This window comes from Osmerus mordax, chromosome 4 (assembly GCF_038355195.1).
Source record: "Osmerus mordax isolate fOsmMor3 chromosome 4, fOsmMor3.pri, whole genome shotgun sequence".
Lineage (NCBI taxonomy): Eukaryota > Metazoa > Chordata > Actinopteri > Osmeriformes > Osmeridae > Osmerus > Osmerus mordax.
In genome coordinates, this window is record NC_090053.1 from 20438001 (window position 1) to 20509793 (window position 71793).

General features: G+C 50.2%; 1 protein-coding gene across 1 annotated transcript; it reads left to right on the forward strand.

Annotated features, from left to right (window-relative positions):
- Positions 1 to 8230: 8230 nt before the first annotated feature.
- On the forward strand, positions 8231 to 35081 carry wnt7bb (wingless-type MMTV integration site family, member 7Bb). Its single transcript, XM_067234306.1, has 4 exons — positions 8231 to 8301; positions 15326 to 15552; positions 30428 to 30699; positions 34602 to 35081. The coding sequence occupies exons 1-4, from the start codon at positions 8231 to 8233 to the stop codon at positions 35079 to 35081; spliced, it is 1050 nt and encodes a 349-aa protein (XP_067090407.1).
- Positions 35082 to 71793: the final 36712 nt, after the last annotated feature.

The following is a 71793-nucleotide window of genomic DNA, read 5'->3' on the forward strand; positions in this document are numbered from 1 at the left end:
GTGTGTTTTCAACAACCTTGTTCAGGGTCCTCACTGCTGGTCGGCTATTGATCCAGTTTAAGGTTGTGCACAGTGAGATCATGATAACATATTCCACATAAAAGCTGGGTGACAATTACACAGCACTCCAACAGCATTACAAGTCCTGCTAGACATGGGGCCCCTCACAACAGCAGAAGACCAGTTTTACACCCCAGCAGCCTGTGTGTCATTGTTTAAAGACGGCCTCGGAACAAACCATCCCATAATTCTCAAAGAAAAGCACACGCAGTGAACTCACGCACCGCAGCAAAATAAAACCAAATGGGTCTGCCTTTCATGTCGGACGAGCTCTGCTTTATGGCAGGGACTAGCGTCGAGACTTAAAATGTCATTGTCATCGCCGTGGCAGCTGAGGTAATGGCTCCAACGTGGCCCTGAAGACTTCCTGCTTTCAGGCCTCATGCTGCCGTCACCACGGCTACTCGGCGTGCGCGGAGGATGCGAACCGACTCGAACCGACTCGAACGGAAGAGAAGAAGAAGACGACGTCTGTAACCAAGGAGAGGAGGAGGAGGGTTCCCTCGACGACCGCACACGGCCTCAGACCGGCGTGAACTTTGACCTCGGAGACACCCGTCCCCGAGGAGCCCGTCCTCTCGGCAGGGACGTCCGGGTCGGCCTCGGCAACTGTCGCTCTCACGTTACCACGGAGACGTCGACTTCCCTTTCTTAACCGGCTGAGGGGAAGCCGGGGACACACATACACACACACACACACACGCACACATATACACACACACAGATTTACAGCACACACACACGCACATTCACGCAGACAGACAAACCACAGGCCCCCACACACACCACAGTTGAAATAACAGTCATCTCTCACAGGAAGTCCAGCTCTCTGGGATGCACCATGATTGGGCCACAACAAAGCAGGCGCTGTCATCCCTCTCAGGCACAGCAGGGGGTTCCGTCCAACCAGAGCCCAGTTCAGATGCAGTGTGACTGGACTGCTGACGTCTGGAGCCCCTGGTCCTTCTCACCAGAGCCCAGTTCAGATGCAGTGTGACTGGACTGCTGACGTCTGGAGCCCCTGGTCCTTCTCGCCAGATTCATGCTCCCTATCAAGTCCCTTGCTGGGTAGACAAAGGTGTGTAAGAGGCACTGTTCTGGATGTTTACGCCACACAATATTCGGTGTATTTCTTCTGAGGTTTTCCCCTGCCGTAGACGCCTGGTTCCCTGTGGAACCTGGCGTCTACGGCAGAGACTCTGGGTCTGCAGAGACGTCAGGTTGCTGTTGGGAACAGATCTAAACTAGAGGTGTGTTCAAAGATTCATCTACTAAACAGTCCTGAGTGGGTGTGTGTGTGGGAAGGGTGTGTGTATGTATGTTTGAGGTCTGTCTGTGTGTGTGTGTGTGTGAGGTCTGTGTGTGTATGTATGTGTGAGGTCTGTGTGTGTGTGTGTGTGTGTGTGTGAGGTGTGTGTGTGAGGTGCATGTCCTCCAGGGTGTCCTGGTCTGTGGTGAAAATTATTTGTGATTTCATGACGATTTCATTTTTAAAGTTGTGTGTCCCATGAGAACACTTGGACACACTTGTAAACCTGTAGCATCGGTTTACAATCAAATGTAATGGCACGGAGCCTGAAAAGTATTAACAGTAACTTTATAGAACCCCTCATTCTGCCGTTAAGACTGCACGCACTGTTGTGACAGGAGCCTGTTTCGTGCTGTGTCTGCACACAGCAATATTACAGTAACCCCTCATCAGGGCCTCACTACACTGGCCAAGCCATCACCAAAGAAAAGAGGAAGTTCGAACAGACCCAAGGGAACATCAATACTCTGATATGATTATACTGCACATGAAAAGACCTTGTGATCCTGCCAAGGCAGCAAACCACACGCTGTGTCTGCGGGACAACCTTACAGTAAACGTTCAAAGGTAAACAGTAAGAATCAATGTAATCAATAGAGGATGTGAAGGGAAGATAGCGAGGGTGAAAAGAGCTCCAGCTCTGAGACCCTCTCTCTGACCGCTTCACCTGCGGCTTCCTTTAACACAACTGTTCTGCTCTTCTGACCAGTCTGACCCCAGATGTGTGTGCGAGTGTGTGCGAGTGTGTGCGCGGGCGTACGTGTTAGTGTGTGCGTATGTGTGTGAGTGTGCACATATGGGAGAATGCGTGTGCGTGCGTGTGTATGAGTGTGTGTGTTTGTGTGTGTGAATGTGTGTGCGTGTGTGTATAGATGTGTGTGTGTGAACAAAAACACAGCCTTTGAATGTGGTTGAATGAGTGAGGGGCGGAAACTCAGGCTGTTTGAACTGGGCGCAGTGCAAACACAGACAGGGCACGAGCCTTTGTGTGGGAGAGAGAGGGGAATGGACACAGTAGGAGGAGGTGTTTGTGTGTGTGTACGTGTGTGTGTGTATGAGTGTGTGTATGTGTGTGTGTACGCGTGTGTGTGTGTATGAGTGTGTGTATGTTTGTGTGTGTGTACGGGTGTGTGTGTATAAGTGTGTGTATGAGTGTGTGTGTGTGTTTGTGCGTGTGTGTATGAATGTGTGTGTGTGTGTGTAAATGTGTGTTTGTGTGTGAATTACTATTACTGCAGTCAGGTACAAAGAAGCAACCACACCTTCAGTCAACGCACTCTATTCTGCTTTTACAGATAGTAACTTTAAGAGTCCATTAAATGCATTTGATGTTCCCGCAAAATCTACAAGATAAAATACTGGCCCATTGAAATTTGTAGCTTTCAGAAAATACCCTGATATCGATCAATATCAGCCAAAACAAAGATCCATTGAGAAGGTTTACCAAAACATATACCACACCGAACAATGATTTAGACGCAAATGACCTCGGTCAAAAATAACTTTACTGGATGACTTTGTGTTTTGCAATAGTATGATAAAGCTCTGAACGGCTTTTCATGTTTTAGTTGTCTGTCTTTGTAATGGCATCGATTTGAAAACAAAACTGCAATTATCTAGATGAGCTATTGCTGTTTGACATCAAGTCTGTTATAACTCCAACACTAAAGATTAAATCATGTCCTACGTTCTAATTAAATATATTTGTCTGTTCCGCAACCCTCTCTTCCATGATCTGGTTTGTAGACATGAAGGGAGCTTGTCTGTCAGGCCTCACAGACACAGGAAGCCGGTCAGTCAGGTTTATGGTGAATGTACATTTTCCAGTTCCATTTCAACAACCAGCAGAATGAATGCGGTTTGTGTTTTTCGGTAAGGGAAATCATATTATGCTTTGTTATTTTGGAACAATGAATTCACATATGAGTACATTTATCAGATCCCCCTCATGTCCTGCTTAGATGACCTGGCTTGGGTCCAAAGGCATATGAAAACCCCATTAACTCAATCTGAACGCAGTCGCCTGTCTACCACACATCCCCTAAACACAACACATGCTTGCTGGCCCACACCCCTCCCCACCCCTCCCTCTGACAGGCCCGTCCACAGATGTGGTATGACGGTCTCTTGTCCATCTGATTCCAATCCAAGCATCCGCATTCAATTTGTTTCTCTCAATAGGCCTACACAGGCCCAAAGAAAGATCATTGATAAATAATGGTCGGATCTCAGAAGGGATTAGCGTGGGTACATCGTGTTGGGATGTGGGCGCATGAGGAAGTAGAATGAAGCGGTGAAGAGGGAGAAAGGCAGAGAGAGGGAGTTGGGGACTAGTGTTTCACAATCCATGGGAGGAAGACTTTAGTGGCGTAAAAATGGAAATCCCTCCTTGGAGAGAAGGGTGAGATTCTCCAGAGAGACCTGTGCCCGTGCTGGCTGGCGTGCTGGCTGGCGTGGTGGCTGGCGTGGTGGCTGGCGTGGTGGCTGGCGTGGTGGCTGGCGTGGTGGCTGGCGTGGTGGCTGGCGTGGTGGCTGGTGTGCTGGCTGGTGTGTTGGCTGGTGTGGTGGCTGGTGTGGTGGCTGGTGTGGTGGCTGGAGTGGTGGCTGGTGTGGTGGCTGGTGTGGTGGCTGGTGTGGTGGCTAGTGTGTTGGCTGGTGTGCTGGCTGGTGTGCTGGCTGGCGTGGTGGCTGGCGTGGTGGCTGGCGTGTTGGTTCGTGTGCTGGCTGGTGTGGTGGCTGGCTGGCGTGGTGGCTGGCGTGGTGGCTGGCGTGGTGGCTGGCGTGGTGGCTGGCGTGGTGGCTGGTGTGGTGGCTGGTGTGGTGGCTGGTGTGCTAGCTGGTGTGTTGGCTGGTGTGGTGGCTGGTGTGGTGGCTGGAGTGGTGGCTGGTGTGGTGGCTGGTGTGGTGGCTGGTGTGGTGGCTAGTGTGTTGGCTGGTGTGCTGGCTGGTGTGCTGGCTGGCGTGGTGGCTGGCGTGGTGGCAGGTGTGGTGGCTGGTGTGCTGGCTGGCGTGGTGGCTGGCTGGCGTGGTGGCTGGCGTGTTGGTTCGTGTGCTGGCTGGTGTGGTGGCTGGTGTGGTGGCTGGTGTGGTGGCTGGCTGGCGTGGTGGCTGGCGTGGTGGCTGGCATGGTGGCTGGCGTGCTGGCTGGCGTGGTGGCTGGTGTGGTGGCTGGTGTGTTGGCGTGCTGGCTGGCTGGTGTGGTGGCCGGAGGGCTCCAAGCTGCCTCCTCATTTCACGTCTGTGAGGTTATGTCGGTATTTCACCCTGAACAACACCATCAGCTATTTGTGTGTGACATCCCGACACACACACACACTCACAGTGATCCAGACACATGACAGTAGAGCACATCCCAATCGCAGACATTACGAGGTCGTGTCCTGATTGAAACTGGAGCCTTCTTTTTCCTCAAAGCCATCAGACCATTCCTGTGAATGAGCACAGAGAAGGAGGGTGTTTTTGGCGCTCGGGCCCACACTGTCAGGTCTGGGTAAATCGATCCTCCTTCCCTGCTCTCTCTCTTGACTCTCAGCCTGATCAGGAAAACACACTTGGCAGGCTGGCCCAAGGCCCAAAGCAGAGAAACCGATCTAAAACAGCAATTCTGAAATTAGTGTTTGAAATCTTAACAAGAGGCAAAAACGTGCTGCCTCACTTTAAGATTTATCTCCAGGTGGGTGAGGGCATGTATGGGCACATGATCAGGTTGCTTGTGTAGACACATCCTACTCTTCACATACATGCACACACACACACACACACAAGATATCAGAGGTCATGTGGGGAATGAATCAGGCCGCGCCCCTGACCAGCATGACAAAAGGTCAAACTCATTGGTCAGGTTAGGAGGGCCTGTCTGCAGGGTTTCACCTTTGACCTTTAAGTGGTGAGAACTTCCCACTGGTTTCTGTACACAGAGCCGTCCGATTGTTCAGGTCAAAGAGGTCTCTCCCTCCATTTCTCTTTTCCTTTCTCTCTCCTACTCGGTCTTCATCCACCACCCCCGTCTGCCAGTGTCCGCTTTCTTTCTCTCTCCTCCCCGGTCCTCCCTCTCCTCCTCTCCTCCTCTCTCCGTTCCTCCTCCTCTCTCCCTCTGCGCGGTGATTCATCCCCTCATCCTCCCTTCCAGGGCTCCTCCGAAAGGTCTTCTTCGTAGGCTTTGTGAGGCCTCCTTTTCAGGAATACCCTCCCTTTCACGAAAGCCACTCTGGGAGCCAAACAAAATCTTCCTTCAGCTAATTGAGGGAAGTGTTAAAATTCAGGGAGCAGGAAGAGTTGATGGAGCAGAGGGCCTTTGGGGAGAGCATAATAGTGCGCCCCCCTCCCTGCTGCCTGGCTGGGGCCTGGGGGCCTGGGGGCCCGGGGTACATGTGGCTGGGCACAGACGCCTCTCTCTGGTTTGGCATGTTGAGTTCCTCCATTTCGCTGCACTGCTGCAGACTGTTTCCAGCTGAACAGGCTCCCAGACAAACAGACGAGTGCCCGGTGGGTTTTCTTATTTAGTTGTCGGTCAAGAGTACTTAATAATATTCAAAAAGACAGTGTGACATATCAGTCGACGGCATGCCAAAAATACACATTCACATTTGTATTTTTTACAATTTCTTTTCCCTCCCCTTTGAGGATCTCGCGTGTGAAAGTAAACAGATACAATTGGGTAATCTTGAAAGTATTTTCACTGATCGTTTGGGGACGTTTTGCTGCTGTGTTCCCTGAAAAGTAACTCATCCAAAAGAATTAGATCAGATGTCTGCCAGGCCAATACATGGCTTTGATTTTATACTTATAACATCAGAAATTCTAAGAATCATAATTTCAACTTTAATGCCATGAATACAATTATTTTCAATGTATAAATCTATTTAATTCCTTTTTTCATCATTGAAATCTCTCATCCTTGTATCTGTCCTCAAACCTTTCATAACCACTGTCATAACAGCCTACACAGAATCATAATTGTGCGTGTGTGACATGTCTGCGATGATGGTTGCTGGTGACAAATAGCACTGACGCACAATGTCCTTGGTCTTTGTGGATTCGTCTTCATAAAAAATGTTTGTCCTTTGAACATTTTAATTAAACTAAACATGACCATCCCCGCCCCGCCTCGGCCGAGAGCTACGTTTGAAGACAAACGAGTCCATCTTTTACGGGGAGACATCAAATGCGTGTCTTTTAATGTCACCCTGGGTCTTTATGTTGATGTTCATTATTTCTGAAATCCATCTGGAATTTTGATGGCCGTGTTTTGAAGGAAAGGCCTGGAGACCACAGAGCAGGGATGTCTTGAAACAAAGGTTGCTGTGGTTTAGTCTGTTCCTTGTGGTCAATAACTACTCTCAGTCACTGCTCAGGGACAGCTCATGTCTGTAATTTTAGTTTATTCTGTAATTATTATACCAGTTTAGACATATTCATGCTTATGGTATTTTGCAAATATGCTATATGACTTAGGTTTGTGTTGTTTTAACAAAATATGTCATACTGACTCGTAAAAACCTTGAAGACTGGTGGTATTTTTTTGTTGTGTGTTTCAGATGGGTCTGAGATCCTTGCAGAACTCACTGGACAGGATAGGATTAACTAAATACATCATAGCAGTGATGATATCAAACATGACTTTCAGTTGGGCTAATTTAGGACAAGTATGTATGTTATGTCATTTCTGATTGCATGTGAGTGGAGTGGCATTGTGTTGAGAACCACCTCATTCTTAACCCTGCTTAATGAACTAATGAATAGCTTAAATGCATTCAACACATTTTAAGAGACACCCTAAAGAGTAAGATTGCGTTAAAGAGACGATCTTGTCTTCCACCACCAGGGGGGGGTTGCCGGAGAACCCTCAGGAAGAAGTCACAAATGAGCATCAGGTGTTTTCTTCAGCTATCATCTTCCTCTGCGGAAAGTTATAAAACAATCACAAACGGAATACTTAAACTTCTAAATTGCCACTCGTCCGTTTATAACGCACGTTTTGGAAAAGTTGTACATAAAATGTGTTGGATGCAACCATTATGCTCAATTTCAGATTAAATAGATTATCTGTATCATGTAATACAATTAACATGTTATGACATAAACATGGCGTGACAAAAGCGTTGACTTATTCATCCGTTCGGTAAACCACGACGGATCCCTCTCCCACGTCACTTGGAATGACGGACAGAACCAGAGGGGAGCTTAGAGTGGTGGGCATTGCCCAAAGTTACAACCTCTACTAGCTTATATAAAAGGAAGAGATCAGTTTAGTTCCCTGTAGAATTCTGTGGCTGTACAACAACTGCACGTGTTCAGCGCAGCCTTGAAGCCCATCCCATACCAGGCATATCCATACAGATTGAAAGGGGGAGGCGTGGAGAGCCTTTGTTACCTGTACCCAATTAGAATACCTGCAGCTACATGGAAAGAATTTAAGATGTCGCCAAAGGAGTGGAACTGCAACCGATGTGTCAAGGCTTCTGTACCGACGAAATATCACCGACAAGGAGGCCACTGCACCCGGTATAACTGTACCTGGCGCACGAAAGAACCAGTGAGAAGTCATTATTCGGCTGCACATTTAAAATGAGAACGGCAATAGGAACGTTCTGTTGGAGAACTCATTCACCTTTCGAGTCGGACCCTCGCTCATGTTGAGGTTTCGAACCGTTTAATGATCTTTTTCGGACAGCATCACCTCGCACCTCACCTGTGCACGTTCAATATGGATTTCAGACGGTTTAAGATTACCAAGGAGTTAATAATTGATGTCTTTGAGAACGATATATATATTTGCATCTGGAAAGGTTGAACTGCCGATGTGAACGCAAGCGTGACCACTTCGTTAGTGCATGGCACGTCCTCATAGCGGTAATGATCATGCACAGACCCCTCCGACGGTGGAGTTTTAACGTGTTCTTGTGTTTTGGCATAATTTACCTGAGGCTTGGGTAAGTTGGAATGTTTCAGTTTATTGGTTCGGTTCTGTTATCCTTTGTGCCTTGTGTATTAACGGTATGATAATGAGGCTACGTTACATCAACAAATGAGGACGGCATGCCCTATGACCTTACTCGTAACAGGATTGAGGTTATTACAGTGCCTTTATTACGCCAAAAAAAGAAAATCACGCAATTTTCCCGCTTGAGTGCCTCGAACATGCAGTTATACACCATGGAATTATATCAGACTGTTATGCTTTTATTGTCGACGTTTCTGATAACCCTCCTCCATTCCGGTAAGGTAGTTCTTAAACAGAATTGGAGCTTGTCTTCACCAGTCTTCGGCTCAATGCTGCATACCTTCATTAACAGCGCAAGACTGAGTTGTATTTCCACATTCCATTGGCCAGACAAAGTTTTTAGCCTAGCTGTTTTGCAATAGGCCTACCTCACCTTGATGCATGAGACTGCAATTATTCTATCGCGTGTCTGCCTTCATTGTCGTGTTATTACATTTGACCTGTTTTGTATGAATTTCACGTTGATTTGCAGCAACATATTTTTCTAACTTGCTTTGGTACAAATATAGGCAGCTCGCTTTATTGCAGGCCTTAGGAATTTGAGTTTCAGTGATTAGTGCATGACATTTATCTTTAGGGTAATTATGTTTGCTGATTAAATTATAGAAAACGGACTCCATTCTTTATAAATTGCCTAGTATGTCAGAAGTATTAAGATGGAATATTGAAGTATTAGAAAAAACAATAGGTGCCATCCCTTCGCGTGCCTCACTGGTGTTGACCCTCGTGCGTCACACAGAGCATTCAATTTAACCACGCTCATCCACATCCAGTAGCTTTCATGCAGCCTAACATCAGTGTACGGGAAACATCCATTTAAACTAACCCTATATCTCATATTTCAGTTAGCTTAACGTGTTACCTCTATTGGACGCTTCTTCCTTTGCTGAAAAAGCTTTCATGATACTACTTTTCATCAGTAGAGTCAGTTGTGACGAGTGACACCACGTCGGTTTAGGCGATAGTTTCACCATCACTATCATAAAAAGTGCTATTCCGCATCACTTTTAACAATATAGCCTAATAGTAATATTGTTTACCAGTCTTTTACTTATTAATTTATTAAGAATATTTTCTTTACATTATAGCAATATAGACAGTTGCCACTTCCTATTACGAACGACTGTTTTGCACATCATAAAGTTGAATGATGTGCGGTAAGGATGCTACAATGACCGTTTATTTACGTTTGGCCCGGAATTACTGAATGAAAGCTGTCCAGGGAACGGATCAGTGTCACCCTATTGTCCTGTTGTGGCGCTGAAGTGGGCGTATAGCAGCGTCTCCCTGCCCAATGGTAGCCACGACTCTCATGAGAGTGGAGAAAGGCACTTTTCTGCCATCCAAAATCCCTAAAACCATCATCATTCCGGCTCGGGAACCACACTCTGTAACAGTCTCTACCGCGGAGAGATGACAGAGCCAATCTCAGCGTCCGCAGCACACTCACGGCCCTGGGAGCTAGGAGCTGCATAGGACCGCCACTCAAGCGAGCACCCCAGCCTCATCGCACCAAATTGGAGTCCGCTCTTTGATCTTCCGGCAAGGGGAACTAAAACGCGCGACAGGAATTAAGGAGTTTATTCTTTTTTTCGCACTAAATCCGAAAGCGGCCATTTATTCAATGTCATCATGATCATCTTCTCGTCGCGCAGTGTACTGCTGTCAGTCTACTATCCACAGATCTTCCTCATCCTCACGAGTGGAAGCTACCTGTAAGTTGACCTTAACGACGTCTGTGTGTGCGCCCGTGGCTATGCATCTGAGTTCACGGTGCACGATAAAACTGTCCTAGGAAGTGAACGGATATTTGGATGGAAATCTCCCTCATAAAGATGACGGAGTGCGTGTTTGCAGAAAATGTATATTTTTAAACAGTTAAAGCAGATCCAGAAGCATTTTTGTTTCATGAATGTATATTTAACTATTTGAAAACAACCACTTCTTAGTTATATTTGTTCATGAACTATTATATTTTGAGGCAGTCTTTTGCCGCACCGATTTAAATTATTATTATAATTTGGTTATTTAGTAGACTCCTTCACCAACCGCTGAAAACGTAGAAAACGTAGAAAAAAAGGCAAGCTTGCTTCGAGCGGTGAGAAGATCGAACTGGTCCACGTGGGGCCAACCTGATGAGGTGATGATGATGAAACTAGTCGTGTCCTTCGCAGGTGCTAACTTGCAAAATGTGGAGCATGACATTTAGCGATACGTATTTTTTCAACATAGGGTGATTTTTCTGAATTATGAACGTATCCTTCATTATTGTTATGACTGTTGAACACGATTTCGTTTGGCCACGGAGTGGCAGAGATGTTCAAGACAATTGGGAAGCAGAGGTTATTGCTTCATTATTTTCTGTCGACGTGCTATTATATAGGCCAAATACGTTTTTTTACATAGCCTACATACATGGTTGTCTGTAAAAATTGTGAGGGATTATGCATTTTGCATACCAAATGCGAAAATACACCGTAGCCCTCCATGCATTTATCATTGAAACACACATTTGTATGAACGACGTTAAATATAGCTGTAGCCTACTGGTAGCTGATACTAAAGAACCTATTACTCTCGCAGTAGAACATCGGTTTTATTTTAGGCTCTAAAATAATTACTGAAACATACTCCCCTCATCCCCGCTCTGGAGACCCCAAACTTGATGCCGAAATAGATGTGGGTTTTGGTCGCAGTTAAAAGTGGGCATGTCTATGTTTAGTATTGGTTTGCAAGTTAGAAACTACATATCATTTGTTTGTTTTTGTAATTTAATGATACTTAAATGTGTTGGATAAAACTCGAGATTTTATGAGTATGTTTTAGTCTAAACATGGAATAGGAAATGTGTAGGAATGCGACACATCCTACTAATCTCATTTTACTCTCTCATTACACATCTGCAGCAAATGTTTATGCGTGTTAAACTCACAGTGAAATTTGGTGAACTGCATGGGTGGTGAATGATCCGTCCATAAGGGGATTCCGCATAGCACGCTATCTCCCCCCCCCCCCCCCCCCAAAAAAAACGACACCTTCAGCTGCCGTAATCCCGTTGGTAAAATCTCCGCAATAATATATCCCATACACTATAGTTTTTTTTAATTCAAACGCAGACAGTTATAATGGTGTGAGATTTTTTTATTTTATTCAAAGGTCAACATGTCACGCACCACGTGTAGACAAGGTGTAGATACGCGTAGACGATTTTTGTATATTCTCAACGTTCACTACATAAGTCCACAAGAATTTGTTGCTTTGTGAGAAAAGTATGTGTTGACACGCAATTCCTTGTTAAGTGTAGGCTTTGAGCTTAATGTGCTGTGTCAGATCAGAGAGCTCTACTGTAATGGAGTAGGTGCAGGTTGGTGTGTGTCAGGAGAGCACAGCCAGATAGTCCTCGGGTCAAACTGCTTGTGTCTGGAACAGTGCTAGTCAGCCAAGCAGTAGCAGTGGACTATGTGCATATTGTGTAGTTAGGGTTAGTGCACAGTGCATATTGTGTAGTTAGGGTTAGTGCACAGTGCATATTGTGTAGTTAGGGTTAGTGCACAGTGCATATTGTGTAGTTAGGGTTAGTGCACAGTGCATATTGTGTAGTTTCACACTGGACCAATTGATAACCGAAGTATCAAACAAAAATGTGGAAATCATACATTTTGGAAGTTTCAATTTGTGATGGCTTAGAAATAGATTATTATTGAATACACATTTGAGCTTCAATTGATTATTGTCTAAGACTTTTGTATTTAATACTATTCATTAATTTAACTGAACAAGAAAATAAAATGCAGAAATGTAAATGGGTGTACCCCTTCAAAAGCCCAGTAATATAGAGCTCTCAAGGTTTGTAACTGTGACAGAGCTGTCCCCGACAGACAACATGCACACAGAATCATCTCTAAGCAAACAAAATCGCATTTGTGCACTTTGATGATGCAGGGATTTAAAGGCTTAGCTGTGGAATGTCTGTTTTGCATTGTCTGATGGGCTCCCCCAGCCCATGCTCGACAGTGATTCTGTGATTTAGCAGGTGAAAGTCACAAGGATTAAATACCATCTTCATGACTTCAACTGTTTTGCAAAACACTTAAATATACACAGAAAGTATACAAAATGCTTCATTGATTTGTACTGACACTTTTGAATTGAGTATTATTCTCCCTATAGTGCCCAAGGGAAACTGTTCTCACATCTGACAGATTATAAAGGCAAGCCTTAGACCAGCTCACCAGTTGTGCAGCAGGGCCTGTAGTTATAAAGAGCTAATCTGCTCCAGGAACCACGGTCAAGATGACAGTGATACCAAGAGACTTAGATCTGCACACCAAGACTCATCACAACAGTATTTGGAAGACAGGTCAATACAATCAAGGGTCAGGAGAAGCCATTGACTCGGGTTATCAATTGGATTGTGAATATTATTGAAAAGAGGAATTGTCTGATGGTTATATAAATATATCGATCCTTTGTGTTTTGGTTATCAGTGCACTCAGGAAAATAAGTGTTGAGATTTTCCTACACCAGCTTGTCAATGTTGTGGTAAAACGGACTTTAGGTGTGTAACTTCTAAAACTAGACGTAAGCGGGCCTTTAGACACTCAAACCAAAGTTGCTGTATGGTGTCAGTTGAACATGTGGTTTTACATTCAAAACATACTTTTTTCAGTCTTTGAGGAGACAGTTAATCCACAGAAAGAGATTTTTGGCCGTAAGAATTTTCAATCAACCTTCTCATCTTTTGTTCTGTCAGGGACTGTATGGTTTCATTTCATAATGCTTCTTAAAAGCAATATACAAAATGTAGGCAAGTCTCTTCCCAGTGTCTCTCTTTCTTTTCTTTTTTTCTCTCTCCCTCTCCTTTTTTCACCCTGTCTTCCTCACACACTCACTCTTTCTCTCTTTCTCTTCCTCTCTCTCACGCTTTCACTCCTTCTCTTTTTCTCACTCTCACTCTCACTCTCACTCTCTCACTCTCACTATCACTCACACTCGCTTTCTCTCTCTCTCTCTCTCTCTCTCTCTCTCTCTCTCTCTCTCTCTCTCTCTCTCTCTCTCTCTCTCTCTCTCTCTCTCTCACACACACACACACACACACACACTTTCTCTTCCTCTCTCTCACTTTGCCCCCCCTCATCCCTTTGTTTTCCCCCCTCCACATTGTCCCTCTCTCCCTCCCCCCTCTGGTTTTTCTCTGACACACAACTTGCCTGCATCAGCCTGCCTTGCTTGTGGTAGATTGCTCGAAGGCCTACATCATACTTCAAAGATGGTATTTGCCTCCACACACTTTTATGGTTTCTTGTCTCTTGACATGTTTGAAACGCATCTGTTGGCTTCAGAAGGCAATAAACAGAGAGATGGTGAACTAGAGGGTTTTGTTTAGCTGTCTGCAGGCTGTTCCAGCCCAGCCCTGCGTGGATGGTGATGGGGTCTGTTGAAGGATGTTGATCAGACGAGACCCAGCTCTCCCAGGGTGTGGGCGATAGCTGTCTTGCAGGGCGGAACAGCCGCTACGTAAGACAGCAAATAACTCTTTAGTTTCCCACGGCTCAGAGGTCAGGGCGAAGGTGTACAGGTTCAGGTCCTCTACAGGTGAGAGCAGAGCCACTGGTTGAAGTAAAGAAGCTTCACACAGGATAGATGTTTACAGGCAATTTATTTACACCATCGAGGTGAGATTTAAACACTGTGTTTAGATTTGAAGGTTTAAATCTCAATTTAGAAGCATTGACGTATTTCACATGATCTTATCGAGTCCATGTTTTGTTCATGTCTGAAAAAAAATTCTCTGGTGTTATCTAACAGTTAAAGGCAGGGTGGCTAATGTTGAGAATCACTTTTTGTCATATTTGCTCAAATTAACTTCACATCCTGAGAGCTACCACTACATCTAAAGGTTTGACAGTAAAATGAAATCAATCCGATATCTGTGAGCATCGCAGGACTGTAATAATGACCAATCTTTAAGGTCGGACCGGCACTTATGATTGGACGGCATTCAGACTGAATGCAATGATTGGATGGGCTACTTGTCTGTCTACTTACCTTTCGGCAGTAGTCAGGCAGCGCATTCATGTGTTTTGGGGAAGTGGTCTTTAAGGGAGCGGGTGGGATATTTTGGGTTGAATCCTTTCAAACCAAAATATCGCTAGGTTTGCAAAACGTACCTACCCTGCCTTTAATGTACCTACCCTGCCTTTAATGTACCTAACCTGCCTTTAATGCAAACCCCCTGCTCGTGTGTCTGGAGTCAGCCACCAGGCCGATGTGAATAGGCTCTGTCAGGACAAACATAAACACAACATTACTGTCAGGACGAACATAAACACAGCATCACTGTCAGGACAAACATAAACACAGCATCACTGTCAGGATGAACATAAACACAGCATCACTTTCGGGACTTTAGTTTGCAGCACAGTGAGATTTTTCTGTGTCGTTTCAGATAATCGTTTCAGATGTTCTCATTGATTGACCTCTAATCCATTAAAGAGCAATATAATGTATTTAAATCTAATGTGTGCTAAACAGCAGACACAGACCCTGGACTGCTCTTCAGTGATTGGCTGAGCTTGAACGCTGTTCTGGAGAGTGTAGTGTGTGTGACTCAACATGACGGGAGTTCTAACTGAGTCATCTGTGTGTGTGTGTGTGTACGCATGTGTGTATGTACCTGCAAACACCTGTGCGTGTGTGCATGTGTGTGTGTGTGTGTGTGTGTGTGTGTGTGCATGTGCATGTGTGTGTGTGTGTGTGTGTGTGTGTGTGTGTGTGCGTGTGTGTGTGTGCATGTGTGCGTGTGTGCGTGTGTGTGTGTGTGTGTGTGTGTGTGTGCATGTGTGCGTGTGTGCGTGTGTGTGTGTGTGTGTGTGTGTGTGTGTGTGTGTGCATGTGTGCGTGTGTGCGTGTGTGTGTGTGTGTGTGTGTGTGTGTGTGTCTTTCCTCCGCAGGGCCCTGTCCTCCGTGGTGGCGCTGGGTGCCAACATCATCTGCAATAAGATCCCCGGCCTGGCGCCCCGCCAGAGGGCCATCTGTCAGAGCCGGCCGGACGCCATCATCGTGGTGGGCGAGGGCGCACAGCTGGGCATCAATGAGTGCCAGTACCAGTTCCGCTACGGCCGCTGGAACTGCTCCGCCCTGGGGGAGAGGACAGTGTTCGGGCAGGAGCTGCGAGTAGGTCAGTCTGGGTCCTGCCTGGGGGGGTGGGGGTGCGGGGGGGCAGTTGGTCTTTGTTGGTGGTGAGATTGGGGTGGGCGAGGGGGAGGGGAGGGAGGCGGGAGGGGGAGGGGAGGGAGGCTGGAGGGGGAGGGGAGGGGGAGGGGAGGGAGGCGGGAGGGGGTTGCTGTGTGAGGTTCTAGGGGCCCTGTGTGTCTCACCATTGATGTCACCAGGAGATACTGACTTAGCGAGAGAGAGAACATGGAATAGCATGTTACTGGCTGTTTGTAGCTGAGGACCATGTCGGTTCCAGACGATTTCAACTGGAGGGTCAAGCTGGGGCCAGTTTTACTGTTAGAGGGGCCAGTTACATTAACCCTTGTGCTGCCTTCGGGTCACATGACCCAAAGGTTCATAACGAACCATCGTTGTGTTTACCCAATTTTACCCAAAAAAAACAAATAAAAATAATTTTATTTTAACCTTCGCAATGTGGAGGGTCTGAGACAGCCCGACGGTTAAAAGAAAATGCTTCACTTTGTTTTTGTATGCAGTAAAGTTGTCGCAATACGACGGTGGGTAACAATGACTGACGGGTCAGAATGACCCGAAGAGAACACAAGGGTTAAACATTATTGTTGTCATATAGTTTTCTTCACTGCATTGCAGGCATTAACTGGTAAAATACCGTACCAAATACCATCATTTACTAGCATTTCCCTTACATTTTTACATTTGCATTATTTAATCAATATCAGTCACATCAACTGTATTCTATGGTTTTTGTGGTTTCTTGCAAAAAGAACATGATCGCAAAAATGTATTATGTAATAATTTGATCAGACTCTACATTTATGGGGGCCACAAGGGGGTAAGCTTATAGCCACAGAGGCACTGCCCCCTCCCTGATTCTCCGCATGGTAAGATGAGCAGCTACAGAGAGCTGTGTTGTCTCTGTGGTAAGATGAGCAGCTACAGAGAGCTGTGTTGTCTCTGTGTGGTAAGATGAGCAGCTACAGAGAGCTGTGTTGTCTCTGTGTGGTACGATGAGCAGCTACAGAGAGCTGTGTTGTCTCTGTGTGGTACGATGAGCAGCTACAGAGAGCTGTGTTGTCTCTGTGGTAAGATGAGCAGCTACAGAGAGCTGTGTTGTCTCTGTGTGGTAAGATGAGCAGCTACAGAGAGCTGTGTTGTCTCTGTGTGGTAAGATGAGCAGCTACAGAGAGCTGTGTTGTCTCTGTGGTAAGATGAGCAGCTACAGAGAGCTGTGTTGTCTCTGTGGTAAGATGAGCAGCTACAGAGAGCTGTGTTGTCTCTGTGGTAAGATGAGCAGCTACAGAGAGCTGTGTTGTCTCTGTGTGGTAAGATGAGCAGCTACAGAGAGCTGTGTTGTCTCTGTGGTACGATGAGCAGCTACAGAGAGCTGTGTTGTCTCTGTGTGGTACGATGAGCAGCTACAGAGAGCTGTGTTGTCTCTGTGGTAAGATGAGCAGCTACAGAGAGCTGTGTTGTCTCTGTGGTAAGATGAGCAGCTACAGAGAGCTGTGTTGTCTCTGTGGTAAGATGAGCAGCTACAGAGAGCTGTGTTGTCTCTGTGTGGTAAGATGAGCAGCTACAGAGAGCTGTGTTGTCTCTGTGTGGTAAGATGAGCAGCTACAGAGAGCAGCGGCGTTCCTCTGAGCTCGGTGAAATATGGCTGCTCCCAAGCCAAACCCACGCTGCACACATCACAGAGTCCAGTCCTAACCACCAACATACAGCTTCTTTTCTCTCTCTCTCTCTCTCTCTCTCTCTCTCTCTCTCTCTCTCTCTCTCTCTCTCTCTCTCTCTCTCTCTCTCTCTCTCTCTCTCTCTCTCTCTCTCTCTCTCTCTCTCTCTCTCTCTCTATTGTATTACCATACAGACTGGCACAGGCTCTCCCTCCTCCCTTCTTCTCCTTGCTTTGTTTCATTCTCCGTCTCTCTCTCTATCTCTATGTCTCTCCAAGTCTCACCCTCCCTCTCTCTATCTCTCTCTCTCTTTCTCTCTCGCTCTCTCAGTACTGCGTGTTTTACTGGTCTAATGCATCTTCATTACGGCTCACATTAGTTGTATTTTCACCCAGTAAAGATTGGGAGTTGTGTCGCTCTATTTGCAGTGAACTTCTGGTTAGGATGCCATGCTTTGCTGCTGGTAGCAAAGTTATGGAAAGGTTACCAAAAACACTAAAGCCTAATGAGGAAAAATTGTGGTTGAAAAATGATATGACAAATGAGGAGACAACTAATGGTATTATTGCAGAGAACTCTGCAGAACCCAAATAGATGGATGTACATCTGTTGTTAATCTGGCTAAATTGGTTGTGTCCATTGCCTGCTGCTGCATGTTTGTGTGTGTGTGTGTGTGTGTACATACTTGTGTACGTGTGTGCAAAGAAAGAACTGGACAAGTAGGCAAACATTAACTGTGCCGTCTTCATAAATGTACAAATGTATCTCCTTCGCAAGGGTGACGTTTTACGGCGACTTTTACACATTTCCTTTCGTTTAGAAATGCTTTGTTGCCGTTAGAGTGTGGTTTAGGCCCTGTGTTTAATCCAACGGCTCTGTTAACAATCACTGCTCAGGACTGTCTGGTGAGGCTGCAGCCCCTTTAGAAGCAGTTCTCTTTGTTGTCAGTGTGGTTCTCTGTGTAATGGATCTGTGCTCATTTTCTCTCAACGTTCAGCTTGTCCTCCCGGGCAGCTCTCAGCTCTCAGGCAGGACTCAGAGACTCGGAGACTCGAAGCCTCGTCTGTCTCCGGGTCAGAGGGGGCTTTGCAGCCCAGTGTTGTCTGGTTTCTCGGTTTGAAACCATGTGCAGGGTGGAAGTACATTTTTCGAGAGCACATTTTAAAATGACAACCGTTGACCAAAGTGCTGAACAATCAGAAGTAGCTAAATCCATAAAACAACACAATACAGAAGTTTATCAGACACAACTTTAGTATTAGACAATCAGCAATTATTGTTTTTTTTTTGTGGAGGTCAGGGATTGGCAGGTAGGTTAGGGTCAGGGAAGCCCTTTGAAGAACACCTGCATCGTCTTAGCTTATCTTCCAAGCCGGAGAATGTGGAGAAGTAGCTCGTTTAGTGGTTTCAGCCAACACCTTCATTTCAAAGCTACAGCTCTATAAACGTTGTTCACTTGAGTTTTTACTTGTTTTCCAATGTGAACTCTTCCCATATTAGCTGAATAACTAGTCATGTTCTCTTACTGCGCTGTGTGTTGCAGTCTTGTTCTGAATGGCAAATGAAATCATGGAACTACACCCCCCCACACAGCACCGTTCCAATCCCTTTGACCGAATCTGAAAATTCCCACATCATCATAATCAACTCTGGAAGGACAAACTGTCGATCTGCTCCCATTTACGTTTTTTTAAATTCAAATCCCCAAAAGATGAACACTAAACCTTTCCCCCTCTCAGCGATCCCGTCTCAGTTCTGGATGGGAAGATCCTGTTTCTGTTTCGAGAGCTAACTATCAGTCAACCACAATGGTACGGCTTTCTCTCTCTCCTGACTTGTCTTGGATGCCGTTGGTCACTTTGGCCCGGCTCCTTGGTATTACAATCGCTTTCCAAGCAAGCACACATTAATAGCTGGGTTTTAGAGTCTTACAGAGACACAGATATCTCCGTTGGAGGAAGGATTCTGTTTCAGCAGCAGGCTAGTTGTCTGATACGTACACCAAATGTGTATCACGCTGTAAATACATTGTTTTCCAAAAATGCATGTCATCCGCGGCTCTGCGGAACAGCACTCAGTCAGGAAGGCTGGAAGAGACCCTAGCCCCTTCACATTACAGCCACATCCTTCAACAGTCCCTGTGTTCTGTCTGGGGGTTGGTTCCTCAGTCAGGGCTGAGGAGAACGAGATTGTAAACACGGGGAGAGCATTTGGAGGCATTGGAGGCTTGGTTTGTGTTTTTTCCCCGAGGTTCCCCGAAGGTTTAGCAATACTCCCCCTCCGCAGCACCGGCACGCCTCTACACCTTCAGTCCATGAAATGTGGAGTGACTTATCTTCTGCTCACTGATGTGGGTGTTACTGCACATCACACTCACAACTTAGGATTTGATAGTACAGTTGTAGTTGAGGCCAATGCAGGAGTCATCTTCAGTGCAAAGTATCATTGTATCACAGGAACTCCCAGGTAAAGGTGTCAGCAGTCTTACTACAGAGGTGATACTATGGTCGGTTCTCCAATTGGTCAGCGTTTGTCAAACGGCCCACGTTGATGTCAGAAGGGCCTTATCTGTCGTGACATCGTGCGATGTGTTTGCTGTCGGCCTGTAACAGAGGGCCCTGAACACCTGAACCTTTAACGGCCTTGTCGCAAACAGCCACCGGCGCTCGGGGATAGCTGTAACCGCATGAAAACAGACACCTTTCAACAGCTACTCTCAGCGTCAATACCCCCCTCCCCCTCCCCCCCGCATCCCATAAACAGGACAGCTCCGGTTACTCTCTGTTTAACTTTCAAGCCAGTTTGTCACCATCGTGATTCATGCTTTTCATCTGAAAGAAGGGTTTTGTTGTGTAGGCGGTGAAATATTGCAAAAGTTCAATCAGTCGTCCCCGGCTCACTGCACAGGAATGAATGCAGCACAGGGCAGGTGAACTGTTCGCCACAGCTACGGAGGAATGCTGCTGTGCGTGGATTCTATCATACCACCGCTAATAGCCTTAGATTAGTGTTCCTGTGAGAGATGAAAGAATCCACGTGTTGGATTCAGTGGCAGACAGTTCAGTTGTAGTGTCAGTTCTTCTGTCATGTTAGTTTCACATTATAAGACCTGTTCTGTCATTTAGGAAACAGAAGGAGGAAGAAAGCTGTTCTCCCTGACCTCCATTAACTATCTCTCTCTCTCTCTCTCTCTCTATCTCTGTCTCTCTGTCTCTCTCAGTCTCTTTCTCACAGTCTCTGTCGCTCTCTCGGTCTTTCTCTTTCTCTCGGTCTCTCTCTGTCTCTCTCTCAGTCTGTCTCTCTGTCTCTCTCTCTCTAGTTTTTCTCCGTGTCTTTCTCGATGTCTCTCTATCTCTGCTCCTTTGCTCCGCTGTGTGCAGTATTGAGTTATGGGCCTGGGGCCTGACTTCATGGGTCTGTGAACTGTGATGGAGAGAGCACCCGGAGGCTCTGTGACGATCGCAGGGCGAAAACATGGCATGAGACCTGCTACCGCCCCGGCCGCCTGGTTACCGAGCAGTAGAAGGGGGGCTTTTCAGACAAGGGGAAATAACAGGCCCTGGGTGGAATGTGGGAGCTGGGGGTAAGTAGTGGCGGTGGAGTGGATGGAGGGAGGGAGGGATGGATTAGTTCCCATGTCTATTCCTCCTCCTCCCCTGGGTGTATAGAAGTATCGTCTCCCAGGCGAAGCGATCACTCCCACACCGGGGAGGGGGGGGGGATGAGTAGGGGGGGGGGGGGGGAGTGGGGGAAGAGTGGGGGGGGGAGGAGCGATGAGCCACTGGCTGGAGTGAAACAAGAGTCTACTTTAGCCAGGATAAAAGATGTGGAAGTCAGCAGGTTCATTGAAAGCCACTTGAGTGGAAGAGGCTCCTGGACAGACCCAGGCTGGACAGACCCAGGCTGGACAGACCCAGGCTGGACAGACCCAGGCTGGACAGACCCAGGCTGGACAGACCCAGGCTGGACAGACCCAGGCTTGACAGACCCAGGCTGGACAGACCCAGGCTTGACAGACCCAGGCTTGATGCGGAGGACGAGCTCTCTCTGGCTGGCAGCTCCCGCGGCCTGAGGGGAGGAAGGGTCACTGTCGACACCAATCCCTCCCCGCAACCGCCGACATCTTCAGGTGGTTTTATCTCTGCCTCAAAAGAGGGCCGAAGTGAGGGAGGCTGAACTCAGGTTGTCAGAGAATGAGGCGTTGGAACGCAGGCGCCAAGGAGCCAGTCGACTTCGGGGCGCGCAGCAGTTGAAACACAGTAGATCAGTTTGAGAAATTCGGCGCACTCTGAAGTACATGTTGTGTATGTTAATATCAACCCACAGCATAAATTGATCGATTCAGTTATGATTTGGATGGGAATGGCTCCCGGTCCAGAACCACTGTGGTTGAGGTCGTGTTTTTCCTGAAACTGTGGTTAGGTCTGTGTTGTTCATGTACCCAGGAACTGTTATTATACCAGACAACTCTTGGCCTGAACGCTGGCTATCTGCTATCAGTGCCAATCTGCTGAAAGGATTTCACTGTAACAATGGATCGAGCTGTCGTATTGAAAACTCATAAAAAGCTGTAATAGATGGCATCGCTTTGCAAAAGGAACACAAGATTGGTTTTCACCAGGATCGACACAAGTTGCCGAAAAGTTGCCCTCGTTATTTAGCAAAAAAAATAAATAATATGAAACAATGCTGTTGCATGCTCGCCATAGTGCAGCTCTACGTGTTTGAGTTTGATTTGTTTGCATTGCGTGAAGGCTACACGTATCGCAGTTTCAATCTTCTTGTATCAGAAGCTGATTCAAGGAAAGAACATTCTTGAGGCCAATTATAAATACACTGGTACAGCTCCTTCTTATTCTCAGGATCTGTGGTGGTGAAACTGAATACTGAGAGAGGACACATGCAGTATCTCAAATCTGACTTTAATTATGAATTACTGCACTCGCAAAGTGAACCTGGCAAATGTAATGTGGTGTGTTCAAATCGCACTCCTGGTGGTTAGACGTAGGCTTAAATTGTCTGTTTTCCTGCTTATCAGTACATTGAAAAAACGAAAAACTAAATTTAGCACAATAAGTTAGTTAAGACACCAGGCGGGAAATCAAAACGTCATCAATCCCCTCGGTAGTTACACATTCTCAACTAGGTGTCGCTCACCTCACCAATAAGGGTTATCAAAGCCAGAGACGCCATCAGATTCTCAGTGGCTTCATCACGGGTAAATATAGTATCTTCATCGTTATCCTGGCTGGACACAGTATCTGTGTTATAATCTGAGATGGATGTGATAGTGGTGTTTATGTGACATGGAGCGTCATGTTAAGCTGTGTGGATGGTGCGTACCCTCACGTCTGAGCAGCGTGCACCACGGGGATGGGCCTGTGGAAATGATGCGTGCGTCGTGCTATGCTGGAACAGAGAAGAATAAAAGGCCCTCTTTCTGGGCGCCGTCATCGTGTGGGTAGGCCTAATCCTCTCCCCTCCTCCCTTGCTCCGTGGCAGGAGGAGAGCGGTGACGTGGTCGCCGTGACGTCAGCGTGTGGGCTCCGTCGGCGCTGGCGTTATCAGATCAGGGATTCTGCTGCGTGCGCTTGGCTGCACTGGTGTAGGCTGTGCGGTCTCCGTAGCTGATTAAAGGTCAACTTTCTCTCTCTCTTTCTCCCTTCCCCTTTCTCTCTTTCTCTTCCTCTCGCTTTCTTTCTCTGTTTCTCTCTCTCTCTATCTCTGTATCTTTATCGCTCTCTATTTCCCTTTCTCTTTTCAGCACTCTGCTACCTATCTTTTAATCTCTTCTATGGTATCTCCCCCCTTCTCTTTGTCTCCTTAAGTCACATTGTTTTCTTTCTTCAACAGTGGCCAAACAGTAGTGACTGTATAGACCCCTCTCTCACAGCCCCCCCCCCCCCCACCTACAGTCTGCCAGCCTGCCAGTGTCCCCGCCTGCCCTTCACTCTCTCCCCACGGGCTCACACACACACACACATATACACACACACATATACACTCACATACACACACACACACACATATACACACTTATACACACACATATACACTCACACACATTCACACATACACACACACACACATTCACACACACAAACATATACACTCACACACACATTCACGCTCACACGCTCACACACACCCAGCCGTGTGTGTGGGTGTGTGGGCTGGCTGGCTGTTATCGGCAGGATCTGTGTGGGTCTGCGTCCGTCTCAGCGCTAGACGCGGGGGAGCAGGATGCGAGAGGATCAAGCGTAATCTGGGGACGCTCTTTGTCTCACACAATCCCAGCGCTAACTGGATTCTCTGCAGGCAGCAGCGCTGGACGGTTACACCAGCCAACAATCACAGTCCACAGCGCTAACAAGCTGCCGTCTGACTGAGCCCAGGAGCTACAGTGCTGGTTAGGAAGCAGACACATCTGGGATGGGCTTGTCTGTTGTTGTTTTTTTACGGAAAAAATTATTTTGGGCATTTTCATGCTCCGTTGGGTCATTCTGTACAAGGTAGACAGGAGAGAGAGAGGGAGGGGGGGGGGGCATGCAGTAAAGAGAACGGGCCGGATTCAAACCCGTGCCGCTGCGTTAAGGCCTCAGCCCATGAGCCCAGAGCCACCCAGGCTGACGTGGGCTTTGGGCTTGAGATCAGGAACATAGACCCGTCAAGAATGAATCACACAAGCACTTATTTTAAACGAGTAAAACCTTGAGCAGTCACCCCAAAAAGAAGGCCTTCTCGTCTCCTGTGTCTGCAGTTGAAGAGGCCCTGAGTGCTGTCTGTGGACGATGGGGTGTCTAGCTGTGTCTGCATCCTGCTGTATGACCCCCGCCTCAGAGAGACGCGAGGGGAACAGGTCTGCATCCTGCTGCATGACCCCTGCCTCAGAGAGACGCGAGGGGAACAGGTCTGCATCCTGCTGCATGACCCCTGCCTCAGAGAGACGCGAGGGGAACAGGTCTGCATCCTGCTGTATGACCCCTGCCTCAGAGAGACGCGAGGGGAACAGGTCTGCATCCTGCTGCATGACCCCTGCCTCAGAGAGACGCGAGGGGAACAGGTCTGCATCCTGCTGTATGACCCCTGCCTCAGAGAGACGCGAGGGGAACAGGTCTGCATCCTGCTGCATGACCCCCGCCTCAGAGAGACTCGAGGGGAACAGGTCTGCATCCTGCTGTATGACCCCTGCCTCAGAGAGACGCGAGGGGAACAGGTCTGCATCCTGCTGCATGACCCCCGCCTCAGAGAGACGCGAGGGGAACAGGTCTGCATCCTGCTGCATGACCCCCGCCTCAGAGAGACGCGAGGGGAACAGGTCTGCATCCTGCTGCATGACCCCCGCCTCAGAGAGACGCGAGGGGAACAGGTCTGCATCCTGCTGCATGACCCCCGCCTCAGAGAGACGCGAGGGGAACAGGTCTGCATCCTGCTGCATGACCCCCGCCTCAGAGAGACGCGAGGGGAACAGGTCTGCATCCTGCTGCATGACCCCCGCCTCAGAGAGACGCGAGGGGAACAGGCCAGCGCTCTGTTTCAGGCAGCTTCTACTGGAACTCGATCTCCCGCATGCAAAACTGTTCAAGTTCAAACATCCACACAAGCATTTCATATCTTGAATTCCCTTCGGTAAATCCCTCGCTCTCTCACTATCAGAGTTACACATCATTTTAAGCTGTAGTTGGTTTATCCCGTCTCATCGATCGCAAACGAGCTGAGAGTATAGCCTGGTCTGTGTAGTTCTGGTAAAACAATATTATTTTATTGTACAGGAACATGGCTTCACTAATTCCTCTAGCTGCAAACCTCACAGACCACAACTTTGTCTATAATTTGCCCGGGAGCATATGTTCTTAGCAACGCTACATAAAGTGAAACGGAAAACAGTTGTAGAGAGGGTGGGGGGTGGAGAGAGAGAGAGAGAGAGAGAGAGAGAGAGAGAGAGAGAGAGAGAGAGAGAGAGAGAGAGAGAGAGAGAGAGAGAGAGAGAGAGGAGGGAGAGAGAGAGAGAGAGAGAGAGAGAGAGAGAGATGGAGAAAGAATGAGAGGGAGAGAGAAATAGAGAGAGGGGGGAGGGAGAGAGAGAGAAAGAAGGGGAAGACGGGGAGAGAGAGAGAGAGAGAAGAAAATACAGAAAAGTAGAGAAAGAGAACAAAGACAGAGACACATCAGTAATTGATATAGAAAGCAACATGGGGCGTCCTCTCTCCTCTCACCTCAGCTCTCTCACCCCCAGAAGCAGGGTTCAGAGGTCACAGCTAGCCAAACTGTCGTTTGAAGACGTGCAAGCTGCATCGAGGTGGCCTGTCAAGTGATGTGTGTCACAGTTGCCATCTGTCTTTCATGCCTTAGTACAACTTCCACCCTCTGACGAAGGCTGGTTTGCTCCTGTCAAGGAGCTCTTCCAAGTGGCGTCTGTTACGGTGCTTTGAGACTGAGCTGGTGTTTATGGAGGATGGACAGCTTGTGGAGAGAGAGAGATACAGAGAGAGAGAGGGGAAGAGAAAGAGAGAAGAGAGAGATAAAGAGAGAGAGAGGTAGATATAAAGAGAAAGGGAGAGAAAGAGAGAGATAAAGAGAGAGAGGTAGAGAGAAAGAGAGAGAAAGAGACAAGAGAGAGATAAAGAGAGAGAGAGGTAGAGATAAAGAGAGAGCGAGAGAAGAGAGAGAGAAAGAGAAAGACAGAAAGAGAGAGAGACTCAGGACTGCTGCATCTCCTGGTTACCAGCAGGGGCCACCTTCCTCTGTTCCTGTGACCACGTGTGACGGATGACACTTCACTCCTCCAGAACCCTCCTGTTCCCCTAGCGATGATGTCTTCCACCGCCCATGAGCCCCCTCCCTCTGTCTACCTGGGCTGGGGCTTTAACTTCCTGACAGACTCACTGGGCCTTTTAACCTGCTAGCCAGTCCACAGGCCCACACTCTTACATACACAAGCACGGGGCTTCAGTGTGTGTACGTGTGTGTGTGTGTGTGTGGGTGAAAAGCCCATTGGAATGCTCTGATAACCCTAACTCTCCCCAGCTGTATGTGTGTGTGTGTGTTTTGTCCTGAACTCCCAGCCTTTCCCGGTTCTCCACCTCGAAGCAGTGATGCAGTCCTTCCTCTGTCTGCCTTGCCGTCCCACTGTCCCTGTCACAGGCCCCTCTCTCCATCACCCTTATCTCTCTCCATCACCCTTATCTCTCTCCATCACCCTTATCTCTCTCCATCACCCTTATCTCTCTCCATCACCCTTATCTCTCTCCTTCACCATTATCTTTCTCCATCACCCTTATCTCTCTCCATCACCCTTATCTCTCTCCTTCACCATTATCTCTCCTTCCTGGGTACACACCAGTGCAAGCCAAGGGCCTCTGCTGGTTTTAATTCACACAAAGTTATTGTCTATCGCATTCTTGCTAGCTAGCTAGCTGATATATTCTTGCAAGCTAGCCAGTCAATTTTTGCTAGCTAGCTAGCCAGCGAGGCCAATAAGGTCACAAAGAAGAGTTGCTACAGTAGGGCAGCTAGCGTACCACTTTCTGTACTCTCTCAGGTTATAAATCTCCACTGCTGTGTCATGTGAAATTTGTTTAGCGGTGCGCTGGCCTCTCTTTTAAACACAGATTGTCGTAAAAACCGGCTGCCACCACATCCAGAAATGTTGTTTTGGCCCTTTTAGGGAGCAGGGGAACATAAGGGATGATGTTGTGGAGGCTGGACGGTACCGTGGTCAGCTTATGTGAAGGCCACGGTCCACACATTCACTCATCCACAGCCACTACACCTCTGGGTGCATCCAGAGCCTCGTATCCCACAAGGGCTCCAGTCACACCCAGGCTCGTCCCTCCCTCCCTCCCACCTCACTTCCCCTTCCTCTTCTCCTCCATCTTGGACACTGTCACAGACACTTGCCACTAAACTCCATTAGACATCTGGTTTAATATCCCCCCCTTCTCCTCCTATTCTTCTCCTCCGGACCATTCCAAGTTCATTGAGGTTTTTCTGGTCGATCCAATTTTCCACTGGCAGCACACAAGGCTCTCCCAGAGAGGTTCCTTTCTAGAGGCCAGTCAGGACTCTGAGACCAGCCTCTTTCGAATTATTTTTTGTGTGTTTTTTCTCGTCAGTATTTCATAAACCGCATGCCGGATCTGCAGCCAGGGCATGAGAGCACATCACACCCATTTCTACCGTCGGTGTACGTTGGACGCAGTTCAGCGTTTTTCCAGTTTTGGAATCAACCGTTGTCAGGCGCCTTTTTTTGCCAATGTAGTTTGTCGTCTCTCTGACCCCCTTTTCTAAACAAATCATCCGGCATGAAACTGCCTCTTCTTTATTTACATTCTTTTGATAAAGCGAAGATGCAGCATCCCAATGTTTCTGAACGACTCGTTTCACTTCGTATCTCAAACACGTGAGGTGGGATCGCTGCTGAATGGAATAGAGGGTCCCCAGTTCCTGGGAGTGGGACTGGCTTCCGTTCTGCGCTTCGCTCAGTGTTGCCGGTGCCAAGCCCAACAGGGGGTGACAACCAGCCCCAGGGCCCAACAGGGGGTGACAACCAGCCCCAGGGCCCAACAGGGGGTGACAACCAGCCCCAGGGCCCAACAGGGGGTGACAACCAGCCCCAGGGCCCAACAGGGGGTGACAACCAGCCCCAGGGCCCAACAGGGGGTGACAACCAGCCCCAGGGCCCAACAGGGGGTGACAACCAGCCCCAGGGCCCAACAGGGGGTGACAACCAGCCCCAGGGCCCAACAGGGGGTGACAACCAGCCCCAGGGCCCAACAGGGGGTGACAACCAGCCCCAGGGCCCAACAGGGGGTGACAACCAGCCCCAGGGCCCAACAGGGGGTGACAACCAGCCCCAGGGCCCAACAGGGGGTGACAACCAGCCCCAAGGCCCAACAGGGGGTGACAACCAGCCCCAGGGCCCAACAGGGGGTGACAACCAGCCCGAGGGCCCAACAGGGGGTGACAACCAGCCCGAGGGCCCAACAGGGGGTGACAACCAGCCCGAGGGCCCAACAGGGGGTGACAACCAGCCCCAGGGCCCAACAGGGGGTGACAACCAGCCCGAGGGCCCAACAGGGGGTGACAACCAGCCCGAGGGCCCAACAGGGGGTGACAACCAGCCCGAGGGCCCAACATCATCATCGTTTCCCCCATGAGCAGCACAGTCTTGGGCCTCCCTGGCCCGGGGAACCTCCCTTCCCCTGGAAACAGCCCTGTCCTGTTTTAGCCATCACAACTGCTGTGTGGACGTGCCTCTGCCAGAATGTGTGAAGATCTGTGGGCATGTGTGTGTGTGCGAGTGTGATGGTTTGATGATGTGTGTGTGTGATAGTGTGACACGATGTGTGTGTACGTGTGTGTGATGACGTGCGTGTGAGGATTGTGGGCTTGTGTGTGTGTGCGCGTGTGATACTGTGTGATCACACGCGTGCTTATGTATGTATGTGTGTGTGTGTGAAAAGTGTATGTGTTTGGGTGTGTATGTGATGATCTGTGGGCATTCGAGTGTGTGTGATGACATGCGCGTGTGTGTGTGCGTGTGTGTGAAAGGGGTGGGGGTGGCTGAACGATACCACAGGCTGGTGAGCCCAGCCTTGTTGGTGAGCAGCAGGAAGAGTGCTGGTGAGCCCAGCCTTGCCAGGCCTTGGCCGCGGCGTTAGCGAACAGCATGCATCAGTCACAGCCAGGCCATGCTCCAGATCCCAGCTACACCGCTCTCCACAGGGTCTGGAGCTGTAAAAAAGGTAAAATAAGCAGTCGTTTAACATTTAGTAAGTTTCTGAACTGTTAAATGTTTATATGGTTGGGCAAGTAACTTATAAGGGTTCACGTGTTTGAGGTACTGCGTGGTTTCTCTGCAATTCCGCTGAATTGAGTGCAAGAAGCTTAGCGTCGACAATCTTTACTATCGATCTGTCTACGACAGTGTTATGAACCCGTTATCAGATAGAATTTTAACAGGCCAGATTGTCACACAGGTATATGTAAGAATGATATTCCACATCGTATAGAATTTCACAGAGACTGCTGTGAGACATGACATAGCGCCGCCCAATCAAGAGGATGACAACAGGAACAGTCACATGATCGGATAACTTCCTGGTTTCCTTTCCTCCATGCAGGCAGGCCCAGTGAAGCTAGCTGGTGAGCTAGCAGGGAAGCTAGCTGAGAGAGCTGTATGTCCTCTCAGAGCCCAGCCCCGAGCCCCACTCTCACATTAGGGACGGCTGAGGAGAGACCTGGGTCTCTGTTGCCCCTGGCCCAACTAGAGTGGAGCTGCTGAAGACAGCTCTGACCAGCACACAACAGGGGCATGTGTTTAGCTGGCTGGCTTTGACCAAAAAAATAGTACACAAGCGTGAATTGTCGTATATCTGGATATTTTCCGTGTTTGACAACATGAGCGAACCAACGTTACTGTCTCTCCTGTCTTGTCCTTTAATCAATAACAAATTCAACATACGTATATTACTCTGTTCTTGATTGGACAATAAGGCTAAACTGTTAACCAGCCCTCGAGCACAACTCCCTGCATATTCCCCTCAGGGTCCTAGTGCCTGCTGCGGACCAGAAGGCAGGCAGACCTGCAGACCACAGCTTCTGTAATGTGGGCAGCAGCACAAGGTGCTCCAGCAGGGAAATTCAGCACTTTGGACAGCACCTGTGTTATACTGGCTAGCTCCCCCTCTCTGGTACTCTGTAGCGCCTGCACACACACACAGCTGGTCTGTTGGAGGCTGTGGTCAGCCTGTTGACCCCCTCTCTACAAAGGTAGAGGGGGAGGGAGGGAACCTCCTTCTCTACGAAGATAGAGGGGGAGGGGAGGGGATGGGAGGGGGGCTGGGCTGGTGGCTCTGCTGGTGATTCAGTAAGATTATGGAAGTAATGGATACCACTACCACTCACAGCACTTCCTGACCACGTCAACAACAACTAAACACAACTCCAGTCTGATTTCTGTGCACTGCAGTTCTGTCGACAAACAACATCTAATTAACAACCAAGTGACTTCAGAGGATTAACATTCCTCTGTCTCTCTATCCCTCTCTCTCTTTCTCCCTCCCTCCCCCTCTCTCTCTCTCTCCCTCTCCTCCTCCCCCTCTCTTTCCCTTCCTGCCTCTCTCTCCCTGTCTCCCTCTCTCCCTCCCTCTGCCCCCCTCTCCCTCTCTCTCCGTCTCCCAGGCAGCAGGGAAGCGGCATTCACCTATGCCATCACTGCGGCGGGCGTGGCCCACGCCATCACGGCGGCATGCAGCCAGGGCAACCTGAGCCAGTGTGGCTGCGACCGGGAGAAGCAGGGCTACTACAACCAGGAGGAGGGCTGGAAGTGGGGTGGCTGCTCGGCCGACATCAAGTACGGCATCGAGTTCTCCCGGCGCTTCGTGGACGCCCGGGAGATCAGGAAGACCCCGCGGCGGCTCATGAACCTGCACAACAACGAAGCGGGGAGGAAGGTAAATGCTGGGACACAAGCAGGGGCGGGACACAAGCAGGGGCAGGACACCACCAGGGGCGGGACACAAGCAGGGGCGGGACACCACGAGGGGCGGGACACAAGCAGGGGCGGGACACCACGAGGGGCGGGACACAAGCAGGGGCGGGACACAAGCAGGGGCGGGACACCACCAGGGGCGGGACACAAGCAGGGGCGGGACACCACCAGGGGCGGGACACAAGCAAGGGCGGGACACCACCAGGGCGGGACACCACGAGGGGCGGGACACAAGCAGGGGCGGGACACAAGCAGGGGCGGGACACCACGAGGGGCGGGACACAAGCAGGGGTGGGACACCACGAGGGGCGGGACACAAGCAGGGGCGGGACACCACCAGGGCGGGACACCACGAGGGGCGGGACACAAGCAGGGGCGGGACACAAGCAGGGGCGGGACACAAGCAGGGGCGGGACACCACGAGGGGCGGGACACAAGCAGGGGTGGGACACCACGAGGGGCGGGACACAAGCAGGGGTGGGACACCACGAGGGGCGGGACACAAGCAGGGGCGGGACACCACCAGGGGCGGGACACAAGCAGGGGCGGGACACCACCAGGGCGGGACACCACGAGGGGCGGGACACAAGCAGGGGCGGGACACAAGCAGGGGCGGGACACCACCAGGGGCGGGACACAAGCAGGGGCGGGACACCACCAGGGGCGGGACACCACCAAGGGTGGACGATTTTATAATTTTTGTATAACTGAGGATGCGGCCATTAAATGCAATTTTCTTGGTAAAAAGTTGAAGGGGGACGGGGAGGGGGGTTTGGCAGATTTGCCGGGACACGTTCCACCCATGTGTAAGGAAAGCTATGCCCCTGGACAGATCTACAAATACTGCTACGACCACCACTACTGAAAACAAACTTGGTCGTGTGTCTGTATGTTTGTGTGTGTGTGTTTGTGTTGCGTGATGGAAAACTGTTTTACCAGAAGAGTATTATTCTCCCCCTCTCCCACACCCTGGACACAGACCAAGAGTAGAGGCAGACAGTCATGTGGTTGTTTGAGCTTGTTTTCTTCTATACTATTACGACCGGTTCCCTTTCCCAAGCAGACCCTAGGCGCTGTTCTCCAGCGCTGTTTGTTTGTTATCAAGCATCACAGAACAACACAAACCATCTTAACCGACAGTGATTAGCCTCCACTGCTACTTCACTGAAGTTCTGTTGACAGACGGATCTGATTGATTACCGGGGAGTTTAACCGTGTGCTTGAGGATGGTGAAGCCAGCGGCCGACAGACCCTCCTATCATGAAGTTACGAAGAGGAACGTCAGGAACAGGATATGATTGCAGTTCTCTGTGCCGAGCCAGCTTGTGAAGGCAGAACGACCGGGGTGGTGTTAATGTTACCGACTGGTTCCAGGGTGTTTGAAAGGCCTGCCAGGTTCGGATGTTTCGATTCATAGAATTCGATTCACGTACATGGTGGAAACTAGGGAGGGAAATGTTTTGATCGGTTATTCAGAACGCATACAATTGGTGTCAAATAATTCTCCACAGAATCAAAGTATATTTTCCCCAGGAACGTTTTAGAAAAAAATCCAATAATTGGATCTTTCCCAAAAAATATCCAGTTGTAAACACCAGAGGAAAACTGCTTGTCCCAATTTTTTGGGGGGGATAAATCCAGTGAATCAATCTGTACTGTAAGCCCGTCATCCCGTGATACCATGAGGATGACGTGAAGAAGCCATCTTTAGAGGCCGTCTGCTCACATGGGACTAATTGTTTGCAGACAAGAGATTTTGACGGACACACTGTAAGTAAATGTTTCCATCCAGTCGTCAGTTCATCAGATAGATTTCTTACCCAGACGTTCGTTGTGGTTTGCGCCCATACATTTTTGGAAATCCTTCTTCTGAATCAACATCCGAGACCAGATTTTCGGTGACCCCGGTCTCATATTTTTACGCCTCTCTCCATATTCTTTCAATCAAACGTGCTCAGATTAGACATTCCCAACCACAGAAGACATAGATGAGACAGAAAGCTCTGATGAACACGTTTGTGTGTTTTGTGTACATTGTGTAAGTGTTTGATAGAAATTATGACCAATGCTGCTGGCAAGGCTCAGTGCCAGGAAAAAGCAACACTGGAAATATGCTCTGCCAAAAAAACGTGAATATCTTATACAACAAATACGCACATGCTTGGTTCTTACAACAAGGAGTTAGGGAGTCATGTTAGGACCACTACAGTTTTGTTCATTTAACCGATCCAAGAACTGGAACCACTCATTCTTTCTTTTCTCTTTCTTTCTTTCTACTCACGAGCATCAAACACACACAGAGAGAAAAGAAAGCTTCGTTTCACGGGAGGCCCACTGCGCTACGATTGACACCGCTCAATATTTCCCAGATGCCCCAGGATTAGGCGTTTAGGAGAAATGTTCTGCGTGTGCCATGTGTTTGTGATGATGATCTGTCGGAGAATAACACATTTGCCATTTGGAAACCCCCAGTAGAGTCCTCTACATGGTGCCTGTGGACTGCCTATGCTGTGCTGATGTCTTGAATGGAGGACATCCTCTCGCTGCAGCCAGCGTTTGTTCAGTTAGTTCACGATCTTCCCGTTTTTAAAGCCCAATGTTAGCGTACACTTTGGTCCAGATGTCATCGGTTAATGGTCACCCATTGGAAACGTTTCGACAATGTATCTGCAACACATTAAACAGCTGAACGATCCACATTTAACTGCTGTGTGGGATGGTGGACGGTTACTTGAGATTTATATATATATTTTTTCTTCTATTGATGTGGTCTGCAGGAAGGTAGGGAGAATTACAGGGTAGAATATTACCAGTAAGTGCATTTTTCCCTTCTTTCTGACATATAGCTGGCATCGGAGCCCTTCTTAGAATTTCAGATATGCTGTGTACAGTCCACTTCACAAGGAGCTGTCTAGTTCAGCCAGGCCACGATGCTGCTGTTCGACCCTCAGTCATAAACGTTGTGGCACAACGTACAGAATGAACAAGACCTCAGTGGAAACCCACTTCTCCAGGAGTCTGAAGTGTGAAGGCGTAAGAAGAACCCAGCAGGGCATAGTTCTATTAACGTCGTATTAAAGGCAGCTTCCTTTAAAATCAAAACAAACGTTTTGACGTCCTGTCAGCATCCGTTTCCACTTAACGCTCGTTGCTCCAAACAAAGACTGCATTCAGCCTCCGTCTGAGGTCAACCTCTCGGTGATTCTTTAATAAACCCGCTGTTTCATTCAAATAAATAAGTGCCCCTCTCTCCGAAATGTTTCTGAAACGCTCTCTCTTGAAGGACCAACGAGAAAATTAAACCCAGGGTTTGTGTCAAGGCAACACGGAGATAATAGTGATCCAACTGGTTGCTCTTTTGTAGGCGCAGTTTACGGCAGTACTCGACAGCATACAGATACATTAGTGCACGTAATTCAGATAAGGCAGTAGCAGTGGACTTTATCACTACGGCCCAGTTTCCCCAACATGGATTTAGCCTGGTCCTAAAGTAAGACAAAAATGTAATGAAGATCTCCATTGTTAGGCTATGACGAGGCTTAATCCATGTCTGGGAAACTGGGCCCACGTGTGTTCTAACTGAAGATCAAAGCACTGTGAACGACAAAAATCGTGGCCTCAACAAACGTTCCTCTACCAGTGCATGACCGGGTGGGTGTCAACCCAGTGGTGGGGCGTTTGACGAGATTTGCAGATCAAGAGGCCGAAGGCTCAAATCCCCCCTCTGTACATCACTTTGGATAAAAGCATTGAGTAAATAGGACATTTCTTTCTTAAAGGAACTGTTGAATTAACCCAAACTCACTCCCCCTCTCTCCCTCCCACCCACCCACCCACCCTCTCCCCCTCCCTCCCCCCCCCCAGGTTCTAGAGGAGAGGATGAAGCTGGAGTGTAAGTGTCATGGCGTCTCGGGCTCCTGCACCACCAAGACCTGCTGGACGACGCTCCCCAAGTTCCGGGAGATTGGCTACGTGCTGAAGGACAAGTACAACGAAGCGGTCCACGTGGAGGTGGTCCGGGCCAGCCGTCTGCGCCAGCCCACGCACCTCAAGGTGAAGAAGACCCAGGGCTACCGCAAGCCCATGGAGACGGACCTCGTCTACATCGAGAGGTCGCCCAATTACTGCGAGGAGGACGCCGCCACGGGCAGCGTGGGGACCCAGGGACGCCTCTGCAACCGCACCTCGCCGCACACGGACGGCTGCGACCTCATGTGCTGTGGGCGGGGCTACAACACGCACCAGTACACCAAAGTGTGGCAGTGCAACTGCAAGTTCCAGTGGTGCTGCTTCGTCAAGTGCAACACATGCAGCGAGAGGACCGAGGTGTTTACCTGCAAATAAGGGGGCGTGGCCCGCGATGACGATGGGGGCGGGGTTTGAGGACTAGCAGGAAGCAAGAGGGAGGGAGGGGTGGAAACGAAGACGTGTCTTGGAACAATGAGAGATTTTGAAATAAATTGATGGGATTTACGATAGCAGCTCTTCATGGCATCGTTTTGCACAGAGGAATCAATGTTTGCTTTTGAGAAAGTAAAGAATATCATTAGGTGACACCCCCCAGATATGGACTGGAGCAGAATCATGTGTGCTCGTGTACCAATGTGTTCTCTGTGACTGGTGAGTCGGGACCACGGGCCTGTCCTGGACGAGAACTGTGCATTGCACTCTGGGATTTGTAGTCCTTTCTTCCACACGAAAGCAAAGACAGACCGAAACACAGGATTTGGTCCAACAATGACAGTGACTATGAAAGGTGACTAGGAAAGAGTCCTCTTAAGTCCTCTGGTTTTCTTTTATTCCGCGGAGGAGGACAGAGGTGAATATTTGACGCCCTCGGACTAGGGGGTTGTCTTCTGTTTTTGGAGCAAAGTAGGAATGAAGAACGCTGTGTTAGCAAGGTGCCTCGAGGCGCACCAGGAGCTGAGAGGAGAGATGTCTACGTTTAAGGCCTCTGCTGCCAACTGGAATACGGTGGAGTATGTTAGTTTTCCAGTCACACTGGAACTGTCTGTTTGAACACTGAAAATAAATTGTTTATTTATGTTATAGTATCTTAAAACAAAGCACTAACGGGTAGAAATGTCTTTTTTTTTGTACTAAGTGTAAAAATACTTTTTTGAAACTGACTAAAGATGCGTGTCTTTTAGAAAATTGCCCCCCCCCCCCCAAGAATTCCCCCTGTTCTAAAATGGTATATCGCTACCAGTTTGTTGACTACAAGACAACATGACAGTGTTTTCACCTTCAGACACATCGGGTCTGTGTTGCTGTAGCATAGTTTTTGTTTGCAGTCGTTTACGCACCAGATAGGGTCTTCAGAACTCTTGCATTTTCAAGCATAGACAGTAGCAAAGAACTTTAACCACAAATGATCCTTCCTCAAGTTATTAAACGTAAAACTTATATGTTGCTGGATGTGTTGTTGAGTGCTGCACTGATAATATTTTCTATTCCGACTCCAATGAAATTGAATAAACTCCCATTTGACTGAGTTTTGAAACTGACTGAAATTAAGAATTTAATCCAAATGGTTTAAGTTGGATGTTTATAGACTCTTTCTGGGTTGTTTGACTATTCATCTCCATGAATATTTTGTTAGTGACTTAATTTTGTAACTTCACTCAATATCGCTTCAACTGTTGATTGTTAATTCAAATCATTAAGTTTCTCAGAAATGACTAGAAAACCATGTTGACAATAATATCTTTGCCCAAAGGCTGCATGTTATTTGAAAACAATACTTGGTAGAGTATAATTTTGGCACTTTATATCATCTTCTCTTGCTCAAGCTTACATAATTATGCTCTCTGTTGGTACTCTGACAAAAGTATGTACTTAGTGTCATAAGATTGACCTATCACACAGGCTCATTACTCTTTTTTAGCATATCGGTTTACACGTTGATGAAGTCATACTTTTGCTCATTCAAAGGTAACCACTCAACCTAGATAATTATAGGTAGATTTCTCATAACATGATTATGTGATGTTGAATTCAGATCAAACATATCAGTCTCCATGTCCTTTTAACAATAGATGCTTGGTCACTTGACAGTTTACATTAAATACACCATAAAACCTTCAAGAAAACCGGAATAACACTATTTCTACAAACAGGCAAACTGTAAACCTAGATATAAGCTTACAAACATGGCTTTAAAGGCAGTTCTTGACTACTTGGAAATTAAGAGACTGAAAACAAGCCATGTGCTGGCTAAAATTAAACTTAATATAACTGGAAACTAAAAGACATTTTCATGCATTATTTTGAAAGTTATTTTTAAAAAGTCACAACGTAACATTTAACGCAGTAATTGAAGAGATGTGTATCTTTTGAAGCATTTGGCCCTCATAAACAGCCTCTCCTGCTGAAGATTTAACATTCTGTATTTTATTGCTGATGTTGGTGCAAGAATGTTGCTGGATGCATCTCATCCTAGTTGCTCGTATCAGCTGTTCTCCAAGTAGCCAAAGCCTGTAATGGGCTCTCTTCCTGCAATGGAACAGTCTTTATATGTCTGGCCATTGTATGTGTATCGTTTTTTGAGCCAACATTTATATATATATATATATATATGTATATATATATATCTATATATGTATATAAAAAATGTCCCTTATTCAGAAGTTCCAACCACCCTTAATATGACTATTGGCAATGCAATGGAAACATAAATCGTTAAATATCACAAATAAATAAATCAAACAGCATGCTGACTTTTATGTTATTTTCACAACACAGCACATAAAAATCTGTGGTTTTCAGCCTTGATTATGGCATGCGTGGAACAAAAGACAATTACCTCCGCCAGTGGATCTCATGTCAAGTGATGGGATACGATTCTTACAGGGCCAGCAGAGATCACCAATGAGCAGTTGGTCTGCTCGGGACAGTGGGCACACCACTCATGTATGTAGATGAACCTGGAGTACGTATCCCTTTGTGTACACACACCTATAGTACAAATGGTCAATGTCATCTCTAAAATAAAATTGGGGGGATCTTTTTTGGTGTATTCAAATGAACATGTTTACGACTGCGCCTTCCCATCCTACGCTGTCACACGATTGTCGATGTGAACGATGGCTGTTGAGTTAGCCTTTCTCAAGCCTTCCCTGCATGTTCTCCACGTTTCCCCTCTTCCAACACACCTGATTCCAATGAAAAGTTCGTCAGCCGGCCATGCAGAAGCCTGGTAACGACCGTTTCATTTGAATCAGGTGTGTTTGGAGGCTTTGAGGAGCTCTGCTTCAGGGTAGCTAGCATTACATTACATTTACATTTAATCATTTAGCAGACGCTCTTATCCAGAGCGACTTACAGTAAGTACAGGGACATTCCCCCCGAGGCAAGTAGGTTGAAGTGCCTTGCCCAAGGACACAACGTCATTTTACTCAGCCGGGAATCGAACCGGCAACCTTATGATTAATAGCCCGATTCCCTAACCGCTCAGCCATCTGACTCCTAGCAGCACTGAGGCGGCTCTCTCAGGGTTGGCACCGGAGGCCACAGCCAGTCAGTGGGAGGTGGACCTCCATGCAAATGACTGGGTGTGAGTCAGTGGGAAGTGGACCTCCATGCAGATGACCGAGTGTGAATGGAAAGGTTCCCAGTGTGCCTGCCGTCCTGGACACACAAACAAGAGGGAGCTTCTTCAGCGAGGGTGTTTTTGATAGGATGGGACGGGAGAAGGAGGTGTATGTGTAGCCGGAAACAGCCAGTATAAAGAGAAAGAGAGAGGGAGGGAGAGAAGGGGAGAGAGACTGAGGGGGAGAGGGAGGAGGGAGAGAGAGAGGGAGCAGGGGAGAAAGAGGTGAGAGAGGGAGGGAGGAGGGAGAGAGGGAGAGAGAGAGAGGGAGCAGGGGAGAAAGAGGAGAGAGAGAGACTGGGAGAGAGAGGGAGGAGGGACAGAGAGGGAGGAGGGAGAGAGAGAGAGAGACTGGGAGAGAGAGAGGGAGCAGGGGAGAAAGAGGAGAGAGGGAGGAGGGAGAGAGACTGGGAGAGAGGGAGGAGGGACAGAGAGAGGGAGAGAGAGAAACTGGGAGAGAGAGAGGGAGCAGGGGAGAAAGAGGAGAGAGAGAGAGACTGGGAGAGAGAAAATAGGGAGATGTATTTGGGAGAGAGGACATGGAAGGGTGGGCTAATTACTCAAAAGACCAAAATCTTTTGGAGTCGAGGATTCGACTCTTGAAATAGTGATATTTATAAATCATATTGAGGTATTGATTGTAAAAAAGGGCTATACAAATGAAATTAGATTTTAATTCTGAACACTAAGCAGTAATTGAAAAAAACACATATTTGTAAGATGAGAGCTCCTAATCTAAACATATCACCTAGACTAGACACACCTAAGACCAAAGTCAGTAACTCAAGTCACACAAATGAATCAAAAGATGCAATGTTGAAGGTTAGTTGAACAGTTACTGTGAGTTTTACAACAGACAGACGTTTTAAATCTCTTTCCACAGTGGTGCGAACAGTGAAAGAGAACCATGCTACTTTATTCATTTGGTGGACACCCCCACTAGTCCTCCTGTATTTGAAAAGCATTGCAAGCAGGCAGCAGAGCAGAAGTAAGATGTGTTTTGTTAGTTGTCTAAAACCAAAGAGACCGGAACCGCATAAGCTCCCTGTACTATACCCTGGATTGAGAAAAATAAATCCATTTGTTTCTGACAAACATTTTGTCATTAAAAATATGAGATAGAAAAACACACTTTGCTGTGTGTGTGCCTTCTTCTAAAGCAGCTTTTGTTTCGGTGTCAGAATCATTAGTTCATCGGGGTACGTTCTGCAAAGCTAATGCTTCTGGTCTGATTCACTCTGGGAACCACACGGTCGCATTCTAAATGAGTGAGCGGTGGCGAGAGACACTGTTGCAAAGTGCCACAGCTGTTGGGCTGAGTGGCGCAGTAGCTATGGGCAATCCTGTATCTGTATCCAGTTCACATTGAGGGTCAGGATAAAGAGTTCACCAGACAGGAGCAGGAAGTACAACACTTGATGCATTGACTAAAAGAAGGAATCTGGTAACTCAAGTCCAAAAGGATAAGAAAGGCCTCACAAACGCTGCCAACTCTCGCTCCCTCCCTCTCTCTCTCTCTCTCTCTCTCTCTCTCTCTCTCTTTCTCTCTCTCTCTCTCTCTCTCTCTCTCTCTCTCTCTCTCTCTCTCTCTCTCTCCCTCTCTTGAAATCCCGAGCTGAGATAATGAAGGGAAACCGGAAGACCTCATGAGTTTTCGATCTTAAGTGGTGAGCGTTTTCTTTTCCCGCTGGGAGTCTACAATAGGCCCCACCCAGTAAAGGGGCCTCCCTCCATGCTCGTACTGACCCAGAAGTGTCAGCCTCCTTCAGCTGAAGAACCGCTCATTCACTGTCCCTGTCCAGTCTTAGTGAACCACCGAAACCGAACCTTGGTTCCAAAGCTAGACCTTGCTCTGAGAAGAGTTGCTACAAGGTGTCCATGGAAACTAAGCAAGAGTGATGAATGCTGTTCCTTTTATCTCCTCGTCTCTCTGCAAGTGACAGAAGAACCGTCGATGACCCTCGCTCAACTCCAGGGAACTGACGCCTCCGCCCAATCATTTGCAACTCTGGCAAAAGATTTGACAAAAAATCTTCAGATCAGAGGTTAGCCCCCCAGAGACAAGACACAGCTGTGTATGTGAGAGACAGAGAGAGAGAGAGAGAGAGGTAAAATGTGGTGAAAAATAATTGTGCCCCCCCCCCAAAAAAAGAAGTAAATTAATTAGAGTCAAGGGTCTTGGGAGCTGACGTTTGACACGATCCAGAGACAGAGGCGAAAGAAAGAGGGCTTGTCCTGCAGACAGCCCACATTCAGCCCCCTCCCTGCCGACCAGGGAAGAGCATGTGCGAAAGATTCCACCCAGGAATGATGTATCGCTCTGGAGCATTCCTTCGTGTCTTGTTTGTTATTCGAGGACATGATCGCTTCACAGGATGTGATAAGGAACCGCAGGGAGCTCCCGCACGGAGCCCCTTCAGGGCTGCGCCAGCTCAGTCTAGTACCTCTCTTGTGGGAAGCAGGCAGGGGTGCTGTCCTCACAGAGTCAGATCCTGATGGCATTCACCACTCGTAAACGCTCCTTTCCTGACCTCCTCGAGGAGCGAACGATGGGACCCAAGATGCCCTGAAGCCCGCTGCTGCTAGTAGTTAAAACCCCTCAAGTCTGTCTGTTATTGGAGGCTGCAGGCAGGAATGGTGTTTCTCTGTTTCTCTCCACTATGTTTTGACTGCTCGTCTTATAGAAAGACCATCATTTGGAGGTTTCGCATCATCTGTTTGATATTAGTGGCGAGGAACACATGGGTCATTCAAAGGCAGAGATGTGAGTGACATCATCCACCACAGGGCAGAGGGCTGAGGGAAGCATCGGAGCTACCTGCTGCCTGGACCCCCAGCACACGCCTGGACCCCCAGCACACACCTGGACCACCAGCACACGCCTGGACCCCCAGCACACGCCTGGACCACCAGCACACGCCTGGACCCCCAGCACACGCCTGGACCACCAGCACACGCCTGGACCACCAGCACACGCCTGGACCCCCAGCACACGCCTGGACCACCAGCAAACGCCTGGACCCCCAGCACACGCCTGGACCCCCAGCACACGCCTGAACTACCAGCACACGCCTGGACCACCAGCACACGCCTGGACCACCAGCACACGCCTGGACCACCAGCACACGCCTGCTCGCTGTGGTGACTCCTCTGCCTCCAGGAATCACCTTGATTGATGTTTTCTCTTTAGGCTGCTGTGGCTCATGTCCAGAACAGTGCTATTATCAGTGAGTGTCACTGTTGGCGCAGCTTTCATGCACATTTTGTCACATGATGGCGAACCAAGGAGTTTCTTCAGCTGCAGAGAGGGTTTGGTTACAAAGTGTGGAACTGCAGCGCTTAGTTATGTCCTCATCTACATGAACTGATCAATCACACCCAGAAATCAGTGCAGTATTAGAGGATGTTCCCCAGAAGCGGATTCACTTCTCAACTGAACTTCCAGGGCCGATATACAGACCGAGAAATGATTAACACCTAGTTTCAAAGGTTGAGTACATTGCACAATAGATATTTTAATAACTGGATGTTCAAGAAACTGTAAAAAACTCCAGATTCGTACCGTAGATGCTCAGCGAGAATGTCCGTGACGCATACAGGGAGAGGACGCTTTCCTGGGGAGTTCTGACGCCTGTTTATGTTGGACTGGGTGGGTTAGCGGTGCTCGTAAAATACCAGTGAGGTTATATACTTATGTGGTGACGCCCTCGGTCCTCACAGTAACAGTAGAAGAGCAGCATCAGCAAGCCCTGACGCCAGGACGGGTCAAACGTGTGTGTGTGCGTGTTTGTGCAGTTCTTTGAATGTGATCGCATCCCATACATGTACGAGTCTACATACAAGCCTACGTAGCTAATCAGATCATTTGTACATGCCTGTGTGTTTGGCAGTAAGTAGGGCAGAAGTTTATGAATAAGGTTGTGTGTGTGTTGGAGGCTTCGCGAGGGGCATTGTCTTGTGTCAGTTTGATCTAGTATTTTGTGTTTCTCTGTTTCACCTTTACAGATACTGTATGTATTTGTATGCATTTCATGATATGTTTGAGAGTGCCTGCTTGCCTGTCTATCTATGTGTGTGTGTGTGTGTGTGTATGTGTATGTGTGTGTGCACGTGAGTGTGTGTGTGTGTGTGTGCGTGTGCGTGTCTGTGTGTGTGTGTGTCACACAGACAGATCCCCCTGGGGAAGTGGGTTTCTCCTCAGAGACGTGGTAGGAGAGTTCGAGGACGGCCCACACGCGCTCCCAGCCCCCGCGGTCGTCCAGGCCACGGCTTCTCCTTGACGATATTTTCTTCTTCGTGTGTTCTAGACGTGAGGTCGGGGTTCTAAAAGCAGACTCCACCTAGGAAAAACACAGAGACCCTGCGAAACCCTTTTCTCAGCACGTCCACTGAACCCCCCCCCCACACACACACACACACACTCACACCTTGTAAACTCCACCCTCCTTCCGAGAAACACACAGACCGTGACGATTTGACGAAATAGCGAGGGATTGTTTGACAAGCTCAGACATGTTGGAAAGCGATATTTTGACAACATTTTATAACACAAGTGATGCATCATCATAGTAACTGATACAACTGTAAAGTATGAATATGTTCATGATCAGATGTTGATTTCTCAGGTAATCATTTCCATTTGTACAATTTCTGGTCTGGTCTTGCCCGTCAAATGATAGAGTCCAGGATACGAGGGAGAATTCTTTAGTTTTATTGGATCTGCAGAGTCCAAATCAGAGACACAGAAACAGACAGTGAGGGCCTGGGTCTGAGTGATACGTTCTGAATTGATCAAACTACACCAATGTGCTCCGCAGCTGAAACCACAGAACCTGATATCCCACAGATGAAATCCCTAGACATTTATCAAATATTTGCAATTTCTCAACATTTTGGTGAGCTTGCAGCAGTCAAGATGTCAACAAGTTATGAGAAATTACAGAACATCAAACATTTACCCCAAGAGATTCAATGAGTAAGAGAAAGAAAATGGACATCCAACATGACTTGTTGAAGGTGTCTACTGACTAGAGAGATGGAGCTGATATTTCCAGGAGGGTTTCCAACAGACAGCATCATCCCTCCCTGGCTGGTCTGGAGAGACCAGCGGTGGTCTGGAGAGACCAGCGGTGGTCTGGAGAGACCAGCGGTGGTCTGGAGAGACCAGCGGTGAAGGTGATGATCCCAGAGGAAGCTCGTCTGGGTCGCTGACCAGGAAAGAAACGAACCCAGCTGCCTTTCCACTGAGCTGCAAGGCCACAGCAACGACACACACAAAAACAGTGAATGTTCAAATGTAACCAGTCACTCAATAGATAACCATCGTTTTTTTTCCTCTTGGATATTTGACCAGCTGGTGGATGCTGCTAATATTGGGCCCTGCTCACGCTACTGCACAACACAAACACAGCAGGTTGTTTCAACAAATTATATTGACCTTACGACCAACATGCTTTAACATTTAGTCATTTAGCAGACGCTCTTATCCAGCGCGACTTACAGTAAGTACAGGGACATTCCCCCCCGAGGCAAGTAGGGTGAAGTGCCTTGCCCAAGGACACAACGTCATTTAGCACGGCCGGGGAATCGAACCAGAAACCTTCTGATTACTAGCCTGATTCCCTAACCGCTCAGCCAGCTGACTCCACAGCCAGCTGACTCTTTACAGCATCTTAATCTTTGACAAGATGTTTAGTCTCTCTCTTGTCAGTTTGAGGTGGTTTGTAGGCAGGCATGCTTGTCTACCTCCACGTTGGAGACTTGACGGCTAACTCCGTCTGTCGGGCAAGCTCACCACACCTCTGGCAACATCAGAGGTTCAGACTCAAGCAGCGCTTGTGCCTTTCAGTGTTCATCTACTGTGTGTCGCAGGGCCAAAAGTGGGCTAGCAGACCTGCCTTTGAATATGTGCTGTGGGGGCAGCAGCATCATGTGGTTTGGAGAAGTTACAGTTTGGTTGGGGGCTTTAATCCCCTCACAACCTCCACACACACACACACACACACCTCACACACATACCCCCCCCCCACCCCCACACACACACACCCTCCCTCCTTTTCCTTTCTTGTCTGTGTCTTTTCCTCTTTAGACTCATCATCACCATAAATTTAACCCCCTACAACCTTTCATACCAGCGTCTTCCATACCAGCACCCCTTACCCCCCTCCCTTCCTGGCCCCCCAGTCCGGCTCCCGAACTGTCCCTCCTCCCCAGCTGTGATCCAGCCCCCCAGGGGCTGATGGATGCTCTGAGGTCGCATGATTATCAACCAGAGCTCCTTTGGTCCATCAGGGAGCCTTTGATCAGTGCAGTTAACCCCCTTGTCCCCCCGTGCCCCCCTCCTCTCTGTCTGGATGAGCCTCTGGAGGATAGAGTTACACAGTTCCTGAGAGGCAGGCTCCCTGACATCCCCTTGGCAACACGTGTCTTTGTTTAAGTTGCTCTCTATCTTTCCTCCCTCTCTCTTTCTTTCTCTCTGCTGGCAAGAGAAGGCAGACCCGCCATAGCCAAAGTCTCCTCTCTGGGTCCTCGTTCTCAGTCAGGAGATTCTGTGGTGTGGAGGAGCACGTTGTGGCTGCAGGTGAGCTCTGTAGTCTTGGGGGAGGAAACATCGGTCTGTGTTCTCGACAGCGACCTCAACCCAGTTAACATGATTGTTCAGGTTTTATGGTCAATTCGTTAAAGATGGGAGTGGATTGTTGAATCTGCTTACCAACTAGTGTCTTTATATCGCTCATCCTCTGTTTGTAGCTTAGCCTTGGTAAGAAGACAGGTGGTTGTTTAGGCAATTATCATTTGTGGGTGAGGGACTGTGACACGTAAACTTAACTAAAGAAACAAAACATGTATCATGATGGGGTGTTAACAAAGTCCTTTGAGCTTTGAGAAAAACAAAACGTAAAGTTGCATAAATGTTGAATTCACCTAAAGCAACATACAATCTGAACTTTGAATTCAACATCTGGGCCTTGTTGGTTTGACTGCATAGCTACACAGTTTGTTCATTTCACAATCACCTTACCAGTAGTCGGATATGTTGCATCAATTAGCGGGCTCGAGCTGAAAGCGGGGAAAAATTAATGTGTTTCTAATTTTAATAACTCATGGTTTTCACATGTGTGTATCATCTTTCCAAAGAAAACTTCTGCCCTTACATTTCTCCATTTTATTGAGCCGAATTGCCATAAAATGGAATCCACGAATATCTAAACGCATTAGACCTCATTGGGAAGTGCCATTAGGTCTCTCCTGGCGCAGCAGTAAAATCCTATTTTAAATCCTGCCGGTTGACTGGCCTGCGACCCACAACTACACCTCTCATCACCCCGACCATAAAATCCTCCTCCCCAGGCTGAAGCAGCGACGGGCCGAACGCACAGCCCTGTCTTGTCCCCGCTGTCTGCCTGGCTCCCAGTGCCCCCCTCTCCGTCCCCAGCTGTCTGGGTCTGGGAGGCAGCTGTCGGACGGCGGTTGGAGGCAGGGTGTGGTGCCTGAGCGGGTCTGACCAGGCACGCGTGCTGGCCCGGCCCTCTGGCGGAGCCACCAGGAGCATCCGCACCCCCCCCCCCCCATCCTCCGGGTCTGTCTGCCGGTGACGTGGTGCAGTGGGCAGCGACGTGACGGCGTGGATGGAGGGGCTGTGGTGGTCCTGGGGGTCTCATCAGAAGTGGGCTGTGTGTGGAGGCTGGGTGTGTGGAGGCTGGGTGTGTGTGTGGAGGCTGGGTGTGTGGAGGCTGGGTGTGTGTGGAGGCTGGGTATGTGGAGGCTGGGTGTGTGTGTGGAGGCTGGGTGTGTGTGGAGGCTGGGTGTGTGGAGGCTGGGTGTGTGTGTGGAGGCTGGGGGTGTGGAGGCTGGGGGTGTGTGGAGGCTGGGTGTGTGGAGGCTGGGTGTGTGTGGAGGCTGGGTGTGTGTGGAGGCTGGGTGTGTGTGGGTCTCAACAGTAAAATATATAGTGATTATACTGGACTCCAGTCATCTCATATTGTACGTTGGATCAAATTGAACCTACTTTTTTGTCAGAATATGCCACAATCAATCTGGATAATATAAATATCAATTTATTAACTAACTCCATGAAAGCACCACCCTGGACTTTCTAGAAGAGATCCTGATTTGGCAACGAAGGACAACACACAGCTGGATCAGCAGTGGGTTTGAAGAGCATGAGAGGGATGACTGTCACTATGGTAACCTCCTTGTTTTTCAGTTTGAAGCAAACATTCCAGGATCACAGTTGGTCGCGTAGTAAATGTCAAACATCTATGAGGTGAAGTATTAGGAAGTCTATTAATAACAGGTGGTAACACGAGATGTAAATCTCTACAATTACAGACTAGATGTGGAGGCAAAACAAACCGAGATCCCAGACTCTTCTCATATTCCTCAAACCCTCAAGCCACACGTTAATCAGGCCTGGCAAAGACAGAGCAGCTTCTGTAACCCTTCTATCCCTGAGCCCCTGGCCAACCTAAACACACTTGTCACACAAAATTGTCAATACTTATTATTGCATTCATTATTATTTGTATTATTATTATTATTGTTTTCTCTGTCTCCCTCATAGACAGTGAAACATATCAATCTGGCACACAACGCTTTGCTAACCTTTATGGCATTCCGTTCTTCACTTGCATTCATAGGACTGAGGGCGGGAGGGTGGGGGTGGAGGGGAGGGCAGGGGGGGTGGAGGGGAGGGCAAGGGGGGTGGAGGGGGTGGGGGTACCACTGCTAGCCTCCTTCCTAAGGACTGGTGTGAGGGGAAGATTGGGATAGGAGGGGTCTATGGGTGGTGGTTGGAGGGTATGGAACCATCACAAAAAGGGTCACAAGTTCACAACAGTGGAGTAACAAAGAGGACGCCTGCGAACACACACGTCCTGCTCACTGAGGTCTGGGGGGGTGGAGAGAGAGGTCAGAGAGAGAGAGGTCAGGGAGAGACAGGTCAGAGAGAGAGACAGGTCAGGGAGAGACAGGTCAGAGAGAGACAGGTCAGGGAGAGACAGGTCAGAGAGAGAGACAGGTCAGAGAGAGACAGGTCAGAGAGAGAGACAGGTTAGAGAGAGACAGGTCAGAGAGAGACAGGTCAGGGAGAAACAGGTCAGAGAGAGACAGGTCAGAGAGAGACAGGTCAGGGAGAGAGACAGGTCAGGAAGAGAGACATGTCAGAGAGAGACAGGTCTGGGAAAGAGACAGGTCTGAGAGAGAGACCGGTATGGGAGAGAGACTGGTCAGAGAGAGACAGGTCTGGGAAAGAGACAGGTATGGGAGAGAGACAGGTCAGAGAGACACAGGTATGGGAGAGAGACAGGTCAGAGAGAGACAGGTCAGAGAGAGACAGGTCAGGGAGAGACAGGTCTGGGAAAGAGACAGGCCAGAGAGAGACAGGTATGGGAGAGAGACAGGTCAGAGAGAGACAGGTCTGGGAGAGAGACAGGTCAGAGAGAGACATGTCAGAGAGAGACAGGTCTGGGAAAGAGACAGGTATGGGAGAGAGACAGGTCAGAGAGAGACAGGTATGGGAGAGAGACAGGTCTGGGAGAGAGACAGGTAAAAGAGAGCGACAGGTCAGAGAGAGAGACAGGTTTGGGAGAGAGAAATGTCTGAGAGATCTAAGGTCTAAGGATCTGGAGTACTGGGGTACAATGGGCCATAAGAGGCTCCTTTCTATCTCATGGCAGGTCCTTTCAGACGTGGTCGGCGTTGACACGTGACCTCGCGGTGACGTCACTACAATGAAACGTTCGGAAGGGAAACATGCACATTTTGATCAGGAAACATAATCTGTTATCTGTTACCGAGTGAAACCATCATGGCATGTTTCTGTGTGCAAAGCATAACTCCACTCTACAATTTTGGGGAAGCAATGAGATGTCCCTGACACTCGATCCCACCAAAACAGTCATGCCATCATCTGCCGCAACGCGGCTGACATTTTGGGGTTTTGGACAAAACAGGTGCGCCGCCACCGCCCTCATGGAAAGAATCCCGCGTCTATAGTTACTCCTCTATCACTCCCTATCCACATGAAGACCTTGTGGATTGTGCAGGAGGGTAGTGGTGAATATATTTTGTATTAAAAAGTGAAACACTGATATAGCATACTGTCTGTCGGCCTGGGCCAAAAATGCAGTGTGGTGCGGAACCCTCAAAATGTTGGCAGCGGCCGTACAGCCGGCAGGCTAGCATCATGACTGCACATGTGCTGTAATCCACCAGATTCTTTTTCCTTTCCGTTGATTTCAGTACATACAAACGTCAATCGTGTGTCAGTGTGTTTCAAAAAATACTCACGGTTCTTTGACATTCTTTGTCCCTCTTTACAACGTCTACATGTCTTTCCCGTCGGGACATTTGCAATACCTGTCAGCGGCCGAGCTAGGTCATTGTTACTAGTTGCTAGCTAGCTACAGTCAGTAGCAATAGGCTAGTGTGTTGGCTACTATTTGTAGCTGCGCTCTCAGATGTCATTAATTTAAAACCAGTTTAAAGCTTTTGAAATACCAGATTATGACAAAGTTCTCCATGTCATGTTATTCACTTGAACGTTGTTCAGTTCTACAGACTCCTGGACAACCCTGTTTTATCACACGTTCAGTGACAGCTTGCCGTGGTCAAGGAAATCAGACACTAAATAAACACTTCTAATTTACCACAATGGCTCAAACGATCAAAGAAGCATACCAAGACGTCATATTTGGTCTAAATTACTTGTTTTGCTGTTGTTTATGTTGTTGCTAGCTGTGCTTCGTGCAGTGCCACAGTGGGCGACTGAGTTACGTTCCTGTTTAATGCCGATCAATTGTTTGATCATCTCCGTCAAACTCAGATGTGCTTCGTTGACGCAGGAAATGAGTCGTGGCGTTGGGGACGAACAGAATCGGTTGCTGATTGAGACTTAAAAGTGGCGCTTGAGGTCTCACACAACTCACAGTTGCTTAGCAGGCAGTTTACAAATATTTATGTAGATCCAAGTGATAATGCTTTAGCTATCCGAGTCAAAAGAGTAGAGAAATACCGATGAGAGTGTCTGCATCTGAGGAATTTATTCAGCGGCATCCATACCGATAGAGACTTTCGAATTGCTAAGTCCCCTTTCTCATATTTTGACATGCCTTAGTCAGAATACTGACCCAAACCCTTGTTCTGCTCTTTGAGTCTCAACTATTTGTGCCCCCCCACTCCCAATTGTTGTGGAGAGGTCATTGCTAATGGGACCCACCACAGTTTTAGCTCACCCTGCCTGTTCCCCTAAGTGGCCATGCCAGTCATAAGGGCCCAGGTCACGGTAGCTATTCTGCTGGCCGGTCACCGTGGTCCAGCAGCTAATCACTGAGTATGTGCCTTGTGCCAACACTAAGTGGAGAGACAGGTCAAACAGGCATGCAGAGGAATTCCACCCTGGGCATTCCAATGGTAATATCCCCCCAGGTTCACGACGAGGAGACAGGAGAGGGGGAGCGACAGTCAAACAATGCGATCCGGAATTTTTTCGGGGAGGGGGAATCCGCCCCGCTCATTCACGGCTCCGTCCACGCGTATATGAGTTAAACATGCGGAAAGTTAAGCTGTCAGTGTGTGGTCATGGTCTCTCTCTCTCTCTTTTTTTTTTTTGTAACCGGTTGTGATTTGAATCGTGAGGCTTGGTGGGACCTCCGGTCCTCTCCACCCGTCACCCGTAATTAGAGGTAACCTCCTCTGACACCCCGACGACCGTGAGGGGGATCTCTGGCTCACCAACAAAGACTTATGTCACAGTCGGCCATCTTGTTTTCGCCTGGCGGGCCCTTGCCATTCTACAGACGTCGGGGTGAGTGGGCTGTTGTTTCTGCTCTCCTCAGGGGGATGCTAAAGAATCCTTCTCCATGAGAGACTGTGTAGAACGAATGCATCTGAGCGATCTCATTATCTTCTCTTCTACGGACTGTCTGTCCTCCTTGACAGAAGAGGCATCTCAGACCACATCTTGGTAACCCAGTCCTCAAAGACCAGAATTTATGTATGAGCTCTAGCTGACGCATAATAGGTGTTCTTTGTTAGCGGTTTAGATTTAGCTGAACTGCTCAAGAGTTGGAATTAAATATCAGGCCTAAAACCATTGCAACCCTGTTGTTACTTGTTTGAAGGAATTGAAAAATGCATTTTTTATCTCAATAAGCTGGGATAAATCCATACCATGTTGGAAAAACATTTGTACCACAGCCCTGGTTTGTGGCTGGCTATTGTACCCAGACTGGTATTCCACTTATGAAGTGATTCCGTTACAGCTGTCCCCTCCACCCCCCTGCACCCACTCCCTTTCAACCACACACACTCACAAACACACACATATACACACACTTCTAACTTCACATAAAACAACACATACACACAAGTGCTCAAGCAACACAGACCAGCACTCCTAAAAAACAGGTTATTTTAGAAACGCCAAGTTGCACATCTGCAGTGAAACCCTGCCCGGCAGCCATTTTGAAACACTATGTAATGCTGGTTTGCTTTGTTTCCAATGAATTACATCCTCACACTCCTATCTGTTGAATAATACATTTCACTTAAGCTCTCATACAGCAAGACTCTGCCGGGAGAAACAAATCTTGAAAGTATTATTGTATTGACTTTTTTTGGCCAGGCCCTGGATTGGTTTAGGAGGTAGTTGTGGCTTTTGCGGCCTGGTGTTTATTGTTTATGCTTTGTTTTTATTCCTAATTAATGCTGCGTTGACGACCACTGTCACAGACACCAGTGAACAACAATCGGGTCTCACGCAACCTGCGGCCGGTTTCCCTCCTCCCCTGAAGGCCCCAGCGCCAGCCCCATGAAGGCCCCAGCGCCAGGCCCCTGAAGGCCCCAGCGCCAGGCCCCTGAAGGCCCCAGCGCCAGGCCCCTGAAGGCCCCAGCGCCAGCCCCATGAAGGCCCCAGCGCCAGGCCCCTGAAGGCCCCAGCGCCAGCCCCATGAAGGCCCCAGCGCCAGCCCCATGAAGGCCCCAGCGCCAGGCCCATGAAGGCCCCAGCGCCAGGCCCATGAAGGCCCCAGCGCCAGGCCCCTGAAGGCCCCAGCGCCTTGAGACGTCTTCGCCAGCGTGTCTGTGAGAGCTGGCGGTCCAAGACACACCAAACCAGACTGTCAGTCTGCCCCCCCCCTCCTCTTCCTTCTGGTCCTTCTCCTAGCCCTCCTCCTCTTCCTCCTCTTCCTCCTCCTCCTCCTCTTCCATCCTCCTCCTCTTCCTCCTCTGCCTTCTGAAACGCACGTTGTCATTTGGAAAGGTTCCTCGTTGTTTGCAGCATGCACTCTTGAGCGAGGAAGTTGAAAACATGTTTTTGTGTATTAGCCTGTAATGCTTTCTTTTGGAGACATCCACAGAAGAGGTCAGAGCAAGTTTCTCCGGGCCGAACCAGTCTGTCTATGTCCAAGCCTTATTGTCTTCCTGTGATGTGTTCACTGATAAATGATGTGTGACCAATGATCTTATAATACAACTTTTGTCTTTTTCCAAGAATGGAATTCTCAATGGCTATAAGGGTGTACATTATTGATGTTGTTTCATCAACAAAGATATTGAAAGCTCCTTGATGAAATTTATTTTTAAATGAAAATGTTACCATACATTGGGCGTACAGTTGATCAACATCTCTCAGTTCCAACAGTCTCACAGAACTTTATAATTATTCTTTCATGTAAAAGTCAGGTTTGGCTGTTGACTCAAAATGAGGCAGCGATAATTACTGTTGGTCGTTCCAGAACAAGATTTCCTCTCTTTGGCTTCTGTTCACAATAAGAAAGTTTAAGACCCTCTCACTTACCCTTGGGGACTCTTCGCTGTTGACCCACTCTAAATACGTTCCACCTATTTCCGTCGAAGGGCTTTCACATGTCATGACTTGCTAGCTACTAACCATAACGACAGAAAACCCCAGAGGAAAACTGGGTTCTGGTCTGGGTCAGATTCCCCCGGGGGAGCCGGAGGAGGAAGGTTCCTCCGCCTGTGATTCCACTGGGCCACCCGCGGCACGTATAATCTGGGATGCACAACTGCCTTTTACAAGGTTCCCCCGCTGCACCACCAGGCCTGCCCCCCCCCGCTGCACCACCAGGCCTGCCCCCCCCACCGAGGGCCCTACGTGGCGCAGGCCCGTCGGGTTTGTTTTCGTCTCGCGGGCTCCAGAACCCTCCGTCACCACCTGAGGACAGGGGGCAGCCCTCTGGGTGATTCATGGCCGCGGTGGGGCGAGAGCTGGGATGAGAGCTGGGGCAAGTGCTGGGATGAAACTGGCGAGGCTGTCGTCCTCTCCCAGGATCAGAGCGACCACGGAGGTTTGGCTGTTGGATGACACTTTAGAGCAGGTTTGATTTATGCCCTGTCTGTTTCCTGTATGTCTCTCTGTCAGTGCCTACTCCCTATCACTGTGGAAGAAAAGGGATTTCCCACGTGCTCATCTTAATCACAATCAGTAGATCAGCTATTACCTTATCACCTGTTCATATATCCTGTCTTATTATTCACATATCTGTGTTCCTCCTGTACCCTACTGTGTTCTGATGATGTCACATCATCAGAACACAGGTCTGTGATGTGGGATCCGCCTGCCTATAATAACAAACACCTGTTGGCTGTTTGTTATCTTTGTTTCTCTCTGTTCACTATAAACACAGTCCTCTGACCTTCATGCCTCAGAGAGACTTGGCTTGTACCGTTGTGTCTGAACTGGTCATTTCTATGTCGAGGTGTTTGTTAAACTCTCTCTCCAATCTGAGGATTTCTAAATACTTTCCAATGCAGAACTCAGATGAACTCAGTCACTCTGTTGGTAAAGAGATGGCCAGAGCTGTTTCTTCATCATCCCCCCGCGCCCTGCCCCCCCAACCAGCGCCCCGCCCCCCCAACCAGCGCCCCGCCCCCCCAACCAGCGCCCCGCCCCCCCAACCATCGCCCCGCCCCCCCAACCATCGCCCCGCCCCCCCAACCAGCGCCCCGCCCCCCCAACCATCGCCCCGCCCCCCCAACCATCGCCCCGCCCCCCCAACCAGCGCCCCGCCCCCCCAACCAGCGCCCCGCCCCCCCAACCATCGCCCCGCCCCCCCAACCATCGCCCCGCCCCCCCAACCAGCGCCCCGCCCCCCCAACCACCGCCCCGCCCCCCCAACCACCGCCCCGCCCCCCCAACCAGCGCCCCGCCCCCCCAACCAGCGCCCCGCCCCCCCAACCAGCGCCCCGCCCCCCCAACCAGCGCCCTGCCGCCCTGCTGCACCCTGCCCCTCCAACCAGCGCCCTGCCCCCCCAACCAGCGCCCTGCCGCCCCAACCAGCGCCCTGCCGCCCTGCTGCACCCTGCCCCCCCAACCAGCGCCCTGCCGCCCTGCTGCACCCTGCCCCCCCAACCAGCGCCCTGCCCCCCCAACCAGCGCCCTGCCGCCCTGCTGCACCCTGCCCCCCCAACCAGCGCCCTGCCGCCCTGCTGCACCCTGCTCCTCTGAGGTGGGGCCAGAACCCGGCAGCCACACAGGAAGTGTGACTCTCCCTCTCCTCTCTTCCTCTCTCTTATGCTCCTTCCTGCGGTGGAAACTATTAACAGGGCAGGGTTCCATGGAACAGTGTGCAGAGGTTATCGTTCAGACAGCACTCTCTCTCTCTCTCTCTCTCTCTCTCTCTCTCTCTCTCTCTCTCTCTCTCTCTCTCTCTCTCTCTCCCTCCTTCTCCCTCCCCCTCACTTTCTATCTCTCCTTTCTTCTCCCTCTTTCTCTCTCACACTCCCTCCCTCTCCCTCTCTCTCCTCTCTCTCCCGTACCCTCCCCCCCCCCTCTCTCTCTGTCTCACCCTGAGGTCAGTACAGTAAACTGTACCACACAGCCCAATATAGAGGGGAGTTTCACATCACGCTGGCCTGCTCACATCACGCTGGCCAGGCCTCTGTTTTTAAGCCTCCCTGGCCACAGGGTAAGGGTTTTTCCTGATACGCGCGTGGTGAAGACGTACAGCCTGACCTCTTTCCTGTTCCCTGTGTCGCAAGCAGGGCGACACAGGGAACAGGAAAATGTGATGGCCGGCAGACGGCCTCACTTGGAGGACACTGAAGAACACTCCCTGTGTGTGAGAGTGGGTTTCTGTGTGTCTGGGTGAGAAGGTAGTCTAGCTTGTGTGCATGTGCTTGCTGCTGTTGATACCTGCTCTGTCTGGGAAGTGCTGGCCCGCTCTGATCTGGGCACCTTACGTCCTGCCCAGCCAAATCTTCCTCCTCCTCTCTCCTCTTCATACTCCTCCTCTTCATCTCTGTCTTCCCTTCTGCTTCTCCTTTCTCTCCATCCTCATCCTCCCCCTCCATCCATCTCCTTCTTCCCTCCCTCCCTCCCCTCCTTCCCCTCCTTCCCCTCCCTCCCTCCCCTCCTCCCTCTCTCCCCTCCCTCCCCTCCCTCCCTCCCCCCCTCCCCCCCCTCCTCATCCCAGGCTGTTGTAAAGCTATCATTGATTGAGTCTCTGAGGGTGGAGGAGGGGGGGGCAGTATGTACCCATCTATTGGCTCATGTGGCAGCCCTTCTGAAAGAGTCCATTTAAAGGCACACCTGTTAACCAACAGTCACAATAGGTTGCACGGCTGCCAGTTCAGTGAGCCTCTCACTCTGACTCCCCCCCCCCCCCGCCTGGCCTTTCTGCCGGATATTAAAGGACCTCTATTTACACACACCAGCCCGAAGCACCAGCGCCAAGCTCACACACACACAGGCAGACAGACAGAGACAGGCAGACAGACAGACAGACAGAGACAGGCAGACAGACAGACACACTGGCAGGCAGACAGAGACAGACAGGCAGGCAGACAGACAGAGACAGGCAGACAGACAGAGACAGGCAGGCAGACAGACAGAGACAGGCAGGCAGACAGACAGACAGACAGACAGACAGACAGACAGAGACAGACAGACAGAGACAGGCAGACAGACAGACAGAGACAGGCAGGCAGACAGAGACAGACAGAGACAGGCAGGCAGACAGACAGAGACAGGCAGGCAGACAGACAGAGACAGGCAGACAGACAGACAGACAGAGACAGACAGACAGACAGAGACAGGCAGGCAGACAGACAGAGACAGGCAGACAGACAGACAGAGACAGGCAGGCAGACAGACAGACAGACAGAGACAGGCAGACAGACAGAGACAGGCAGGCAGACAGACAGACAGAGACAGGCAGGCAGACAGACAGAGACAGGCAGGCAGACAGAGACAGGCAGACAGACAGACAGACAGAGACAGGCAGGCAGGCAGACAGACAGAGACAGGCAGACAGACAGACAGAGACAGGCAGACAGACAGAGACAGGCAGGCTGACAGACAGACAGAGACAGGCAGACAGACAGACAGACAGAGACAGACAGACAGAGACAGGCAGGCAGACAGACAGAGACAGGCAGACAGACAGACAGAGACAAGCAGGCAGACAGACAGACAGAGACAGGCAGACAGACAGAGACAGGCAGGCAGGCAGACAGACAGACAGAGACAGGCAGGCAGACAGACAGAGACAGGCAGACAGACAGAGACAGGCAGGCAGACAGAGACAGGCAGACAGACAGACAGAGACAGGCAGGCAGACAGACAGACAGACAGAGACAGGCAGACAGACAGACAGAGACAGAGACAGACAGAGACAGGCAGGCAGACAGACAGAGACAGGCAGGCAGACAGACAGAGACAGGCAGGCAGACAGAGACAGGCAGGCAGACAGACAGAGACAGGCAGGCAGACAGACAGGCAGACAGAGACAGGCAGGCAGGCAGACAGACAGAGACAGGCAGGCAGACAGGTCAGCAGGTCCCAGTCACCAGGGCTTTGGAAACAGCAGGAATACTTGCTACGACTGCAATAGATCAGTTGCCACCACAGTTATCAACCACAGGGTTGGCAGTTAGCTCTTCTGTTCCTCAAGTGGAAGTGAATGGCAGGGTTCACCTGCACGCAGGCGTGTGGAGTGAGGGTCTGTGAAGCATTGTTTACAAACACATCTGCTCTATTCAAAACTCCTCAGTCAAGCGTGTTATGATCGGTCAATACGAATGAACCAGACGCCTCTCTCCCTGGAGCCTTCAGTAGGTTGTCAGACAGAAGCATGAAAGTGAAAAGATGGCTTGTTTTGAGATGGACTGTGGAGGTCTGGGCGGGGGGGCGGGGGGGGGAGCAATACTGATGGCGACCATTCTTAAGGTGGGGGGCCACTCTCTCCAGCTTGGCCTGGCCACTCCTTTTGTAAGGGCTGAGGGGGGGGTAAGGAGGGGGGGGGGCTATTCAGGACTATCTGAGGGATAATAGCCCCCCCACCTCCCCCCTCTCCCCTCCTCAGTCTCCCATCCTCCCATCCAAATTCCCCACTTTAATTGCGTTCCCTGGAAGCCAGGTCGGAGAAGAGGGAGAACACAGGGGGAGGCGAGGAGTGGGGGGGGGGGGGGGGGGGGGGGGGGGGGGGGGGGGGGGGGGGGGGGGGGGGGGGGGGTGGGGGGGGGGGGGGGGGGGAGGGAGGGAGGGGGAGGGAGACCCTGTAGGGTTTCATTCATGCCTGGCCTACACATTGTTGTGAAACAACAAACTGTGAACCCAGTTTTCCTTCTTGAAAGAGCCACAACCGTCATAAGCAGTGGAGGACTGGCTCACTGATTCCCAATTGAGCCTCGGCTGGCTTCTTTAATGACTGATTGGGCTCACAATGAACCCCCCCCCCCCCCCCCCCCCGCGGGTAATAGAAGTCTCCTGAGAGGCTCAGATGCTATTGGTTGGAGACAGGGTGGCCGTTGTGTCCTGGGGATTAAAGCTTGCAGGGGAATCAAAAGCCACTTTACAATACAGTAATCAGCATGTTTTCACTCTGAAAGGCTCACCGCTCCCCCTTTTAGAAAACACTGGGCATTACCCCTTTCTGCTCTCCACAAAACACCACAAAACACCACAAAACACCACAAAACACCACAAAACACCACAAAACACCATTCACTCACCTGTTTTTATTATATGGATTAGTCCTGGGTGCTGTCGGGCGCCCCGCCACTCAGAGGGCCGGGGGAAGGAGGTGAGGAGGTGTCCACAGGGAGGGATGGATGAAATAAAGGATGGATGGATGAAATAAAGGATGGATGGGGTCACCCACGGTTCCACTTTGCAAGTCTTCTTTTCTCTTCCAAGAACCCCCGCCCCTCCCCTCCCTCAGTCCTGAACGACTGTGTTCAGACTAATTGACACTCCCACTGAATTAATTAGATTAGAAGTCAGATTCATCAATATTTTTTTTAGTTGATGGAAATCGCTCCAGGTAAGACACTTACGAAAGGCGTGGTCAGAGAACAGGATGTGGTCATAGAACAGGGCGTGGTCAGAGAACAGGAAGTGGTCAGAGACCAGGGCGTGGTCAGAGACCAGGGCGTTGTCAGAGAACAGGGCGCGGTCAGAGACCAGGGCCTGGTCATAAAACAGGAAGTGATCATAGAACAGGGTGGGGTCAGAGAACAGGATGTGGTCAGAGACCAGTGCGTGGTCAGAGACCAGGGCGTGGTCATAAAACAGGATGTGGTCATAGAACAGGGCGTGATCAGAGAACAGGACGTGGTCAGAGACCAGGCGGGGTCAGACAACAGGATGTGGTCATAGAACATGACGTGGTCAGAGACCAGGGTGTGGTCAGAGAAACAGGAAGTGGTCAGAGACCAGGGCGGGGTCAGAGAAACAGGATGTGGTCAGAGAACAGGGCGTGGTCAGAGAAACCGGATGTGGTCAGAGAACAGGGTGTGGTCAGAGAAACAGGATGTGATCAGAGAACAGGGCGTGGTCATAGAAACAGGATGTGGTCAGAGAATAGGGCGTGCCGTAGCAACTCATCTCCAGACGCCAGAAGTTCAGTGAAAGTTTCGACTGAAGAACTCTGAAGCAACTGAAGAGATGTTGACTGATTCCAGCCTCCATGCAGCTTAAGACCTGCGACCATGTGGAAGGGGAGGATGGACAGAGAGCCAGACACATCAGTGACCTTTTTATTCGTGTCAGAGCTTCGCTCTCCTTTGTACTTTAAACGGATCTGTGCATGGCCAGCTGAAAAGCCAAACCCAGGGGCTATGATGAGGAGACAGGAAGTGTTTGATCACTTCCTGATGAACAGCCACCATCCATCTGATTTCATTTAGCTTCCATCAACCAGCATGCACCTCATTGATCTGAACACATGGAACGCGTGTCAGGGTGAAAGGAACACAGTGATCTGTCACCCTGCAGCCAAGCACAACCCAACAGAACATTCCAAACAAGGGTGGTTGAGAAACAGTGTTTGTTTTGAGGAAGAAAAAGAAAAAAAGTTGTTTACTAGCAACAAACCTTACAAGAGTAACCCTCATCTATAAATAGACGTTTTTCGGGGGGAAACCTGGCCTGGATAAGTCACAGAGGTTTCAAAGGATGGATGGAGGAGAGAAGGAGAGACAGTCTGATGGAGAGGGAGAAGGAGAGACAGTCTGATGGAGAGGGAGAAGGAGAGACAGTCTGATGGAGAGGGAGAAGGAGAGACAGTCTGATGGAGAGGGAGTAGGAGAGACAGTCTGATGGAGAGGGAGAAGGACAGACAGTCTGATGGAGAGGGAGAAGGAGAGACAGTCTGATAGAGAGGGAGAAGGAGAGACAGTCTGATGGAGAGGGAGAAGGAGAGACAGTCTGATGGAGGAGAGAAGGAGAGACAGTCTGATAGAGAGGGAGAAGGAGAGACAGTCTGATGGAGAGAGAGAAGGAGAGACAGTCTGATGGAGAGGGAGTAGGAGAGACAGTCTGATGGAGAGGGAGAAGGAGAGACAGTCTGATGGAGAGGGAGAAGGAGAGACAGTCTGATGGAGAGGGAGAAGGAGAGACAGTCTGATGGAGAGAGAGAAGGAGAGACAGTCTGATGGAGAGGGAGTAGGAGTCTGATGGAGAGGGAGAAGGAGAGACAGTCTGATGGAGAGGGAGAAGGAGTCTGATGGAGAGGGAGAAGGAGAGACAGTCTGATGGAGAGGGAGAAGGAGTCTGATGGAGAGGGAGAAGGAGAGACAGTCTGATGGAGAGGGAGAAGGAGTCTGATGGAGAGGGAGAAGGAGAGACAGTCTGATGGAGAGGGAGAAGGAGAGACAGTCTGATGGAGAGGGAGAAGGAGAGACAGTCTGATGGAGGAGAGAAGGAGAGACAGTCTGATGGAGAGGGAGAAGGAGAGACAGTCTGATGGAGGAGAGAAGGAGAGACAGTCTGATGGAGAGGGAGAAGGAGAGACAGTCTGATGGAGAGGGAGAAGGAGAGACAGTCTGATGGAGGAGAGAAGGAGAGACAGTCTGATAGAGAGGGAGAAGGAGAGACAGTCTGATGGAGAGAGAGAAGGAGAGACAGTCTGATGGAGAGGGAGTAGGAGAGACAGTCTGATGGAGAGGGAGAAGGAGAGACAGTCTGATGGAGAGGGAGAAGGAGAGACAGTCTGATGGAGAGGGAGAAGGAGAGACAGTCTGATGGAGAGGGAGAAGGAGAGACAGTCTAATGGAGAGGGAGAAGGAGAGACAGTCTGATGGAGAAAGAGAAGGAGAGACAGTCTGATGGAGAGGGAGAAGGAGAGACAGTCTGATGGAGAGGGAGAAGGAGAGACAGTCTGATGGAGAGGGAGAAGGAGAGACAGTCTGATGGAGAGGGAGAAGGAGAGACAGTCTGATGGAGAGGGAGAAGGAGAGACAGTCTGATGGAGAAAGAGAAGGAGAGACAGTCTGATGGAGAGGGAGAAGGAGAGACAGTCTGATGGAGAGGGAGAAGGAGAGACAGTCTGATGGAGAGGGAGAAGGAGAGACAGTCTGATGGAGAGGGAGAAGGAGTCTGATGGAGAGGGAGAAGGAGAGACAGTCTGATGGGAGTCAGTCTCACAGGGAGTCAGGTGGCTGAGCGGTGAGGGAATCGGGCTAGTAATCCGAAGGTTGCCAGTTCGATTCCCGGTCATGCCAACTGACGTTGTGTCCTTGGGCAAGGCACTTCACCCTACTTGCCTCGGGGGAATGTCCCTGTACTTACTGTAAGTCGCTCTGGATAAGAGCGTCTGCTAAATGACTAAATGTAAATGTAAAATGTAAATGATGGAGAGGGAGAAGGCTCGTGGCTGGATATGCTGACCGCTGTGAGGACAGGGTGGACAGGCATTCCCAGACACATACTTCATGGTGGAGTACCTGACCATGATGACTAATGCCCACAACACCCACACACATTGATGTCTCCACGCCTGAACACGGAGCAGCAGAAGAAAGGTGGAGGTAGGACCATTAGCGCCGCGCCGCTCTCTGATATCAGCACCATCTTGAATCGTCCATAAGACGAGAACAGAGTGCAGAGGGAGAAGGACAGTGCAAATCCATCTCCAGCTCAGGACGGGTCTTTTAGAGAAGCTTGTATCCATTTTGGAGAGCTCCCACGCATTCCAAACCAACCCCCCTCATCGGGATCTTCTGCTGGTGTGTTGCAATAACCTCCATCCCTGACCCTTCTGCTTAAATCACGGATGAGAAATGCTGTAAAAGAGAATGGGGGCCTTGTCGGAGTGGCTGCCGGAGTGACTGGAGCCGGGGGGGGGGGGGGGGGGGGTGTAAGATGGTGTAAGATGATGTGGGGGCTGAGAGCTGGCACTGTGTGTGGCACCTTGCGTCAGGGCCCATCAGTGTCGCCCAGCCTTGGGCCTATCTCGTACCAGTCCCCACAGTGGGTTGCGTAAGATTTCTAAAGGTAGGGAGAGACTTACTGGGGGAGTCTGATTTTCTGTTAGGCAAGAGAGATGGTGACTGGAGAGAGAGAAAGGATAGAGAGAGAGAAAGAGAGAGAGAGAGAGGAGAGAGAGAGACAGAGAGAGAGGAGAGAGGGAGAGAGACAGAGGAGAGAGAAAGAGAGAGCAGAGAGAAAGAGAGAGGAGAGAGGAAAAAGACAAAATTATAGGAAGATTTGGGGTTTGGCAGCTTTCCATAGAAACCATTAAGCATCCAGTATGTTTGCTTACCTCCCTCTCCCTGTTAACCCCTCAGTCTGCCCGCTGTTGTAAACACCGGCCACTGTTACATGCCGGGCAGCAGGGCTGAGAACACCACCTCATCACTGGGTCTTCATGAACTCAGTGCTGTGAAACAGCAGGATGCAACACTGGACCGGGTCACATACTGTACAGGCACCACCGATGACATAGAGCAGGGGTGTTCAACCCTGGTCCTCAGGGTCCACTGTCCTGTATGTTTTAGATGTTTCCCTGCTCCAGCACACCTGATTCTAATGAATGGTCGTTATCAGGCTGCCACAGAACTTGATAATAACCCATTCATTTGAATCAGGTGTGTTTGAAAATGAAACAGATTCCGTAACCAACACAACTTAATATGTAAAAATATGATTCAATTTATTAATATTTTTCAAAAACCCTCAAGGTTTTGTAAATAGCTCATATTACGTAACGATATGAGCTGGATGAAAAACTGCAAGTTTATTCCTGAACGTACATTCTAAAAACATTGAGATTGAACATTTAACAACTTCTTCAACACGATTGAAATAAATTTTGATTTCACTGGCAAAGACTGTTCCCCTTGTCACACAGATGAAATGTGAGCGATCATAAGATGCCTGAGGTAAACTGAAAGTGAGTGTGCTTCCATGTTGAAGCACGTTTAATCACCTCGGAGCACCAGCAGAGCTATGTCTAGGAACCAAGGAGATAAAGAATGAAGGATATTTCATGAGAACTGTAGTTAGCATTGGTCTACAGCCTTACACAGCTAGTGTCCGACCCCTCTCTCACACACACACACACACACACACACACACACACACACACACACACTCACACACACACACACATCCTTTCAGCTTGCTCTTCAAGTGCTACAGGGCCAGAGAAGCTGGGAGCTGACACTCCCATCACGGCGTTGCTCTGGAGGTGAAATGAAACTCGGGCAGAAGACTCTCAGCCCGTCACACTCTCCTCCCCGCCTCAAATCGCCCAAGCTCCCGCCTTCGCAGCAGTCATCGAGACGCCACGCGTTGATTTTTTATCCCCGCGGCCGGGCCCAACCGTTGAGAGTCTCGGTGCCGGTCGAAGACGCCGTGGAGATGCCGTGCGACTCGAGGTGCCGACCTGCGTGTGCCCGTCGCCACGTCGGAGACTGTGTGTCCGAGAAAGAATGTCGGTTCTCCAGATCAAAGTGGAGCAGCTCAACCTTGGACAAACACAGGAGGGGGAAGCGGAACCTTTGAGATGTGGTACCAGAGTGACGAGGGCTGGCGGCCACCTGGCCCAGCGCCAACACAACATCACTTCTCCCTGAGCAAGTCACACAGGAGGAAGCAGAGTGCTCGTGAATGGGAGTGTTTGTCTACGTGTGTGTGGTGTGCGTGTGTGCGTGCACACGTGTGAGCGTGTGTGTTCTTGATTGCGTGTGTGTGGTGTGTTTGCATGCGTGTGTTTGTTCTTGAGTGTGTGTTTACTAGTTCAAAACACAAGCCATCCTTCACCACCCCGACATGTGAGGAGTCACAATAGCTGGTTAAACATTACAGCTGAAGGAGTTGAGCCCAGCGGGTGCAGGCCGGACAGAGGAGCCAGTGTTTCTGAAGGATGGACAATATTTACATACACCTGACGCAATTCTGCTTTCCCATTTCCCCAACAGCCGGGTCTCTCATTCTGTGCCTCCTGTTGTGTGTGTGTGTGACAAGTGTTGACCTCGAGTGCTCGAACACACATCTCCTCCTCCTCCTCCTCCTCTCTCTCCGCAACAACGGTAAGCCCTCTGAAAGCGTGACTGTTTTCCCAATCAAATGTTGGCCGAAGGTGAAGTCCTCGCTGAACTCCCCGTTGTCTAACCGACCAAACCAAAATAAAACCAGGCGTACCCCAGGCTGCCACAAACAAACACACGCCTCCCGCCCGAGACAAAGCCTTCCCTGGCCTGTCTGCACGTCTGGCTTCAGCCTCGCCGGACCTGCCACAGAAAGATGAATGAACACACGTCACAGCTCGCTGGCGGAGGGATACGCTGGCTGCGCTGCGCCCCGCCGTCCACCAGTCACGACGCGGGCTGGGCTGGGGGGTTCAGGGGGCACAGCGGGAGGGGCGTCCCTGCCTTGCCCCGGGCGCCCTGGTGCGTTTCCAGATGGGTCGTGTCAGCTCTTGACAGTTAAGAAGGGGAAACGGAAGAATGTTGATGTGCGACCCTTGAAATGATCCTTCTTAATATGTTGATCCTCGAAACAGACTTGCAGCCCTGGCACAGCGTCGAACCAACAACACGACCTGGGCTTGCCAAGACCTCAGCGTTTGCTTATTTGCTAATTATACACTCCAAACAGAATACAAAGAACATGTTAAGCTCATGGAGCCGACCGCAAGCATGACAAAAACATTAATTTACCAAACATCGTAAAACCGCGCCTCACAAGAAGCCTCAGCGAAGCCAAACACAAATAAAATGTCGTGCGAGTCTTTGCTTTCCCCCGCTGATGGGAGCGAGGCAGAGCGCTCGGAGCGTGAACCCGACATGAAAACATCCTGAGAGGCTGCCAGGAGACACACCACCACCATCTCCACGCTCTCCTCGCCCTCACATCTGTCTGGGCTCTGAGCTGGAGGACGGCTTGGCGGAGCGGCTCTGTTTCGGACGGGGGAAACAGGTTGATACATCCACCGCTGCTGGACCTTCACTTCCCTCTTTGACTTGGTCTCCTAAGCACACACATGAGCGAGCGCACACACACACACACACACACACTGACACACCCGTGCAAACACACGCACCCAGGCATGGACGCACACACACCCGCACACTCACACTTCCTACCAGTGCCCCCCCCCCTCCCCTCCCCACACCACCACCACCAGACAGTGTATCTCATTAACCATACCACTTAGTGTATACTTAACTGTCGAAAACCTTTTAGATCGCTCCATTAATCCCAGTGTCCCAGAGGGGCAGGCTGAGGGCTGAGGTATCCATCAGGGCAGGTAGACACAGGAGGGAGACCAGTCGTCTGGTCTCTCCTCAGCTCCCACCCTCCCGCTCTGATCGCCCCACACCTCAAGTGGACCTGTTGTTCAACACCAATGACTCCTGGTGCACGCACACACACTCTCCAGCGGTAACAGTTTCACGATCGCTGGTACACACACACACACACAAATGCGCAGACAAGCGAAACTCTTAGAACACACTTTTTATGTTCTCTCACACAGACGTACACACACTCTCTCTCTCGCTCGCTCACACACACACCTTACCCGTATCCATCTCTGGGCCCCCAAAGCTGTTAAAGCCCTTCCTCTGAGCAGTGAAAACACCCCTCCCTCCCAGCCAGGTCATGCCCCACTGACAGGGAAGCACAATAGATTACCAGGAAGACTGGAGGAAAGCCCATCCATCCCTATCGCCCGTACTGTAGAAGACATAGACTCCACTGGGGCTGATGAGTGAGAGCCCCCCCGCCCCCCTGCCACCCCTGCCTCCCAAACCCCCACCTGCCCCCCTGCCCCCTGCCACCCCGGCCCCCTGCCCCCCCTGCCTCCCAAACCCCCACCTGCCACCCCGCCCCCCTGCCCCCCCTGTCTCCCAAACCCCCAACTGCCCCCCCTGCCACCCCGGCCCCCTGCCCCCCCTGCCTCCCTAACCCCCACCTGCCCCCCTGCCACCCCGCCCCCCAAATTCCCCCCGCTCCTCCTGTACCTGACTGACCTGGTTGGGGTGCCAGCGAGAGGATGGGGAGGTAGGCTGTGGCTGTGTGGGAGAAGGAGGAAGGGGAGGATGGGGAGGTGGAGGCGTGGGGGGTGCCGGGGGTGAGGAGGAGGAGCGGGAGGTGTGGAGTTGCGGGTGACGCCAAGGGGAGGTGATGAGAGAGAGAGCTAGCGAGACTGCAGGTGAGCCTCCCGGCCAGGAGGAGCCGGCACGCTCCGCCGCCACCGTCCCCAAAACAGCTGCGGAGCCCAGCGGAGCCTCCATCACTCACTGTCGTCGTGGTGACAGATCTGGCCCTCCACGAGGGCGCTGTGAGTGCACTTTCTCACAGTAAATCATGGTCGATCTGTCAGATGACATGGTTTTAGAATGGCATTCAAAGTACGCCCTCGAAGGATTCTTGAGGGGACTCCTCTACACACACCAGGTACGGTTTTAGACAGCAACTTCTGATGTCGTTTTGGCCTCCTGTCAGGTTGACGGAGATGTATCTGTTAATTTCTGCTGGGAGCCAGGACAACAAAAACGTTTCCCAGAGTGATTTAGCCACCCTGATCATTGGCTAAAAGAGCTTCATTACTTGAGGTATCTAATCCTGGTTCTCAATGCCACTGGGTGGTCTATTTGCATAAGCTAACTGCCCCTCACAGGGAATTACAAGTCTTAGGTGGCTGCCTGTTTTTCAGGAGGTTCCTTGTCGATACCTCTGTCTTGTCAGATTAGTGTTTAAACAACGGAGAAGGTCAGAGCTGGGAGGGATTAGGGACTGGAGGGAACTGAGTGTGACCCCGCCTCGACTCGCAGAGTCATCGCCAGGGTTACGGGTGAAGCGGCGCGGTCGTCGGGGACGACCCGACGCGCCGCAAACTCTCTCCTTCTCAGAGGCGCCCCGTGTTGAGAGAGCAGCACTCCTGCTCAACCCTTTCCCAACCCACCTTCTTTCCCAACCGCACACCCCTCACTTGTAGAGAGAGTGAGCGCGTGTTCGGGGACTGTGTGTGTGTGTGTGCGTGCCTTCGCGCAAGCGTGCGTGTGTGCGGGGGAGGCGTGGCCGTTTGTGTGTTGGACATGTGCGTGCGTGCGTGCGTGTGTGTGTGCACGGTCTCTCAGCGAGCCCTGGAGCCAGGTTTCTTTCTGGGAGTTTCTGGTTGAGTCATGACTCATGTCCTTGGAGCATGCTCTGAGATGGGAAACAGAGCAGCATTTCCTGCTGAGTCAAAGCCGCGACTCTCATTAAGTCGTTATGCGGTAATTAGCTTGTGTGTTCATGGATAGGTGGAGGAAAGAGCTGTAATTCAGACCGCTAGCACAGCAGCATGTTCAAACACTGATCACAGACTGCCGGCTTCGGGCGCTAAGGGCTAGCTCATTAACCTGTGGTTAGTTGTTTGACTTTACAGATTCAATAAATGACAGTGGTTTAGTCGTGCCTTTCAGCATGTTTATGCGTCGTGTTGCTATCTTGGGGTTAGGGGTTCTTTGCGGGGACATTCCCCCATTTAGACAGCGAAACCTGTAGTCTTTTCAAAGCGTCTGTCTGAATCTGAGTGCATCTGATTGGCTCACAGTCTGTCCCAGGTCCTGGGAGTGCATCTCGGTCACCGGGTCTGACGAGGACCTTCTGTGCTCTTCCATCTCCTAGCAACGGACAGACCATAAATGGCAGTGGAGAGGGACGACTCAGAGCTGAGGGGAGAGAGACAGGGTCCTTACACAGCGTGAGGGATTGTCAAACAAAACGCTCCTCTCCTCCTCTCCTCCTCTCCTCCTCTCCTCCTCTCCTCCTCTCCTCCTCTCCACTCTGCAACGCAAACATTGCAGCCATTCTCTCTCTACACAGAACAAACAGCAATCAAATCAGGCCCCTCTTAGCAGAGAGGAGAGGAGAAGAGAAGAGAGGAGAAAACAGTACCTACCTTCCTGACACCCACCCTAACCCCAACATGCCCCCTGACTCCCCCCCCCCCCCCCCCCCCCCGTGATAGTCCCAACCCTGGGTCTCTGTCTGTAAATAGAAACAGCGCTAAGCAGAGCTGTAACAAGCTTCTGGTGCTGTGCTTTAAGAGTTGCATGGTTAGGGAGGCCTGGGGGCCTGTGTGTCACCAGGCCCTGCTGGCTGCACAGCTCCACCCAGAGAGTGGTGAGGTGGAGGGCAGGGGCAGGGGCAGGGGCGGGGGCGGGGGCGGGGGCCAGGCAGGGCAGCTGCAGCCAGCACATGAAGACCTGATGGCAGGTAACCCAGGTGCTCGCCCCGAAACCACGCTTTTAATCTGCCGCTAATGACGCCGACATCATGATTGGATGGTGGAGCATAAAAGTTCAGGGTTAACGAACGAGTTCATCAGAACGTTAATCTTGATGTGTGGGGAGAAGGGAAGGGGCAAGGCGATGAAGGAGAGAAGGGTGAGGGAGAAAAAAAACGACGCTGATTTGCTTTGATCAGAGGTGGAATATGAAATCAAGGTTTTGCATGCCCTGGGCTAACTTTGAAAAGCATTTTTTTGTTGAGAGGAAGGCAGGAGTGCCAAAACTGACACCCCTCAGAGGAACAGCAAGGCAGCAACACGTTTCAGGATATAAAACAGCACAATGTAAAAACAGAATTTATGGAGGCGTGCGATCAAGTCTGTGTGGGGCACCCCCCCGAACACAACACAACAACATGAGACGCACGCAACAATGCTCCTCCTTGCTTCTCCGCACAATCACAGTAATACTCACACACATCATGGAACCACCACAGATTACAGGCCATGTCTGGGGTAATTACTACTGCCCAAACCCAGGGCATAATCTTGCAATTTCCTCAGTGACGCGTTCGGCATACTATTCCATATAGGCACCCTTTCTGGAGCAGGAATGAGGATCTCCGTCTTTAAAAAAAGAACATTTTTAGACAAAAAAAAAAGGGAACGAAAAATGTGTTCGGAGTGCATACTTGCGATTTTTTTCAGATAAGGGATTAACCATTACCTTGTTGGCGGGCAAAACAAACAGTGTTTATGTGTGTTTCGTGTCCCGTTGCCTTGGTTACCCGGCGCTGGTGGGCGAGCCAGCTCGACAGGAGTCTCTTGCCTCAGTGCCCCCGCTGCCGAAGCACAGACCTGCGGGCAGGGGCACCTCCACTCTGTACCCGCTGTGGGGGAACGCTCTGCGGTGCCGGCCACGGTGCCGGCCGCGGTGCCGGCCGCGGTGCCGGCCGCGGTGCCGGCCGCGGTGCCGGCCGCGGTGCCGGCCGCGGTGCCTCTGCACGTGCAGGACTGCAGGACAGCAGGACTGCAGGACAGCAGGACAGCAGGACTGCAGGACTGCAGGACTGCAGGACAGCAGGACAGCAGGACAGCAGGACTGTCGGACAGCAGGACTGCAGGACTGCAGAACAGCAGGACTGCAGGACAGCAGGACAGCAGGACAGCAGGACTGCAGGACAGCAGGACAGCAGGACTGCAGGACAGCAGGACAGCAGGACTGCAGGACAGCAGGACAGCAGGACAGCAGGACTGCAGGACAGCAGGACAGCAGGACTGCAGGACAGCAGGACAGCAGGACAGCAGGACAGCAGGACAGCAGGACTGCAGGACTGCAGGACTGCAGGACAGCAGGACAGCAGGACTGCAGGACAGCAGGACAGCAGGACTGCAGGACAGCAGGACAGCAGGACAGCAGGACAGCAGGACTGCAGGACTGCAGGACTGCAGGACAGCAGGACAGCAGGACTGCAGGACAGCAGGACAGCAGGACTCACTGCGTGAGTCCAGGTGAGGGTGGAAAGGGGAAACTCGACATGCGCACACTGAACAGCCGTAGTGCTTCATGGCTGCGAGGTCTCCGTGGTGCCTTGAGGGGAGTCGTGTCGGGCAAACTGGCGAGCAGACCTGGTGTGTGAAACAATCATCCTGTGCTGCCTCGCCTCTGCTGCCAAGCCAGACTGAACGAGATCCACAGGCCTGTCTCTCTTCAAGCCCTCCCTCCTCCACCCTCATCCCCCCTACAGCACCAGCGTTAAGGGAGGACAAAGAGACAGAAGGAATGAGAAAGCGAGAGAGAGACAGAGAAAAGAATGAGAGAGAGAGATAAAGGGAAGAGCGAGAAACAGAGAAAGAAATGAGAGAGAAAGGGAGTGACAGAGTGAGAGAGACAGAGAGAGAGGTACAAAGACAGAAAGGGGAGAGGGGAGATAGAGTGGGAGAGTGGGAAAGGGAGACAGAGAAAGGGGGAAAGAGATGAAGAGAGAGAGAGAGTAGAGAGCTGGTGACCCAGGTAGACAGGAAGACATGACAGAGTGTGTCCTCCTCACTCTGCCCCCACACCACCGCCCTCCTCCTCTCTCCTCCTCCATCCTCTCTCTTACTCCCCCTCCTCCTCCTCCTCCTCCTCCTCCTCTTCCTCCTCCCTCCTCCTCCCCCTCCTCCTCCCCCTCCTCTTCCTCCTTCTCCCCCTCTTCCTCCCCCTCCTCCCTCCTCCTCCTTCTCCTCCTCCTCTTCCTCCCCCTCTTCCTCCCCCTCCCCCTCTTCCTCCCCCCTCCTCCCCCTCCCCCCTCCTCTCTCCTCTTCTCTTATCTTCTTCAGAGGCTCCCAGGGAAACATGGAGGAAACACAGGAGCTTGCATAGTTCTGCTCCTGAAACAGCATGTGTGGTATGTGGTATGTGGTTAGGAGCAGAGCACACGGTCAGGGTATGACACCTCTCTCTGGCCTGAGGAGAAGTGGGGCTCAGTCTTCTACTCTCACAAGGTGGGCTAACAAAACGCAAATCAAGCGTCTTGCGTCGAGTGTTGCATTTACCACCAAATAACAAGATCAAAAGTTTTTGGACCAGATCAACACCCCTCACTGGATCAAAAGAGTATGTGAATTGTTTACCGGTGGTATTAATGCAATTTAATCGAGATATGAGAGCCGATTTTATTGGGTGTTTCAAAAAGAGGCAGACTAAGACTTAATGAATTATTCTTAAGGTTCAAATCTCTTCATTCTCCTGACCTGTCTGGTCCTCTTCCTTCACTGTCTGGTGTTGGATATTCTTGGACACTGTCCCTTCATCCTTCACACAGCTTTATAGATCAGAAAACAAACGCCTGACCGGGAAGTCTGTGGTGGTGCTGCTGCTGGAAGGACTGTGTGGTGACATGGGAGCCAGACAGACACTGACATCTAGTGTTTCAATCAGTAACTAGAGGTCACCTCATCAAGCCCTGGTGACCCGCTGTGACTGAAGACGTACACAGACACGCAGAGCGCAGAGTCCACATGAACGGAGATCATCCCAGGATGTTGTGGAAGCCCAGTCAAGCTCTTACGGTGTATATCACATCTGGATGTGGACATGCGCAGAGGTGAGTGTTGCCGCGGTGACAACATCTGAAGTTGGCACTGTGCGTGGAGGTGTGTGTGTGGAGGTGATGTGTGTGTGGAGGTGTGTGTGTGGGGGTGATGTGTGTGTGGAGGTGATGTGTGTGGAGATGTGTGTGTGGAGGTGATGTGTGTGTGGATGGTGTGTGTGGAGTTGATGTGCAACAGGCAGGGATGGGGAGAGCTCACACACACACAATATTTGTGTGTGTGTGAGGGGGTGTTTTCTGGTTTGTTTATTTTGATGGTGACAGGGAAGGCAGGGAGAGGGAGAAATTGCCATCTCTTCAAGGGGCCTTTAAGACCTTTTAGCGATCTAGGAGACATTCACACACACACACACACACACACAAACACACACACACACTCCAAGCCCTACAGGCTCCTCCCCTGCATTGAATCAGGCTCTGCCTTCATGCCTGGGCACATTGAAGCGGCTGCCACATCTGTCCCAAATTCATTTCGAAATCCAACAGCGAAAACAACACTGTGAAGCGTGGTTCCTCCCTCTCCTTCACCTCCTTGAGAGCTAAACACTCCAGACAACCTCGCCATCATTACAACGTCAGTCCACCTTTCTTTGGAGGATTTTCCCCTGCTCTTTTCTTTTGTGCTGAATGTTTGTTCTAGAAGACATGCTGGTGTGAATTCTGACGTGTAATGAGCCAAGACTGGCCTGTGTGATGTGCCTTCCTATGGCCTTGTGATGAAGGCTAGGCACGTCGCTAATGGGACGTCCATTTACGCGGGCTGGAAGAGGCTGCACACCTCTGTGCATGCTTGCTAGCCCAGCTCGCTAGCCCAGCTCGCTAGTCCAGTTCGCTAGCTCAGCTCGCTAGTCCAGTTCGCTAGCCCAGCTTGCTAGCCCAGCTCGCTAGCCCAGCTCGCTAGTCCAGCTCGCTAGCTCAGCTCGATAGCCTAGCTCGCTAGCCCAGCTCGCTAGCCCAGCTCGCTAGCCCAGCTCGCTAGTCCAGCTCGCTAGCTCAGCTCGCTAGCTCAGCTCGCTAGCCCAGCTCGCTAGCTCAGCTCGCTAACTCAGCTAGATAGCCTAGCTCGCTAGCCCAGCTCGCTAGCCCAGCTCGCTAGCCCAGCTCGCTAGCTCAGCTCGCTAGCCCAGCTCGCTAGCTCAGCTCGCTAGCCCAGCTCGCTAGTCCAGCTCGCTAGTCCAGCTCTCACAGTCACGAGGGGAAACCCAGAAGCACACACACAAGCCTCACACATCTGCATCTCTCAGCGTCAACACCGGCCTGCTGAAAGGAGCCACGCGGCGTCTTGAACACAGCTAACGTCTGTCTGGGCAGATGAGAAAACGATCGCAGGGTTTTCTTTCAGCTCCGGAGAGACGAGAGGGGGTCTGACTCGGCTGGTTGAGTCTGGGAGGGGGTCTGACTCG

Excerpts from the sequence above, each read along its gene's own strand:
- wnt7bb (XM_067234306.1), top strand. The coding sequence starts at position 8,231 with ATGCACAGACCCCTCCGACGGTGGAGTTTTAACGTGTTCTTGTGTTTT. Across the intron at positions 15,553-30,427 it reads CGGGCAGGAGCTGCGAGTAG|GCAGCAGGGAAGCGGCATTC; the intron begins GTCAGTCTGGGT and ends TCCGTCTCCCAG. Across the intron at positions 30,700-34,601 it reads ACAACGAAGCGGGGAGGAAG|GTTCTAGAGGAGAGGATGAA; the intron begins GTAAATGCTGGG and ends CCCCCCCCCCAG.